The 58362-nt window shown below is 43.5% G+C and overlaps 6 protein-coding genes and 1 long non-coding RNA gene across 14 annotated transcripts; 2 read left to right on the top strand and 5 right to left on the bottom strand.

The window, feature by feature from the left end:
- Positions 1–375: 375 nt before the first annotated feature.
- ube2v2 (ubiquitin-conjugating enzyme E2 variant 2) lies at positions 376–5014 on the bottom strand. The gene is made up of 4 exons (XM_061295401.1): positions 4912–5014; positions 2699–2847; positions 2072–2197; positions 376–2002 (listed from the first exon to the last, which is right to left on the bottom strand). Exons 1-4 carry the CDS (start codon positions 4925–4927, stop codon positions 1856–1858), a joined length of 438 nt encoding a protein of 145 aa, XP_061151385.1. The 5' UTR covers positions 4928–5014; the 3' UTR covers positions 376–1855.
- A 184-nt stretch (positions 5015–5198) lies between these two features.
- Positions 5199–10130, bottom strand: mcm4 (minichromosome maintenance complex component 4). Its single transcript, XM_061295400.1, has 17 exons — positions 10070–10130; positions 9576–9650; positions 9347–9499; positions 9130–9269; positions 8942–9043; positions 8732–8827; positions 8539–8634; positions 8299–8437; positions 7971–8191; positions 7767–7887; positions 7399–7658; positions 6928–7293; positions 6719–6846; positions 6253–6460; positions 5950–6178; positions 5667–5800; positions 5199–5583 (listed from the first exon to the last, which is right to left on the bottom strand). Exons 2-17 carry the CDS (start codon positions 9634–9636, stop codon positions 5488–5490), a joined length of 2550 nt encoding a protein of 849 aa, XP_061151384.1. The 5' UTR covers positions 9637–9650; positions 10070–10130; the 3' UTR covers positions 5199–5487.
- Positions 10131–11592: 1462 nt separating this feature from the next.
- On the top strand, positions 11593–12955 carry cebpd (CCAAT enhancer binding protein delta). The gene has a single exon (XM_061295157.1). It carries the CDS (start codon positions 11747–11749, stop codon positions 12593–12595), a length of 849 nt encoding a protein of 282 aa, XP_061151141.1. The 5' UTR covers positions 11593–11746; the 3' UTR covers positions 12596–12955.
- Positions 12648–36080, bottom strand: spidr (scaffold protein involved in DNA repair). The gene is made up of 20 exons (XM_061295155.1): positions 35874–36080; positions 35579–35728; positions 35467–35503; positions 35061–35213; positions 34835–34965; positions 31503–31711; positions 31171–31259; positions 29138–29330; positions 24298–24466; positions 23990–24222; positions 19891–20046; positions 17697–17787; positions 17421–17552; positions 17272–17331; positions 16379–16577; positions 15580–15723; positions 14592–14688; positions 14421–14532; positions 13941–14000; positions 12648–13340 (listed from the first exon to the last, which is right to left on the bottom strand). Exons 1-20 carry the CDS (start codon positions 35886–35888, stop codon positions 13230–13232), a joined length of 2541 nt encoding a protein of 846 aa, XP_061151139.1. The 5' UTR covers positions 35889–36080; the 3' UTR covers positions 12648–13229.
- LOC133165479 (uncharacterized) lies at positions 17546–25310 on the top strand. The gene is made up of 2 exons (XR_009717605.1): positions 17546–18480; positions 23948–25310. It is a non-coding gene; the product is annotated as an uncharacterized LOC133165479 (long non-coding RNA).
- Positions 36081–36489: 409 nt separating the features above from the next.
- Positions 36490–41771, bottom strand: mapre2 (microtubule-associated protein, RP/EB family, member 2). Of its 2 annotated transcripts, none has more exons than XM_061295352.1 (7): positions 41681–41771; positions 39429–39556; positions 38872–39017; positions 38578–38794; positions 38312–38454; positions 37918–38076; positions 36490–37709 (listed from the first exon to the last, which is right to left on the bottom strand). In XM_061295352.1, exons 2-7 carry the CDS (start codon positions 39547–39549, stop codon positions 37605–37607), a joined length of 891 nt encoding a protein of 296 aa, XP_061151336.1. In that variant the 5' UTR covers positions 39550–39556; positions 41681–41771; the 3' UTR covers positions 36490–37604. The 2 variants fall into 2 exon arrangements, with proteins under 2 accessions (XP_061151336.1, XP_061151335.1); XM_061295351.1 differs by lacking the exon at positions 41681–41771 and adding an exon at positions 40317–40775.
- A 514-nt stretch (positions 41772–42285) lies between these two features.
- Positions 42286–55828, bottom strand: dtna (dystrobrevin, alpha). Of its 7 annotated transcripts, none has more exons than XM_061295346.1 (22): positions 55620–55828; positions 52431–52498; positions 51835–51915; positions 51560–51773; positions 50856–50941; positions 50276–50430; positions 50099–50204; positions 49676–49842; positions 49448–49572; positions 48417–48500; positions 48249–48302; positions 46911–47006; positions 46039–46120; positions 45741–45841; positions 45437–45550; positions 45166–45262; positions 44721–44744; positions 44088–44247; positions 43928–44017; positions 43636–43862; positions 43477–43515; positions 42286–43337 (listed from the first exon to the last, which is right to left on the bottom strand). In XM_061295346.1, exons 2-21 carry the CDS (start codon positions 52495–52497, stop codon positions 43498–43500), a joined length of 2148 nt encoding a protein of 715 aa, XP_061151330.1. In that variant the 5' UTR covers position 52498; positions 55620–55828; the 3' UTR covers positions 42286–43337; positions 43477–43497. The 7 variants fall into 7 exon arrangements, with proteins under 7 accessions (XP_061151330.1, XP_061151329.1, XP_061151328.1 ...); XM_061295345.1 differs by lacking the exon at positions 55620–55828 and adding an exon at positions 54287–54513 and having other exon boundaries at positions 48249–48290; XM_061295344.1 differs by lacking the exon at positions 55620–55828 and adding an exon at positions 54287–54512.
- Between the last annotated feature and the right edge of the window lie 2534 nt (positions 55829–58362).

The raw sequence follows: 58362 nt of genomic DNA, 5'->3' as shown, positions 1-58362 counted from the left end.
CGCCAAAATAAATTTTGTGAGGGGTTTAAGGGGGAAATCATCATCACAGGCCTCAATCCAGACATCTACGTCCACATATGCCAGTGACGTAACGGCCATTTGTATGCAAATCAGAACAAACTCAAAGCGATGAATATCTAACAGTGTGAAAAAAGTCATAAATATTAAATAATCAGAATGGCAGTTAAGAAACACAAAACTGCAAGTAGCTAAGCTGATGCGTACACCCCAGAAATCTTTTTTTGTATTTGCACATACTACTAGAATGAATCCGTCTCTCAGTCAAGACATTCCACACTAAAATAGTCCCCTGACATTTCTATTGTGTTAGCAGTATCTTGTGATGGATGGCAAGGTTAAAAAAGGAGAAAGGCAGAAGTTGCCATTTATTTATTCATTTCAGAAAGCATGGATTTTTTTTTTTCTGAGTTTTTCCCGCAAACAGCTGAGACACGTTGGGCACAAAAACACACAAAAGTGGCTGAATTCATAAACAACAAACCACAAGTATGTGAGAGATTACTAGACCGAATATTGACAAGTAAAATGAGAATTAATGCACAGATTAAGCAAGGCTTGGGTGCACAATCAATCATGACGAGGCTAATTTACTTTTCCAGTAAAAAAAAAACAAAAAAAGCTTAACCTTAACAGTGAGGTTTGCAAGGAATAAATGGCTGGTTAGATTATTTCAATGAAAACATAGGCCTGAAAGAAAAAACGGTGCTTTTTACTCCAAAGTGCTTTTTAACATGACTCAGCAGCCAGACACTGCCATCTTGTGGCACAAACCTGAATCATCCATCTGTTTTCTACAGCGTTTCGACTCATAGGGGCGCATAGAATATTATTGTGATTAATTTTTTTCCTCCTCACTTCCCCTTTAATTTGATTTTTTTTTTTTTTTTTTAAATCGGGGGACATTTATTTACTCTAAATGTTGGTTATTGGCCTCCTTGATTATTATTATTAAAGTGTTTTGGCCCTGAAAACAAACAAAAAAACATACTGGTATAACATATTGGTCTTTCTCTACATAAAATTCATGTTCTTGTGGAAGGAAGAGGTAGAAACCCCAGACAAAGACTAGACGGGGGAGAACAGGCAAACGCCTCAGACTCTCCGGAGGGGAGGTTTGAACCCAGAACCTCTTGGCTGTGAGACACGCTAACCGCGACATCCCGCGTACAACAAAACAGAACAAGTTAAAAAGCAATAAGAACTTTGTTGTCTTTTCGCAGTGAGTTTTAATTTGAGGAAAATCACAAGTTCATACACCTGCCATTTTCACGAGAAGTTAAATGCAAGTTTTTTTTCTTTTTCGGAATAGAACAGGCTTCAACGTCTGTTACATGTCAGAAGAGAAACATTGGTATTGTGTCAAATACATAATATATATTTATATATTCATTTAAAAAAAAGAAAAAAAAATCTCTCACCTCGCGACACTACTTGGAGACTACAGTCACAGTTCGGTATGGAGCCATCTGCATGATGAATGTGGAAAAACCAACCGAAAAAAAAAAAAAAGGGTCTTCTCATTGGGCCCTGTGGTACACACAACTTCAGTCATCACCGAAAAGCAGAAAGCTGTTACGGCTTGAACATAATAGTCACTTCATTGACTGCTCTTCTTGGCTTCTTTTATGCTGAACGGAAGGGACTTTTTTTTTTTTTTTTTTGAACGAGCCAGGCCATAATACGAGAGTCCAATCCTGCTCTTGCATGGGGAATACTGTAGATGAGCAATGCTTCTTTCTTTTGTTTTCTTGTCGTCGTTTCTTTTTTTTTGTTGTTGAAATGATATTTCTACGTAGGCTTTTTAAGACAGAGGGGTCAGAACAATCCGTGGTGATTAAGTGCTGTAGCTTTGTCCTTCTGGTGGCTGCGGAAGTTTCATATTTTCTTTGGACATCATTAGACGCCTTAATTCTTGAAGGACAATTTTAATGTTATAAGAATTCTGCCATTTAGCTAATACTGGTATGCTACGTGAGTCCACCTGTGGGATAGACACAGACAGTTGACGGCGGTCCACGAACATTGGAAATGTGAGAGGAGCGCCGCTTACCGTCCCGTTGGAATTATTTATCCCGTTCATGGTGATTTTTGTAACAAATCTAACAGTTGGGGCCGTTTCTGGGTACCTGGGTCCGCATTCCACTTTCAGGCTGTATATCCTGTTCTCGTAATTGGTCTGAGAAAACAAGAGTACAAGTGGGTTCGCGCTCCGCCCTTTTATCGCGAGGGGGGGGGGGGGGGGGGGGGGGGGGTTTACATTTCAGATCCGAAAGTGAAATTGTGCCATACAAAGACCACATGTTTTATTTATTTCATTTCCCACATACACCTAAAAGACCTTAAAGACATCACACTAAAATAAAAGTCAGCATAAAATGTATGGAAAAAATCCGATTTTTTTTTTTCATTCTGACTTTTGTTTTTCAAGGTCAGTTTTCAGACCTAGCTTGGTAGCTTTTGTAATTTGTTTTTTAATATGCTTTGTTTTAGATGTTGTTTTATTTTTTGAAATACACAAGATATTTAAATGTTTGAAAAAAAAAAGTCACAGTATTACGTAAGACCTGACATTGGGCATTGTATTTATATATAAAAAAAATAAATAAATAAATAAATAAATAAAATAAAGTGTGAAAGTGAGCAATAGAGCGGCCCGCACGGCTGCGCAATTTCTTACTCTGGCCGGCCCGATGATCATGGCGGTCCACTGCGTGAGGGTCATGTCATCATCATTCTCCAAGCCCCAGCTCACCGTGCCGTCGCCTTCCCCTTTCTGGCCCTCCTCCAACTCCTCCAACAAGCGGAAATTGCGTGGCACCTTAACTCCTGCAAGCACCGACGACACATTGGATTCCATATCAACACAGAGTTTCAATTTGAAAATAATTCTCAATAGATTCTGTGTCAAGAAACAATGATCGAGTCCCTACAATGGATGAATTGATTGGTGTGCACATCTCTGGTTTTGGTACACTCTTGGCATCTTAATAGATATTGACAAAGAACTTGGACAAGCTCATGAATCAACCATTTGCAAAGAGTTCCACCGCAGGGAGCACACAAGGAGACTTGACTGCTGATTTTCTTTGAACAACTGATTGAGGGTAATGGCCGCAGTTTTTCTGGCCGACATGGTAAGAGCAGCCTAGTTAATAACAGGTCTGCAAAAGCAGTCAATCAAAAGGAGGAGTGTTCGACGCATGGACTTTTTTTTTTTTGAGGAACTTTAGCACTGAACACAGCAGTGTGACAGTCTCATGCTGTGTTGTAAATGATGATGTGGAAATTGGCCAACACTTAGACAATCTATCGATTCTCACACGAGCCATCTGTGCCATCTTTTTAACAAAAAGAGGACATTTTAATCACCGCTTCCTTTTTTTCTTTTTACCTCTTCCGCTCTTAACGTCACAAACTGCTTCATTTTTTATCAATAAGGGATGGACTTGGGGCAAAAATGGAAAGAGGGATGCTTTATTTTTAGTTCCCACATGACAACCAGCGAATGAATTCCATACCTTAGGCATTACTGCCATCTAGGGGTATTCACGGCACATAGCACTTCATACACTGTACTGTATTTTATATACATTTTATGCTTGTAACATTGTTGCATTTAAAAAAAAATTAACAGGTTTAAATGTGCTTTTGATACACATGGAAGGGGTAAAATTATCAATTGTGTCCCGCTGTATTGTGAAGTGTTGAACAGCTGACAATGAATGCCAAAAGAGGGCAGCAAAGGACTACTTTTGTCTAAAGGGAGCGCGTCAATATATTTAATCGCCACCAGGGGGCGCTAAAGCATTACTGCTATCATTTCAGCCTGACCACAAAAACAGCGAATGGGTGAGTTTACCAGTAAATAATAGCTAGTTAACACCCAAACATTCAGTAACGTTTTGGCACGGATGTCATTAAAAAACATCTCGTGGTTATGTCCCACGAGTTTTACATTTAAATGTTTTCATTTGACACGGAGGTTTTCTTGCCTTCGCTCCTGCGTTTGCATCGGTTAGTGATAGACCACGGCAATTTCGAGCTCTGGTATATTTTGGGCGCACCCCATTGCTATTTTCGCCCCATGTCATTTACGCATGAGAAACACAACACCTGGCTATGCTAAACATGAAGCTGTTGCACGACTACATTTTCGATACAAGCGTTCGTAACAAAGCGGCAATTTTACGGAGTTGGTTTTAAATGGTTACAAAGCAACGTTAGACGGGAAAAAAATGATCGACACTACTTGGAAACTATAACGAATGTGTCGTTTGTGTGAAATATCAAAAGATACCACCGAAAATGTCGATAGAAATGTAGCAATTCTATTACGTAGACGCTGTTAGCATCACCTGACATGGATGAAATGTAGCGCAGATAGCGGTGTACGCTAGCGGGCTAGCCACACGAGTCCATTGCGAACACAGTCAACACATTATCGCAGCTAACTAAGAGCCACACGCTCGTTTTATTATTGCGGTTATGCTAGTCCCACAACACTGAGACGAGTCAATGGACGGACAACGATCGGTCACAATGCTCTCGTCGCCCCGGTTAATCTTAGCAGCCAGGCATCCATTATGTCGTTTGACTAGACGGTAAATGACTTCAAAATACGTTACAGCGTTCGTAGTCGTTGGTCAGTTAGCTAAGCGAGACGCATTCGTGAGTTATTGCGTCTCGTCACAACGCCTCGGCTATTAGTTAGCAACACAGGCTACACGCATTACACGGCGCTTTCACCCATTGAGTCTTTCCGGGAAACAATTCTCCCGTGAGCGTTGGAGCGGAACCGAAGCGTGGCGAGAGGCTGGCCGCGAGCTCGGCTTCGGTCCCGATATTTATATTTGCGAGCTGGTTAAATGCTAGTTTGTTTGGCACACAGACCTGAGGAGGCCGCCATCTTCTTCAGCAGAGTCCAGAAGCGCAGAGAAGTGTGACGTCAGGCGGCGCGGCGGGGAAATGAGTTGCACGGGCGCGACACGCCCTCTTCCTCCGCCGCCTTGGCGGAGGTTTTTTTTGTTTTGTTTTTCAATTATTCAAAAAACAGGACCTTTTCATAAACAGTTACAAATATTGAACTAATTACCTGTTCAACATAAGCCTTACTGTGCACAAGAACATTTATAAACCAACTAATTGAATAAAGAAATAATAAATAATTCAGCTTCCCATAAAAAGACAGGTGAGAAACTTTTAATTGCTTTTACTTTAATACAAACAAGGACATGAAAAAAATGGTGGTACATTAAACAAATACAAATCCCAAACATAAGCTCTAATAATTGCCTTTTTTTTTTGTACTAAACCAAAGTGTCATTTTGGTGAACTTCCACATAATTCTTAACACCCAGAAAGGATGTGTTGCAATCATACAAGCATTATTACCAGTTTTGTTCTTCTTCTTTAAAGGACAAAGAGAACATATTTGAAATCAAACTGTACATAAAGTCAGGTGGCACCTCAGGCCAGGAGGCGCACTGTCTTTCCAGTGACCGTCAGGTAATCTTCATCAGCGAGGGCTCGCAGTGCCTCGTCGAATAACTCCTTGGTCACGGCCTAGGAGGAAGTCAAACAAGATAGGTAATTTCCTGGAGATTAAGAAAAGGAAACGACAGCAAAAAAAAAAAAAATCTACTTACAGTTTCCGACTGCCCTCGAAGGTCATCGAGCAGCTGCTGGTACTTGATGGCGTGCATCTTGCCCTTGGCCTGGATCACCTTCTTGAGGGCCTGGGCCACCTCCTCCTTACGTTTACGAGCTGTGGCGCTCATACCTTAGAACAGAAAATCACCTTAGTGCCATTTTGCAGATTTTCATTTACATTCTCTTGATACAAAAAAAATAAATAATAATAATTGACCAGGGTATTCTTATTTTGATCGCGGAACGATTGACTTTCACAAATGTGATGTCGTCACTTACCAGTGGTGAGGATGGAGATGTCCACAAATCCCGTCCTGGGGTCAGTGGCCGATTGCTTGAGGGCCTCCCTGTGCAACCTCTTGGCCTCCTCCACGTCGATGGTCTCCACCTTCTCGGAGAAGCGCACCTTGGCGTGGGCCTCGGCCAAGCGGATCAGGGACTCCAGTTGTCGGGGGTAAGCCGAAACCATTCCCCTGCCGCTGCCGATCTTCCTCATGTCCACATAGGCCTGCGGAAGACCAGCACGGCGGTCTTGAACACTCCGGTGAATGCGAGCAAGACAAAATGGCGGACGTCATGTACCTCAATAAGCGCCTGGCCGGCTTCCTCGTTGAGTCGCGGTACGACATACGTGCGCGCATACGCAATGTAGTCCTTCAGTACGGCCATGTCCAGGAACTCCTCCTCCATCTGCTCCTCGCTCTGGTAGTAGAGCGCCACCAAGTGGTGGGCCAACCGACGGTCGTACGCCTCATCCTGAGGGTCCAGCATCAGGAAAATCAAGTCGAATCTGGAAAGACATCAGACGTTTTGGCTTTGGGTATGATATTTTTCTGTCGCTAGTAATTTATAGAATTGACTAGTTTTAATTCTGATTTAACTTTTTTTAACATAGCAACTGGCTTGAAAGCTACTCTTGACCAATGATATCCTCTTATTGATTAGGAGAATCAGAATTGACCACAATTTTGTGAAAATTAAGGATTTGACTCCGTTTGTGCTGTTTTTACAAAATTGGTGAAGGACTGCAGTTTGGAGTGGTAGAAACCTGGAGAGCAGCGTGTGAGGCAGTTGAATGTTCTCAATGGTGGTCTTCTTGGGGTTCCACTGCGACTCGACTGGATTGGCAGCAGCCAACACAGCGGTGCGGGCGTTCAGCTGGCAAATGATTCCAGCCTGCGCTCCAAAGAGAGGAAAAGGTGTGAGCAGGTTTCCACCCCCGCCCGCGTGACTCAAGCGGCGTCGAGGTCGGCGTACCTTGGCGATGGAAAGCGTCTGCTGCTCCATGACCTCGTGAAGCACGGAGCGCGTGCTGTCGCTCATCTTGTCAAACTCGTCGATGCAGCAGATGCCGTTGTCGCTCAGCACCAAGGCGCCGGTCTGCAGCACCAGCTGCTTCGTATCCGGGTCCTTCATCACGTAAGCGGTGAGGCCCACGGCGCTGGAGCCCTTCCCGGACGTGTACTGGCCACGAGGCACCAGGTTGTACACGTACTGCAGAAGCTGAGATTTGCTGGTACCAGGGTCCCCGCACAGGAGGATGTTGACCTCGGCACGGAAGTTGCCGCGGCCCGTCTGGCTGAAGTCCTTGCGAGTTCCGCCGAAGAGCTGCAGAAGGATGCCCTGGAATGAGGAATAAAATAAGTGGTCAACATTACAACTCTCAAGATATTTAACAATACAGGTATACTCGGGGCGCCATCTGCCGGGTTGATGACACTTCCACACCTTTTTAATGTCCTCATGCTCGTAAATGCTGGGCGCCAGGGCGGAGGCGAGGCGCTCGTAGACGTCGGGCTTGGCCGCCAGCTCCTTGAGGGCCCGCACGCGGTCCTCGGTGAAGAGCTTCTGCTCGTTTTCGTCGTCCAGGCCGTAAAGGCGCTTTTCGTCCGTTTTGCGGAAGTGGATGGCGTCAATGTGGGTCTTGTACACCGACTTGACGTTGCTCTGCAGCGGGTTGACACGCATGGGCACCGCCCGGTAGATCCCTGCGAAAAGCCGTCAAAAATGTCTTACTATAGTCACTCGATAAGTAAAATGCAAGACGATTAAATTGATTTTTTTAACTGAGGCGTGTGGAGTGCCGTCCGTCTCACCGGTGATGTTGACCCTGTCTCCGGGCTGCACTTTGTCCACCAGGTCATTGTGTGCAAACACACCGGTGGTGTGCGGCGTTTGGCCCGCCGGCATATCCTCGGGCGACTCCTGAATTTTAATCTGTTTTCCGGAGAAAGCGACAGATGCCGTGACCGCGCCCACACGTGGCGTAAACCAATCCGCCCGGGCGCTCGGCAACCCACCATCTGCTTGTCGGAGAAGACCGAGCGGTTGTGAATGAGCGCCAGGCTGTGGGTGGTGTTGCAGTGGCGGCACACGGCCGGCTCGGCGATGCGCCCGCGGTCCACCTCCACGCGCGTGGTGAAGGCGCACACCTGGCACTGGAAGAAGCCCTCCTGCATCTCGGGGATGAGCTGCGAGGTGCGGATCACCATTCCGCTGATGGTGATCAGCTGGTCGATGTCTGCGCCGCCACGACAGAAGGCCTCATTAACGGCGACGGTCCCGCTCCAAACGTGTGGCGTGTTACATATGATGTCACCGAGGAGGCATCCTCCAGGTCCCACTCACCTTCTGGGTTCAGGCCCCTCATGTTGCGGGTCTTGACCGCACTGTAGGGGCGCACCTGGATCTGGTACTCCAGGCTGGAGTCTGGGAAACGTTCAAAGAAGAGCTCATTGACCGCCATGTCGAAGGTGGGGATGACTTCCTGCCAAAGAAGACACGGAATGAATGTTTTGTCTCCGCATAAGTGAAAATTTAATTTGCTTCCATTAAATTGGGGGAATAATTCTTCATTTTGGACCAAACCTGCGGGTAACTGATGAGCTGCCTGTAAAGTTCTGAATCGAAAGCTCGCACATGGCCGCAGTTGACGTTGAGAACAGGGTCACCGACTACACTGATCTGAGGGACCGGACCAAAAATATTTAGATGTGGCATATTCTCTTTTTATCATATAATAAAAATAAAAATAAAATAAAAAAAGAGTAGTAGTCATTACCTCCTCCAGTTTCTGCATGTAGATAGGCTCGTTGAGGTCCAGGCCGGCGTTCTCGTCCTCTGTACTGTTGGGGTCGACGAACCTCTGCAGGAATCTCTGCGGGCAAAACAGATGAGGACACTTAGTAAGATTTATACCGCAGTTTCGAAAACCCCATTTTCATTGCAAGCCTTTATCGGCCACATTACAGGCTCATCTCTGTTTTGTCACCTGAAACTTTTCTTTACAAGTCCCCACATTGACGTCAGTCCCCCAGATGACCAACCTCTGACCCGCGTTTGGCTCGCTGGCAAGTGCGCCCTCGTTGCTTGGCTGGGAATAAAAATTCAAAATAAAAATTGGAAAAGGTCATACGAGTGTATGTACACTTTTTGGCCGGTCAGTTAGGTTGCACGTACCGGCTCAGACTGAAAATCAACTTGAGGGGCTTTTCTCACGGAGCCCAGATCGGGACGTTGGCGGGATGGGGTACCCCGGATGCTACTCCGGGGTGTCCCATACAAGAGAGGGGAGCTCGTGTCCATGTCATTGGGGAGAACTGGTGATATTATTACAATGCATTCAGGAACTTCAAACAATCATAGCGACACCGCAAAGAGTTGCTGAATAAGTCACCTGAGGCTCGAGGGCTGGAGAAGAGAGAGTGCGGCGCCGGCGGGCTGAGCACATCGATGGCGGGCGAGGTGGGCATGGGCATCAGGTCCCCCGCGGAGGAGTCATGGGCTCTGTGCCGCTGAGACGCCGGCGAAGCCAGGCCATCACTGCTGGCTGCAGGTTCCAACACAAGACAATGACGCCAACAAACATCACGTGTATATGTTTACGGATTATAAATACAACATACGTGTGGACGGGTTGGTGCTCCTCCCTCTTTTGCGACCAGGAGTTGATAATGGAGAAGACATTGTGGAGAGTGGATCTAGATGTGCATTAAAAACGGATAATGGTTCAAATTAAGCCAAATCAAGTAGACAGTATCTTGAGTGCCTTGAAAAGCGCCTTATAAATAAAATGTATTATTATTATTATTATTATTATTAAAAGATCTGGAGACAAATTCTAACCTATTAATTTTTTACAATTCACGTCCTTTGCGTTAAAATGACTCTTTAACTTTGTTTAAACGAATTCGATAGATGATGCGCTTCGACAGAACATTTCCACCATTACACATGGCAGCACAGCAAACAATAATCGAATCGAGCTTTCAGTGTTACAACAAATGAGTGAACGAACAATGGCATGCGTGAAGGATGTGTATAACGAGTCGGACGCTTATAAAAGTGTTATTAACGGAGAATGTAATTATAAAAGTCAAACAAAAGTGCTGCTTTTTACCTTTTTTTTTCCCCTGCTGCGCTTCTGTCGGATTGCTGCAGTGGCGCGAAACTGTGACTGACGTAAGTTTCGCGGGGAACTTTGGACCAATGGGGAGCCAGGATCCGTTTCTCACTTCCGGTTGGATCTTCCACTTTTAAGGGTGGCATTTGATTGTGGGTGTTTTCCATAATTGGTATTACCCATCCCGGTTATACGTTAAGAACAGTTTATGTGTACAAATCAGCTCTTATTTGATTGCATTCAAATAAACCTGTCTTATATTATGTTACTTGAAGGTTATGGGAATAAGTGCGCACTTCAGTGTTATTTGGTTTCGTCCACTTGTTTTTCAGTCAAAAGGCGTTAAAAATATATATTAAATTGTTTTTTCACGCAATGATCTGACAAGGTTACGTCGTGCCTTATTGAAACACTTTTACTGTCTCGTTCATAATTACCGAACACTCGCATATTGATTTTTTTTTCCTGGAGGGGGGGGGGGCAGTTATTGTTTCCTTATAATTTTTGCGAAATTGATTATATAAAAACAGGACTACAAAAAAAAAAAAAAAAAACGGGCTCAACAGCCAATGTTTGGACACTTAAATAGTTTTTTTAACTGGTAATTTGTGTTGTCATTCACCTTGCAAGAGTGCACATTGACCACTGAGTGGCGCAATTTCCATTTTAAAATTGCATAAACACAAAAGTGATGCATGCGTGGGTCATGATTATTACACATCAGCCCTGAAACTTGTGTTTACTTGACACGACTTCCCAACACATGACACTTTGCACTTCACGCAGTACAAAGAGTCGTTTGTCTTAATGAATTGATTCTTTTATTCATCTACTCGTGTTTTTTTGTTTTGTTTTTACACAAATGTTCACCATTATCCGTAGCAGCGGTTACTACTAATAGACCCCAAGTCATACAATTGTGCGTGATTTGGTAACAGTTCGAATTCAAAAGTTTTCAAATTTTCTTATGAATTGAACAACTTGGAGGTGCAAATTTCTATAGAAACACTCATACAAATCACTGATTTAAACAAATGTAAAGATGGGTTAAGGTGTACAGTACAACGAATCACTTTCGTTTGTGACCAAGTTCAAATAGGGAGGTCACCAATGGTGATAATAAACCAATAATAATTATGGTTATTTTCAACTATGAATGCATGTTCTGTTGAGGGGGTCCAGTGGGGGTCTCGTGAGGGGGTTGTTTTTGGGACCACCAGTGGGAGCAGCCCCCCTCATCGCATCCCCCCGCCACCCCCGCGCAGTTAGATGGATAGCAACTGTCCTAGAGCCAGAATTCATTTGGATCCGAAACTTTGCAGCAGTATGTAAACAACTCAGCCAGCCATTCATGTAGCCATAGTAAAAAGAAAAAAGAAAAAAAAAATGCAGGCACGCCCCCTGTTCCCTTCGAATGGGAAGTTACCGGAGATCATGTGACCACGCTCCCAACTTGACTGGCCCGTCGGAGGGAGGGTGTGCGTGACGTCACCGCGAAACGATACAAAACAGTGCGCCAAAGTTAGCGACGAGTCAGAAGCGTCAACTTGACAAGGCGTCAAAAGAGCGTCCTGACAGTCAGCGATCAAAGATCAGGAAGTGAAGCCCGAGCAGCAGCAGCAGCCGCAGCAGCAGCACACTCAATCGACCCGCGTGGACAAGCCAGCAGAGTTCATGTGTGACATATACAGCCTTGACCCACATGGCGTGTCTCCACCATGCAACATGAGTTGGGCGATGGAGCCCGCAAACTTCTACGAGAACGCCAAGCTGGGGGGTATGCAGCCGGGCCCGTGCAAGCTGGCCCTACGGGGGGACGAAGGGGCCACCATGGCGGAGCTCACCGCACCGGCCATGTATGACGACGAGAGCGCCATTGACTTCAGTCAGTACATCGAGTCCATGACGTCCGTGCCCAACTTGGAGCTGTGCAACGACGAGCTCTTCCTCGACCTCTTCAACACGGTCAAGCAGGAGAAGGCGGAGCTGTACGCCGCGCAGGGCGCAGTGCCGCCCGGCTGCGCGCTCCCATACGCAGCGGAGCGGAGATCGGACTCGCTGATGCTGAACAAGCGTCCGTTCGGGATCCCCATCAAACAGGAGTCCGATTGGAGCGACAGCGACATGTCGTCGTCGCTGCCCTGCCAGATCGAAACCTGCGCCCAGACCTCGGTCAGCCTCCATACGGGGCAGCCGACGCCGCCCACCACGCCGGAGCCCGTCTCGGCTAAGGGCTCACCGCGCAAGTCCGGCCGGGAGAAGACGAAGAAGGCGGTGGACAGGTTCAGCATGGAGTACCGACAGCGGCGAGAGAGGAATAACATCGCCGTGCGAAAAAGTAGAGACAAGGCCAAGATGCGCAACATGGAGATGCAGCAGAAGCTGATCGAACTGAGCTCCGACAACGACAGACTGCACAAAACCATCGAGCAGCTCACCCGGGAGCTCGGCGGACTCCGAGAGTTCTTCAAGCAGATGCCAGGCAACTCTTTTGCAGGGAGCATCAGCGCGGAGGCTCGGTGACCAAGTGACGCCTCCATGCGTCTGCCCCCAGTCCTCCGTTTTTCGACCGAACTGATTTTGTGAAGACATACCTCAGAGACAATTTGTTGTTTACCATCTGTACCAGATGTATTTTAAGCTTACCATAATGGCACTGGAAACTATATGACGTTGTTGCCATCATTTTTGTGGGATTTATTTTTCTCTCTTTGTATTCTTAAATTATTTTACCACTGCATTTACATGTCATACATACCTGCCATGGTACATGTTTTATAATTCCAAATTTTGTATAAGAGCCAGAGCATGATCTTTTTTTTTTTCTATAGTTTGTATGAACCGTTTTGTCTGGATGCTATAATAAAAAAAACTGTAAAGGTACACACTAGTCTGTGGAGTCATCAGTAAGAGAACTTTATTTCTCTTCATTTAAATAAACGCGGGACAAGTGAAATGGCTTGATGCAGCACGTGGGCGGCTTTGACAGGAGGCATGCCATTGGTCCATGCTGGGTCTGTCAACTGCCACTCCACACCACCACCGCAACGTCTTCCTGCTGCAGAGTGCTCGCCTCGTGCAGTCACCAAGAGGCCGTCAAAAAAAAAAGGGGGGGGGGGGGGTATACACACATGCGCACAAAAAAAAAAAAAAGACCTCAAAGACAGATTTCTTCCAGGCTGATCCACAGTGAAGGTCTCCTGGAGACCAAGCGGACGTAAAGAGTGAGGGGGCCCACTTCTTTCCCCAGCACACTGGACACCTCAAACTGTAAGCACAAGCGCACACGGAAAATGTTGAGAATGACATGCAAGCAGTTGTGATTATTTCACTGCGTCGATAGTGTCCATCGAACAAACTCGCCTTGCCCTAATGAGTCACAAATGACTCTCATTTCTCATCAGAAAAAAAAAGGTCCAAGTGGATGATTGTACACAAATAAAGTCTCAGGCGTGCGTTGTTTGATCCGCACGGCTACGCCAGCTCGTCATCGTCATGAATATTGACGTGTGCGTACAAGTACTGTACATTGTGTACCATCATCATCATCGTCAAAACTGACACATACCTCTGCGTGTTTACGCTAGTGTATATTTAAGGGTACAGTGATGCTTGAAGATGGTTCTTAGATTAATAATAATACAAATACTCATTATGTCACACTACATGACAATGCAGCCAAAAGATATGCTATCAATTACAAAATTTGTTCTATATCTACCACCAATGGACAATAACAACTCAGGGATTGGGCCAATTTTATCACCAGACGTGACAAAAGATCAACGTGGTGCAATCAGAGCGCCCGCCTCTTATGTAATGAAGTGTGCATACTGTTGTTAAAGAAAAAAAAAAAAAAAACACCTACCGCCGCTGTATGCTCCAGCCCGGCCGTGTCAAGAAGGGACATGATCGTATTTTGCTGCAGCTGTGTGGTGGTGAGGGGGAAGAAAAAAACCAAAACGAAAGTGTCGACATGAATACTAATAATCCTCTTAAGACTGTAAATTAAAACTAATGACTCACCGCTAATGCACACCAGACGCTGAGTGACACATTGACCCCACATTGAACAACATATACATCAGCAGAGAGAAAGCTGATGCTTTTATCGCTTTTACAAGACTGATTACAAAGTTACACAACAAGATATAGAAATGCTTCAAACAGCTTTGCATTGTTTTCGACCGAATCCAAATATTGCATCGTATCAAATGAGAGTAAAATGAGCTCCGACCACCAAATGGCAAAAAAAAAAAAAAAAGAAAAAGTGGTTTTGGCACAATTTACATATACCTCAAATTGTGCCATTTGCAAGAAATACGGTCACCAAATCAAGCACACTCACCTTAACTTTTATGGTGCAATTTTGTACAGAAGCGGATGTTAGGAAGACTGCCATTTGCACTTTGGTAATTGGCCTGTCCACCCTTGACTTGCATGAGACGCAGTGGAAGCTCCTGTGACGAAAACACCCGAGTCAGCGACAACGGGCGCGGGGCCGCTCTCTTGTCTTTACCTTGGCGGAGGTATTGTCGGTTCTAAGTCGTGGCTTCCGCAGAGGTTGCACACGGGCCAGGAGTAAGACGCGCTTTCGTCCACAGCGACAATCACCCCTGACAAGATAAAACGCAAATCTGCATGTTGGTTCGACTTGAAATTCTCATTTTTCCGACAAACCAATCACCTTTTTTAAGGGTTTTAGCATGGAAGGGGGGGGGGGGGGGGACTTTTGCAAGCAATGGTGGTTCAAATCTGCCCTTTCAAACCCTTTGCCCAAATAAGCCACAAAGGGAACCCTCGATAAATTGGTGACACGAATTTTGATAAACAGCTTTTTAATGTGGCATCAAACTTTTCTGATTGTTCCGAGGATAAAAAAAAAATATATGCAGCTGGAAATGAGACAAAGCAGAACCACATCTGACTCCTAACACCCAAAAAACAACAACACAAGTATGCTGCCTTAAATAAGAAATTGATAACAAGTTCTAGCACATTCTGGGCCCGGGCTCTTACTCCACTCATCATTTCCACCAGATACGATTCACACTTGAGCGCAAAAGATAATGTTATATTTATTTTCTCGGCCACCTGAGCAAACATGTGCGGACGGCTGAATCGAGAGGGGTCGCGGGTGTGCACTTTGCCCCTCCACTGTGACACGCACGAGTCGACAGATGCAGATTATTATCTGATTTAAGATGTTGCTTTTTTTTTTTTTTTCTTTTATAAGCCACATTTGCACAGTTGGAAGGAATCAAAGAAAGCAAACACTTTTTCACTGACGGCTTGGCCGTCACGCCGCCGGGGCAAATTAAACGTGTTCGTTTTTAGCAAACATTTTAATTTGTTGAAAAGCGCAAGCAACTCAAAGTGTGAGTTGGCCTTCAAGAGCACTGAAAAATGAACATTTGAAACCTTTTGACGGACTCAAACTCAAAGACCTTGACTGACTGGAATTTTTTTTTTTTGTGTGTTGAAGGCGCTGGGTGGGTGTGACTGACCTGAGAGAGTACACAGCGAGTTGGGCGTGACCCCCTCATCGAGCGGATCCAGTCTCGCAGGTTGGGCCTGGGGCTCCCGCGTCAAGCCAGAGGCGACCGAGTCCGTGACTTCGATGATGGAATGTTCCACGCACAACAGGACACCTGGATGCACCAAATAATAATAAAACACACGTTATATTAATGATCTCAGTTGAGTGATTTTTCAATTGAAAACCACGTATCCCATTTGAAATTTGTCGCTAACCAAAAGAGCAGCACACACCGAAGCGGATAAATAAATGTTGTCTAATTCAAGTCAGCACAAGTTGTAACCGAGACGAGCTCGCGCCACAATGCTGAAGCAACAATGTTTATTTTCTTTCATATCGCTTTAAATGCCAGTTTCAACCTCCGCAGACTTTATATGAGGAAAACCCAATAATGAACTAGGGGTCACATTGTTGTGATGAAACGCAAAATAAATTAATAAATGAAGGTTGATCCAGTGTAGCTACAAATGTGGCCAATGATGGTCAGTGGAATCTCGCACTCAAAATATCTTTGCATATTTCACAGACACACGGTTTAATATTTAGCATGTGTAAGTTTCCCTTCTACCAACTTGTAGTCAACGTGTAACATGTCAATGACAAATCTGTTACTTGAAATGCAAGGAGGTAAACATTTTTTTCAAAAGAACACATCAGGTTAAATTGGAGCGCCATTATTTGGGTAAAAATAATACTTCTTATGACAACAACCAAATAATCAGACGACTAATATTTCACAGTGAAAACGGAGGTAGGTAAAACGCTACCATGTTCCTTGATGGCGTCCGTGAAGGACAAGCGGCACCCGGCTGGGTCGCTCAGCGCTTTTAGGACACAGGAAGTGAGTGCACAGGAAGCATGGACATGCAGTGCCACTGTTCGCCTGCAGGGCCTGTCGGGCGAGCTGTCCTGCAAGCTCTGGTCTGTCAGCACCAGCCACACCTCACCTTGACCTACATCTCGAGTCTAAGGGCAGAAGGAGACGCGAATGATCATGGCTCGTCTCAGCTCTTCCGTTTGGGATGATTCACTCACCCCGTTAAGACACAGAGCGGCATTTTTACCGACGCGGGCTCGTTCACACATCTAATCGGCGCGTCAAAGTCCACCCGGAGCTCGCTATCTCATCGTGGTCAAAGTTTAAAGGTTTGGCCAATCAATAGCAAAGAACGGCCCAGCCTCGCGCGCATTATCACGCGCGGCGATACGAGCGCTCTTCTCGACGTCACAGGCCAATCTTATCAGTTGGGAGGTCAAAGAAACTCAAAAAAGGTGGTTTGAGCCGCTTTGAGCAAACGTTTGCTTTTAAATCGCCGAGTGCAAACTGAGCAGAAATAAAGAGAATCCTCAAAATGAGACGCAAAAAAGATTCACAAGAGGAAATCACGTCAAACATTGTCTATACAATAATATGTGGCCCCACTCATTTAATTACGGTATTTTGATTCATACTCTGTTTATAGAATATGAATTAAGCAGAAAAGTCGAGCTGTCTTGATTCACCCGAGGGGGCGGCCATTTTTAGTCGACACCAAGGGGCAAAATGGCCGCCCCCTGAGATGGGGTCAAAAATTGGTGAGTTTTCAGGATTGTTGAAAAAGACAATTGATGATTAAGAACAATAATAATATTCCAAGTGAAAAGTATATTAAAAAAATACCTGCATTCTCTTGTAAATTACAGTGGCAATAAAAGTGCAGCAATATGTTTTGTGGTCATCCTGCAAGTGAGAAAAAGGAAAAGTTTGAGGTTTTGGGCAATTGCGCAACTTCATTTGACATCTTACTGCCTGCACGATAAGCGCCTCACTAGCAGTATATCTCGCAGGGTTTGCCTTGCGGGCGGAAGGTGAAGCGGCGACACGCCGCCGGGACCTTCTTCCGTGGCTTCCATGGAGCGCTCTTGACCTGACAAGATGTAGCAGAAGCTGGGAGGACGGCTCTAGAAGGAAAATGCGACAATTATGACGAGCTTGAACGTCTCTGCTGGTTGCCTCGCTGAAATTAGGGCAGTTTGGTCTTTGCACGCTTGCACTGATTTGTGTCGGTGTACCTACTAATGTGTCCAGCCAAAGTTGGAACTTACACTGGGCATGCTTGGCACGTTCCCATGGCGCTCGAGGGGGAGTTTCGGTGGGGGCCACAGACTGTCGATCAGGCTGAAAAGACTGGAGTCCCTGAGAGTGAGACAGGATGTAGAGTAAGGAGTGAGAGGAGGGTGGGGTGGATTTGTTGCTGAATAAAGGACTTTAGTGGAACTTTGGCAAGCAGTTTCACTTCCACTGCAGCAAAAAAGGGAGGCTGAGCATTCTCAAGTGCTCATCGATGCTTTCTGCTGACTATTCTCAATGCAGGTCACATCCACGTACAAAAACATGCGATGCCATACCTGCGCACAGTTGTCGCATTATTTTTTTTTAAGGGTCAACAAAAGCTAATACTCCATCGAGGTCAAAGTTTGCATTGTAATTGCATTGTAATGAGTTTAATATGATAGAAATTTGATCTTAAGTAAAGCGGTGTGCAAAAAAAAAAATTGCATCCCCAAAAACAATTTAGAAAATGACATATGATGTATTTGTACTGTTTGATTAGTTTTAATCTCCCTCATTGACAGACGACACACGCTTGGACATGCTGTCAAAACGAAACTAGGAGTGGAAAGTAAAAAAAAAAAGTGTCATCATGAGTCGACGGTACTCTGTCAATGCTGCTCATTCATGTACGCGCTGTGCCGTCTTATCAGTGACTTAGTCAGGCTTGTAATCACAAGTGTCCTTTGTATGGAACCGGTTCTGCAGCCCATTCGAGTCCAGTGAGACTGCTTGAGGATGAGTAACAACCTATGCAGCCATACTTGTCAGCTTCAGGTAATTTCGAGATTTGTATTTTAACAAGTGTCTTCCCTACATTGACTTGTATCACGCTGCAAAGGCAGCTTGCTGTGAATGGGAGCGACCGTCATTTATTTTTATTTTTTAATGTTTTTTTGATTTACGTGACACACGTCAAACAGCTTTGACTGATGTTTGTAGTGGAAAAAATGTAGCTCCCCCGTGATGGCAACATGAGTAAGTCGCATTGCTAGCGGCGCTGCCAAAGAGGCCTCGTGCCTGACATTTACGAGCTCTCCGGCTTGACATTTGAACAAAATAGGTGGCTTCAATTTTGTTTTGCTTGTTTTTTTTTATTGATGTGAAAGACTGACCCAACTGAAAGAGTTATTAAACAATTTTCTGAAGACCAATTTGTAATTCATTTTTTGTAATAAAACTTTTTTAAAAACAAATCAAACTTCCTGAATGGTTAATTGTGAGTTTGTATAAACCAAATATTTCTTTTTTCCTACAAATTATTTACGGACAACATTTTTTGTATTTGCATTACTCGCACTTTTTTTTCCTCCTTCCCTCAAAGCGAGACTATTTTAGTCAGTCTGCATGTTAATAGTTAAACAAACACGCCGTTTATTTTGGCCTTTGGAAAATTGCCGATTCTATAGGTACAAGGATTCCACCAGAGTCTTTAAAGTATGCATGTTTTAGGAATGTGGGCGGGTGCCAGACTGAGTAAAGCATGTGAAGAACATGCAAATTTCACACAGGTGAATTCCAAACGACGAGGCGGACATGTTAACCACTAGTTCACCCTGCTGGCTGACTTTGGAGCAGATGAACGGTTTGGTTTCGAAGACCTTGGAAGTTACACTTTATTTTTCTGTACATTCAAGTAGCAAGCATGTTATTTATTTATTTAAGCTATTTAAAGAACCCAAACCGTCGTTCAAAGAAAATCGAAAGCCACATTTAGCGTCGGCCACCGCCACTTTGTCTTTTTGGGCCCAAGCACTCATCCATCACTGACCAACTCGAGGAACATTATCATATATCTCCCCGCCATGAAATGCTCTGGTGGCAGTTCTCCTAACGGAAGCTAATCTGGGATTCTGAGCGTGTTGGCTCACGAGGGACTGGCGAGGTGCAGCCCCGGTATCATCTTCCGTGTCAACACAGGAGCACCACTGGCGGGGCAACGAGCTTCATGAGAGCTGCGGACTGACAGTGAATGGGATGTTCAGCATCTCACATAGTTTGGTGAAGTCGTGCGCGTGACAAATTGGGCGCATCTCCTGGCCGCTTTACGAGCCTCGCCTATCCGAGTCATTTCATCTTCTCCCGGAGAGATACCCGACTGAGATAAGATAAGACGTCAAATAGCTCCATTAAAAGCCCAACTAGGCGGCTGATTCTCATCTATCATTCACAAAGCTGGGTCCTCACCTGTCTCGGGTGACGCGCTGCACGACCTTGACGCCTCGGAGGGCGCAGGTCCGCCCACGCCACGCCCGGCAGTATCGGTGCAGGTCATCCAGGGCCAGTAGGTGCAATTGCACCACGCTGAAAATCCCAAAACTGTCCTGGACCAGCACGCAAAGCCTGCGAAGAACAAGCATCTCAAATGTCACACTATGACTTTAATATCATAAAAAGATACTAACTATTCCCGTCAAAATTTAATAATATATTTGTTTAAAAATATTTGACCAGTTTTTACTCGTCTGATTTGAAAAGGAGTTATTTGTCAGTTTGTTTTGAAGCTTTTACTCTATATAATATGAGGTGCTCATACATTTATTTGGGTTGACAGTCATCATGGCCCTCCGAAAGAAGCTATGACTACAATGCGGCCCGCGAAAAAAACGAGTTTGACACCCCTGACCCAGCCAATCTTCACACGGAGCTAAAGCAGATTGCATTCCTAGAATCACACACCACCAAAAAAAAAAGAAGTTAGCAGTAACATTATTGCAATGCAAGAGGCGCCTCGAGTGTTTGCTGCTGGTGGCTGGTTTGACAGGCTGCTGCTGCTCACAGAAGAACATTTGGCCTAAAACCACACAAGGCTAAGTGCTGCGCATTCACGGGCTGGCACCGTGACAGGCCCTCGGTTTCTATCTGGGGCAGTCAAGTCCAGACACGGACGGGGCCTGCCGCACCAGCTCGTAGGAGTAAACAGTGGAGGTTAAATCCCCCGCTGAGACGAGTGCGAGGGAAACGGGAGTGGGCGGGGGAAGAACTCTGGGAAAAAACAAAAGGGGAGGGAGGCAGGGGGAGAACCGACCGTCAGAGCGCCCGTCATGTATGTGCATGCTTGCGGTAAAATTCCAAGCACTGGGAAAGTTTGGAGATGGTTTTCAACCACCTGATTGGGACTATAAACGTGCGCATTGGTAAACATGAGGTGGGGCCTGTGTTTGTTGATCTAGAAAAAGATCTCCAAACAACATTCTCCGCATGACTTTTTAGACTTCTAACCAAGGTTATTCCCAATTGTTTGCATTCATGCAACACCTAAATTTATCTTTGAGAAAACAACATATGGATTTGACTTGAGGCTCAGCACAGAGTTGAACAGACCCCACCCAGTCTGGGACTCATTTTCAGAAATGTGTCACCAACAAAATACGGTTCACACCACAAGAGCCAAGCGCCGAGATCATTTCTGGTCATTGCGATACATAAAACGACTCATGTTTTACCCATCATACGCTGATAAATGTTTAAAGTAGTGTTGAGGGAATGTTTGTTGTGGTCAGAGACGCAGAACACTTTGTTCCTCATAAAACAATTTATGTTTCAAGGGGACATATTCCGGAAAATTGATTTGAAGTGCTTGGATACAAATAGTTGATACTCGACAGTGGGAGTCAATCCATCGTTATCTTCCTTTTTTGTTTTCAATAGTGGGGTGAATTCAAACTAGGTTTGGGATTGAGCCTGTGTTGACTTTATTTAAAGGTATCGGGTACTCATGAAGGATGCCGACATGAGCCGCCGAAATTTAAGGCCCCGAAAAAAAAAATCTGGTAGCGTTTAAGTCCTCCTTGGCAGTAGATGGCGCTCTACTGCAATAGCTCAATCAGCCATTGGCCCAACAGTAATTGTACAATTTCAATAGCATACAAATGAATCCAATTCAAGTGAACTTCAAACATTGTCATTGTTAATCCTATTTTGGTAACAGGTTGAAAAGACATTTTTTTTTATAACTAATCCTCAATTGTAATGTTTCCAAAATTGTGAGCCGAATGCGGTCCAAACAAATATTTTATGTCGTTCTTGCTGCAGCTTGTCTCAACTTGAGCCTACGAAAAGGAAAAGTGAGATATCTGATCCGAGACTTGACAGATAACAAATAGGCTGGTTGTACCAGCTTGACATACACACACACACACGAGAAGCCTCAGACCCAAATTTCCTTCTAGCGAGACCCTTCACCCCTTTCCCTCAGAGACTGTTTTGAGGAATTTGTTATTGTGAGCAAGCGCAGAATTCTTAGCAGCGCAACGTTTCTTCCAGGAACTAAGATCTACTTACTCGGAGTGCGCGCTCTAGTACAGAGTCACAGCAAGCACAAGCACATTACTTGGCAACGCGCTAAGTAAGTGACCCACGCATTGAGAATACAGCGGAGAGGCCTCATTGGAGCTTGTGTGTGTGTGGGGGGGGGCAGGCGGGATTCCTTTCTAAGTGTTGTCCACCAATGGGTGCAAGGAGGCTGATAAACATGCCTGAAACAGGATCCTCGCAGCACATTGTGTTCCTTTGCGGCCGCAGAAAATAAAGACTCTTCTCACTTCCTGCAAACAGTTAATCTTCTTGTTTATTCTACTCCAAAATTTACAGGAACTTGACATCTTCTCCAGGCGTAAATATCGCACTCATCTTCCTTCTCCTGGGTGTGTTGGACACACAAAAAAGTAGCAAAAACACCGTGAGCGCAGAAAGAAGTGAGTCATTGAGGCTGGGGACCTGACGAGAGAGGCACAAAGTGTCCTCGTGGTCACCCAGAGCAGGACCACCAGGATGCTAGTTAGAGCAACCTTTTTTTTTTCTTTTCTCTCTCTTCACCGACACCCTGGAAAAGTACTAGGAGGAACACAATGGGCCCCGAGATTTTATTGATACACGTCGAAATTTGGTCACATGCCGTCTATTCATTATTCATCTGTGTACATATTCTGGCGGCCATTTGGATATATTTGGCTCGTTAATATTCCTTTGACACAGAGCTGATTGGCTGAATAGGATGGGCAGATATTTCGCATTTTATTCAAATATGGTGACCGTCTGTTGTGTCATAAAACATTTCTTCAACAAGGGAAGAAACGTGGGTCAAAATGGTAATCTGGCAAATACGCAACAATGACCAGGCAGAGAAATATCCAGAAGTCATTATTATCAGTGTGCCCCACCTCCATCTCGTAACTACTAACTCAACCTGTTGACTCTGGTTAACAAGAGGCATGATAAACGATAGGGAGGGAGTGTTTCCGGCCAAGTTGTGGGGGTGCGAAGTTTTGTTTACCAGCCAGAGAGGAAGCATGGCAGGCGCGAGTGTCGTATTACAACTGGCTGGATACGTGTCAGCTGACCTGCCGTCATTGCACGGCAGCGCTCGCAACCAGTACCCGATCCGTTTGGACCAAACCCAATGCCTTGACTTTATTACTCAGCACAAGACAAAAACAACCCGCCAAGGGAGGGCCGGGCAACTAAAGGTCACAGTGGATTGCTTGACTTTAAAAAAAAAAAAAAAAAAAAGCTCATTCACTAATTCATTAACTACAACAAAGCTGTGGTGTGGCATTTCAAAGTCGCAGGAGGATTTCGACGGTCTCCAATGCAGGACTTTGGCCAAGTTTGACTTCCTGTTTTAACGCTGAAATTTGACAAGACCGCACAGTTTTGTATTGAACCACAAACAACATCGTGTGACTGTCAAAAGAAGAAGCGGATTGACCCACGGAATTTGTTGACATGTTGGTTTGACTCTGTATTCTATTTGATAAAGTCTTGTTTGGTCGGCTAACCTTTACTTTACGGCATATCTAGTTTTTCTACTGTCCAGTAAAACGGACGTTTCGAAGCGACCAAAGCTGCCATTACCTTTCTCACACCGGCACCTATGTATTTGTTTTCCGAAGAAAATTAAATTAACGGTTACAAACCTGTTCCAGCTAGCAAGTGGGCAAGGGTTCAACTCTGGCGTGCTGGTGCTTGAGATTCCAAAAGATCACACAGTCTTTATTTTCTCTCTTTTTTTTTTTGGTTGAGAATTTGGCGCGCCTCACTGGCAGTGCGGCTGGATCCAATAAGACGTGTTTGTGTCCTTTTGTCAAGCAACGGCATATGGCGACAGCCTGCTTGCTTTGTTGGGCCTTCTGGGATGCGAACAATAGCCTGACCACTGAGACACATTGTGCCACCAAGGAGTCCTTCCACATTGTGGTCCCGAAAGCATCCAAAAACTCATAAAATGTTTAATCGCTTCCAGATTTTGCAGGCCCAAAAAAACTAAAGGCCTGGATTGGAGTACCTGCGTTTGCCTTGCTCTGCAGGAGGAGGAGGAGCGGAGGAGTGCTGTCTGATGCTAGATGCAGCAGGCGCAGGGATGGAGTAGACCCTCTGGACCAGCACCACCACCAGCACCACATCCTGGCTCAAAGAACCAGGCTGGTCCATGGCTTCAACAGCTTCCAGGAGAGACTGGCACTGCTTTGCCGGGACAGCAGAGCTCCTCCTGCTGGAACCGTCAGAGATGGTGGCTGCCTGAGAGGAATTAAGATATAGAAATTTAGATTGCAATGTCGGACGCACAAGTTCAGAATTAATGTCCTCCACGACCTTGGACAGCGTAGCAAACGTTTGACACAGAGGGTACGGTACGAGCCGTTTGGTGGCAAACCAGCCTGTCGGCGGCGCTCGGGCGGCGTTGGAAGCAGGGTGGACTTTCTGGCTGAAGCGTGCGTCGAGAATAATGTCACAGCCTAAGCGTTCCACGGAGAGACTTTGCCTGCAAAGAGACCAAAGCGGTGCATCAGTTGCCGTACACCTGCCTCGAGATGCGAAACAAGCAATAGGTTCAAAAAAAAAAAAAAAAAAAGGTTATAGGAGGGAGTTTTTATGTCAAACTGATATATGAGATCTACAAGGAAAGTTACAATGCGGAACAGATGCGCGTTTCTCGCCAAAACGTTTTACACCGTTGCGAGGCCTGTTTATTTTCTTTTGAAACGATGCTCCAATTGCGAGGGACGCTCAAAAATCCGTGACGATTTTTCACTGCTGCTATTGATTCGTTTGGTGGTTTCGCTGAATTAGATGAGTGAAGTCAATAAGAAGGAACAAAAGTTTGGGAGTGACAATTTAGCAATGGATTCTTTTAAGGATGTGACATCATCGGAGGAACAGGCCGATGACAATGGAAAAAAAAAGGACGCGCCATGCTATTCTTTGCTTTTGCTTTTAGTGGCTTGAATTTCACTCGGGTGTACGTTCCAAAATGGACCTTCTTAAATGATTTCGAAAACAAAGCCAAGCAAAACTTTTCTCCTTTGGACCTCCGCTTGTGTACCTGAGAGAGCGATTGAGCGGCACCTCTCGCGGGTATTATAGGAACTTGAAAAACAGCCCTGATAATTACACAGCACATTGTTTATAGTAGTACTGATTTACGACTAAGTCTTTCCACATGTGACATGAAGAACAGAATGGTGGATTATTGCTGAGTCAGCGCCAAGTGCACTCTGTGACTGGATCTGGCATGCGAGTTGCAGCATGTTTCTGACGTGGGTGCAAACGAAGCGGCAAGACGACGCGCACGTACGTCGAGGGGGGGAGGGATTTGTTTGGATGTGCGCGACTTTGGAAAAATATTCTCCAATCGTTGTGATTTGTGCTTTTGTTTTTTTTTTTTATTCAAAAACAATGCTATTGTTCTTGATTGAGTCCAAATTCAACCTGGCAATGGTTGCCTAGTACAAAAAAATGCCAGTCAGTGCTTCGGGCATGTACAGTATGTGCTCTCCATCTATTATCGGAGTCATTTAACGTTTATTACGTGCACAGCGTATTGTATCGTTCACCTTCTTTACACTTGGATGTAGGCCAGACTCCAAGGAGGTTACAATTAAATGAGTGCAAGACAGATTTTGGATGGCCACCAACCAACATGATTTGACTCAATCACTGACAAATGACTTTGCATATTGGCCCTAGCAGGAACTTTAAAAGTCAGATGGCAGTTGATTTTTGTCCAAATAATTAAACAATTAAGTCTTCGGGGAAAAAGATGTGGGTGGGTGGGGGGGGAAAATGCACAATGTAGTTTTGGTTTTTGTATTTAGCACTCCAGAGGCTTTTTTTTTTTGGACTAGCGAGCATAATTGGTTTGCATATGATGAGTCAGTAGCCTGGTGGAAAGCAATCAGGGGAGTCAATCCCGCAAACCATTTCCAAGTGATTTACGTTGTTTTGTTGATTTACGTTTTAAACTCTAGACCGGGAAGTATGCGCATCTAATCTGCAAACATTTTTTCCTTCCCTCACCTGTCTAACTACATGTGGAAAAGAGTGTGGGAGAGCTGAAGGGGATGCGCCATTTCGCAACAGATATGGACCGGCCGAGCCGTTTGACGGCTCATCGTGTTAAATTGATGAACATTTCCAACGCTCGCTTATTAAAGATTGTGTTTATGGAGATATTTTGACAAACGGGATTTTTTCCCCTCCCAAGACAAATCATTTATTTTCTTATTCCTTCAAAGGCCATATTGTCAATCTCTTCTCGGAACGAAGCATTTTGTTTGGACTCATAACTACACGTGAATGACTTTGCATTGTTGTTGAAATGTCAAATTCATCCCAAAAGCAGTTTAGTTTGGGCCGAACAATTAACCCCTTTCGAGGAATGAAGAAATCCATCTTTTTTTTTTTTTTAAATATTTTCAGTATTTTTTATTTTATTTTACTAGCTATACAGTACTTGTATATCATTTGTAAAAGATGTATAGGTATTTTTTTTTCTAGTAAATTCTTTTTAAAGGCCACTTCTTTTTTTTTTTTTTAATACATTTCAACTTTTCTGTTTAGCCTCCCCACATATGGTACCTTATCTGGGTATTAAAATAATTTAGGCCTTAATTGCTCATATAGACTCAATATAATGCCAAACAACCGACGGGCAAACCTTTGTTCAAAGTATTTTTGTATTTCTAACAATCCCACATTTACCAAACATGGACTTCCGTTACCTTTTCCCACACCGTCTAAGTGGCTGCAGTCATTGAGCTTTTATCATACCGAGCGTTTGGCCAAAGATTAGTCATTGGCGTACACACACACACAGTCGTGCATGACTGGAGCAGAATGTACGGTACTGTCGACCGGAAGAGGAAGTGGCTTCTTCCTCGGGAACAGGTGAGTGGGCAGCTGACAGGTAAGGAGTGGCTGGCTACTGGCGTCACAGTGCGTAGGTGAGTCAGCCTCGCAGGTATTTCCGTTCTAACCGCAGCCCACTCAGGGGCAAGGAGCGGGTATGCATGGGCGGAGCCATCCTACGCACGGCGGGGTTAATGGCGCTGATAAAGCCTTCAGGTGTCAAGCTTGAAAAGAGGAATTTTACTAGACATACCGATGCCTTCGTTTTAGGGTTGTTGTTTTTTTCCTCCATTGACAGTTCTGCTGTAAGATGCATTATTCTACATATAAATTATGCTTTAGAGAATTTATGTGAGGAAAAAAAATAAATCAAAAAGCATTTGATTTACAAAAGCGAAAGGTGCTGAAGCCACCATGTGTTTCCAATCGCCTTCTTTTGGCTCCCTCTCACACTCGCGCTCCAAAAAATAATCGAGTGCTCCCCCCACCCCCTCGTTTTGCTGGAAATGACCTAACGACTGCCAGGAAGAGGAATGTGAAGCATTCCCTGGAGCTGTCCGTGACGTCAGCGCGTTGAGGAGGCCCCAGCGCTTCCGCCAGCTTGGATATTCCAGAGTGCGCTCACAACTCCCAACAGCTGGAGTCCACCACCACTGCCTCGCTCCCACTCCGAAGCGAGGCCCGAACATACACGGCCCCCGCCTATCCGAGGCACATCTGGGCCTTTGGTGCTGATACAGGGACAAACGGGGCAAAAAAAAAAGCCATGCTTTATACTGAGGAGACACAGCTGTTGTATCAAAGACTGGATTTGCACAGCAGGTCCGAGTATCCGATTTTATGCCCATCCTATTTCTAGGGACATTTCAAGTAACGCATACAACCCACATGGATGTGTTTACAATGACGGAATACATGTAGCACGCGCTGATGCAGGAATTCCACCAAAAAAAAAATATCCATGTGTCAGAATCATGTCACTTGAAACGTGTAGTGAAAATGATAGTTCTAATTACAGCAATTGGAAAACTATGCATTCCTCCGTGCAATTTAATATTTAAAGTTTACTTCAAGTAGATTCCGACAGCCTGTGGTCAAGCAACCGTCCCCGCGCAACGCTTCCTCTTCCCCTTTTGTCCAGCATGTTGTTGGGAGTCAACTCTTATGTTGCGCAATTGCCCTTCAGGGTCTTTTTTTTTTTTTTTTTTTGGAACGGCTGCCCAGAAATGAATTTGTCCCACACAGAAATATATCGAAAAGGCGGAAACGCAGGAAAGTGTTTTTACTGAGCAAGCACTTTTGCGTCAAGTCCTTCCTCTTATTTTAGCGCACAGGGTGTTACTTTCTTCAACGGACACCGATATGTCGTCAATTTCAAACAAAACGCGTGTGCGCACACGTCAGATGTGTACTATGCGAAAGGTCATAGCTCCGCTAATGCAATGATAAAAATTTCACAACAAAAAAGGGAAAACGAGGTTTAAGGAAGCTAAATTTAGGATTTTTTAAGACTTTCTTTAGGATCGCAAAGGGCTATATATCATATCACACCTTTCGGTAGCGGTTTCTTCAAGGGGAAATCCAAAAGCAATTGTGTCCCTGAAAAGGACAAGAGTGCGCTTAAAATAATGGTTTGATTTTTTATTTATTTTTTAAACCAGAAACTTTGAGATAGTCACGCTTTTGGCTCAAGTGTTTATTGCTTCGCATGTTACAGCCCATTAGAGTCTTTTATGAGGCTTTTATTTTATTGAGTCTTTATTTTTCTGCTGGCGTAAGTACATGATTTGGATTTCTTTTGTGGGAATTTGGTATAAAGCAGAAAACTGCATTATCTGTGTAAAAAAAAAAAAAAAAGAAAAAAAGGGCAATTTAATAAATGATTTACTTAAAGTGGATTAACACTGTAAGTGACAAGTTGGATTTTGTGGCCCCATTGGGATATGTATCGTGAGTGAGGGGGGGTGAGGACATTTTCAGATCGCAATTAGGCCTCTTTCAAATTTGGATACAAATCTGCAAGGTCTTGGTTGCATGCTAATGGTTCACCAAAATCCAGCCCTCTCTTTTTTTTTTTTTTCTTCGAATGGAGCCTTGATTTGTTTTTTCTATTTATATGCCAGCGCAAACGAACTGTACTTTGTGTGACCCTTCTGAACTTGAACAACAGCAACAGGCAGCCCTACCTTGAATGAGCTAATTGGAATGGAACTCTATTTATTCGTGGCTAATTTAATGCTGTGAATAGACAATTCATAAAGGTGGTGACCTTTGGCATTTCATTGAAATGAATACATGCTCTCACCATGGTGGGTATATGTGGATGATGTCCGCCGGCGCCGGGTTGAGCTGGGCCGCCCTCTCCCTGCAGAGCAACACCAGGACGCGGGGGTCGGCCGGGGCGAGCGGCGGCGGGTGGTGCTGGCAGCGCACCAGTTGCGCGCTGCACTCCTCCTGAACCTCCAGCACCTCCAGCACCAGCACGCCGGGCCTGTCCGCTGGAGCGGCAACAACAACAACACAGATGTTGAGCGTGTGCGTGCCTTTGCGCGCTCGCCGTCAACTCTCTCAAGGACTCATTAGTTGTGCACTTTGAGATTCTATCATTCACTACCGATAACAGAGAGGCTGCCATTGTGACCTGCTGATTGCAAACAGTGCTTTACTGTGAGTTTTTTTTTTTTTTTTGCTAGTTGACTGAGATAATAGAGAAGAGCCAATCAAAAAAAAAAAAAAAAAAGCCTCTGAGCGGCCAAATCAAAAAGAAAACGACTTGGCTCAGCGTGCGCGCTTTGGGGTGTAAAGTTGATTGCGCTGGATTGTGAAATGGCAGCCTGTCAACTTGAGCACAATACGGCTTTGTGAGTGGTACCGATTCCCTGAGCACGGCCGGAGGGGGTATTTTAGTGTTAAACAATATCAAAGCGTTCACAAGAGAGCGATGATTATTTTTACATTTCTCAACGTGCATTTGTCAAAACGTGGGCAGCGTTGTTTCTGCTCCGTGCATCTAATCCCACATGGGCAAACACATCGGAGTAATCTAACCGCCAGCCCGCAGAGGTGAAACTAAATAATTAGGTCAGGAGGAAACAAAAGCTGCAGAGAATTTAAGCCAAGGCACTTCCTTTTTAAAAAAAAAAAAAAAATGTGAGGATTATATAACCTGATAACAACAATAAACTTGATTGACAGTCATTGACATTAATTGAATATGGTTGGGGTTGTGGTTTTAGTTTGCAACCGTGTCACATTTAAAAGTGCTCCTTCAACATTAGATGCAAATAAAACAACCAAAATACTAGAAACAGCTTTGAGTTCGGTGCAAGGTCATTGGGCAACAGTGCTAAATCTCACTATAGAACGTCTCTGCATCCGCTGGGTTACACTAACCAAATGACCCCAATCTTTTTTTTTTTTTTCCACAATCAACTGTCAACTATGAGCTGCTCTTTGGAGACAACAAGAAGTAAATTAGTAGACCGCGGAAAGGAAAACAAGAAGTAGGCAGACTGTTTCCTGCAAGTAACCTATAGCGAGGTCAGAGTTCAAAGCGTACTTCCTCAATGCGGTCTCTCGAAACGCTCACCTATAATTGAAAAGAGTTCACAATGCTGCATAAAGGTTAAAAATTATAATTATTTAAGTAGTCAACCAAGGGCTGAAGATTTGATAGGTAGTTTTGAACCTTCCTGCAAACGGTTGGGGAAACAGTAAAAATAAAAATTTTTTGTCCATTTTACATAGAGCTGCTGCAAATCTGCAGGATCAGTGCTGTGACAGGAGATCTAAGGTTTCATCTGCCTTTTACGCAGAAACCAGCCGAGGTGTGAAACTTTTATCGATGTCGAACGGTGGATTAAATTCGAGTTGAACTATCAAGCGGCAAAATGGAGGCGTCTGTGTGAAAGGGCCTTTTGAAAATCTGGGACGAGGGTGTCAACTCTAACACCAGACACTTACTTCTGCCACACTTGAGTTGAAAGCAAATGTTGATGTCAAACTATTTTCGCTTATTAAAGTAGCTCATGCTCCATGCCACTGTTCTGTGTGAAAGGTACTGGAGAGAAACAGGAGGAGGAGGAGGAGGGAGGAAGGAGAGCTAGGGGGGGGTTGTTACTTAATTTTCCTGAATTTTGGAGGAAGCATCAGAAGCTAAAACGAAGGCGGTGTGTCACTGTGTGAAATTGCATACAGCTGCCGCGGTTAAATTATTTGTGGATTCGGTGTAAAAGCAAAAGGTGGCTTACTGTAACTCAACACAGCTGCTACAGTTTCATTTGTGCTCAAAGTCTGAATAAAAAATCAAACAAAAACTCTCAAGTCTGAATGGAGCACCTTGGGTTTCTGTGGAGCGGTTCCTCCAGAAGTTCACAGCTGACCTCTGCCTGCAGTCGAGTCGATTCAGCCTCTCCGCAAGACCGCCGCTGTTGGATGTGCACGCAAACACACGCAGATGGTGAGGCGTGATAGACCACGCCGCATTTTGCAGTTCAAGAAAATTCTCAGTAAGCCGGCAAACCGCAGATGAAGATGATCTGAAGCGTGTCGCTGACCTTTAAGAAGTTGTCATTTTCAGCAAAACAACAGCTTCGTGTCGGCCTGATGTCTTTAAGTAAGGTTTGAATGCACATTGATTCTCTGGCACCTTTTGAAAGCTTCCTCCTCACCTTTGGAACGTTTTCTTTTGGGCCAAATCTTTGGGGCCTATGGACTGCCTCTCAAATGGCCTCTTGGGCGTCTGCAGCATGGCGTGAGCAAATTGAACCCAAGCACTGGCAGACATTTGGCCGCCTCGACGACTCTCGGTATCAAGTCCGCCGTCGGGCAGCGGGTCGCCGTCAGTTTCTCCATCGGACGCAAAGCCCGAGATCTCCAACTGCGTTATGCATGGGGAGGGGGGGAGAGTAAGATTTACTCATTTGTTGTGGAAATGAGCTGTTGTAAGACGGGAAAAACAAAGTAAAGGTTTTAGGAGTTCTACTAGAATGCTTGAACATGACCCAATTTGATATTTAATAACGAGAAAGCAGGGGTTATTGGCGTGCTGCATAATTTCCAAGGCATTCTCTTTTTTTTTTTTGCTGCGTCACGACTCATTGCAACTGATACAATCAAATCTCATGGAAAAATCCACATGAAACCTGAGTTCCTGTCATGTGTAGACAAGACCAGCATACCAAGCTTTCCCATTCGAATCAACTTGACCCTGCTGGGCCGGGCGCCAGGCGACGTCACGCCGTAGCTAGCCAGAGCGAGCGGGGGAGAGAAATAAAGCGAGCGAGAGAGAGCAAGAGAGAGAGAGAGAAAGAGAGAGAGAGAGAGAAAGAGAGCGGAACACTGTGTTCCTGGCCTCGATTCAAAAATGCCTTTAAACCCGACGCTGAAAGCATTCCGAGTACACCGCGTGAGCATCCGCGAGCAACTTCTCTTGGACAAACAGTAGTAAAAAAAAAAAAAAAGATGTTTACAGTTTTGCTCCGACGGCGTGGCCCTAGTCCAGCCGGGTGGGGCGGAGGTTAGTGAACCTTAAGAGTGGCCAGCTTCAGGGGGTTTGGAGCGAGCGAGCGAGTCTCATCTGGGAAGCAGTCGTTGAAACAAAACACCGCCCTCGCAGCTCCTCCTGTGTACTTCCAGCGCAAGTACAACAACAAAAACCTGGCAGGCTTTGCAGCAGTGAGTCAGCCGCGCATTTATCTGGAGTCTTAAACTTTTGGGACCTGGACCTGTCACTTTGGATCCCGTTAGATCCCGATTGATTTAGGGTTGGCCGCGTCCATACGAGCTTTCCAGTAAGGACTGGAGCTATATGAGAGACAAACAGCTGCATTGTGCTTTCTTCTTGGAATCCACAGAGAAAGACAATGAAAACCAAACGTGGGGGGGGGGGGTTCAAAGCATCGTCGTGACATCATCCGCTCTTGTGAGAGTTCAAATCCGTGAGCATCCAAAAGGTTAAAAGGTGATTTGTCGATGGCAAAAGAAATGGGCTGTTGTCAGAAGGGAACCAGATGAAAAATATTCAGACCCTACTCGCTTACATGGGCTGCTTTGATAACAGAAGCGGATAATAAAAATGAAATCAATAATTGAACTATAATCATGGGAAGAACGTAAGCATCACACACCACTTGTTAGATGAAAAAAAATGAGCCGTAATCGGAAAGGAAAGAGAAAGCCTTCATACCTAACTAGTCATCAGAAAAAAATGGGCCGCTACTATGAAAATATCGTGGCTTACCAGTCAAATATGAGCACATGCTGATTAAATCCAGCAATACATAAAACACACCACTAGGTGACAGCTCTGCAAATCTTCAAAAAGTGAGTAATTCGGCTTTATTTTTGTTTTAATTTACAGTATCCCGATGCGTAAGCCTGCGATAGTTTTGAACTTGGAACAAATTATTTTCTCAGGGAAAATTTCTTAGGAAAAAATTGTTTAACTTTGCAAGTCCCAATGTTAACACAATCTAAATATTTTCACCACTTGAGTGGTGTTTTGAACTTTGTATATAGATGTGTAGACACTTTTTACTGCAATTCCTTTGCTCAGGAAATAATGTCCTGAGAGGGGCCTGCAAAAAATATATACATATATTGTGGAGGAGTAGATTCAAGAAATATATTTCTTCTTTTTTGAGGTCTGTGACCCCACACAGATACATAATCTTTCATTTTACTTGACCACAGAAAGCTTATCACAGCAAAAATAAAGTGTGACAAGAGGAAGTAGCCAGCTCTGTGGTAGGGGGATGCTAATCTGTCGATGCGTTTCCTTTCAAAAAACTTGAGAACTTCCTCACAAGACTCTACTTTGGTCTTGAAAAGTCTGCAGTGCGCCAGGATACTTACTATGGACCTAACGAGAAAGGTGGAAGCAACACCACTGAAGCAGAGTTGATGGCAAGGAGATTTTGCTGTTAAAATCCAAACAACAACCACGGATCATTGCTAATTTGTCCCCATCTGGCATGCAAATTACCCGAAACAAGGAAAACAACGTGTGCGGCTGTGAGCTGGTGCACGCCACTCCTCGCATTCCCTCCATGCCGGCCCAACCTTGCACAAACAGTGCACCTGAGATGACAGAGGCTTGACACGGCAAACGTAGAGCGGAGCATATAGATACTAAACACAGTTGAAATGACAACACTTGATGAGGATGATGAAGAGGCGATGACAAATTGTATGCCATTTGTAACAAGTGCAAAAAATGGACCGATTTGTGTTTGCTTCCTAAACGAGCTGCTGCAATTTGAGAACCGGTCGAATCGTTCGGACCAAACTACGTCTCTGGAATAAAAGGCACATTCAGAGCCGACGAGTAAACTGTTAAGATGGGAAAGCAGATGGTGAATGATTAGTTAGTTGGTGAAATGGGTTGATTCCAGAAGAGAATCCAAAAAGCTGCTGTTTCATTTGCTATCTGCACTGTTCATGTACAATCACTGAATCACTAAATTGTGCTTTAAATATGTCATCAACAGCACAGCTGGATTCCATCAGCTCCAAAAAAATAATAAAAATCTTCACTCTACAAACATTCACTAAGAAGGATAAATAGCTGCCGGCCAGAGTTTTATTGCAACTTCAGCTTGTGAACTTTGACAGTCTGGACCACGGCCAGAAGGTTCTAGAAAAGTGCACAGCAGGCTGGCGTGTTTCAACCTACTCTAGGCATGTATGCAATAGGCCATCCAGTGGGAAAATGCTTCATGCATATCCAAGTATTTCAATCAACAAAAATATCAGTTTTTTTAAAAAGAATAAATTAGCTTACCTTTTGATACATAAACACTGTACAGAACATAATAGTGCATATATTATCAGGAAGACTTGCAAGCTTAGGAAGGCGCACAGCGCCATCTACTGTTCATACATAGCAATAACTAGTTGTCTGCAAAAATGGGATGCTCTAAGTAATAAAGCAGCCCATTACATTAGAAATGTAATGTTCAAAATTAAAGAAAGAAATAAAATGTGCAAATGCTTCACTCACATCAGTAGGCTCAGCTGGGAGGTCTTCAGGAACTTCATCACAGGATGGCGACTCGCAGTCAGAGATTTGCTGGCCGCTGTCTTTTTCCACGCCCTGCTCCGACTCGTCTGTTTCTATGATGGCCGGGTCAACTACGGTGCAGACAGATGCAAGGAAGATTTTTGTGATTTAAAAAATGAATTGAATCTCTTTTGAACTGGAGTTGAGAAACTTATTTCCACTGTACCATCATCAGTGCTAAGAGTGTGAAGTGCTTTGGGGCGAGAGTGAGAGCTTGTGACCCGGTGAGGTCGTTGCTGTTGGGTTTCATCGTTGTCTGACGGTCCGCTGTCGCTGGAGGAGCTCCACGCAATGTCCACCGGATCCTCATTGTGATGGTCTGTGGTGGGTTAAGAAGTATAGTTGTCATGTTTTGGAACAATAAAACAGGTTTATACTCTTCCATTGCTTGTGTGGCTTTATTCTTAGTGTTGGATATATAGATTTTTTTTTTATATACAAACGTGAAAAAAAATGCAGTTCATTAGATATAAAAATGCCATTGCTTTATGTGCACGTTAAATATCACAAATATCAAAATATATATTTTTTTCATAACAATGTAACTGAAACAGGTGAATGCGCCAACTTACTAAATAAAGACAGTGGTCTTCCTGAAGTCTTCACATTCTGTAACGAAGCACCAAAGGTCATTTGGTAAGTTTAATACTAGAGTGACCCCCAAAAAATAAAAATTCTATCCACCTTCACGACCGGAGAGTGCAAAAAACTCTCTCCGCATTCCTTCCAGCTCCGGGCTGAGGAAGATGACGAAAGTGCGGATGTTTTTCTCGCGCCGCATTCAATATTATCCGGGAAGAAAACGTATTTTAAATCCTTGGACCACTTTTTACGCTGCACAGACACAAAATGGCAAACAAAAAGCACCTGAATTCTAAAATGTTCGCTGTGAAAAGTAGAGAAGCTAACTAACTGTCGCTGCTAAGTGAACGTTGCTTAGAACTAGCTCATTAGCAACTGCGGCGAGCTCGTTTCTTACCTTTCTTGAAGACATACTTTGTGAATTAACTTTTGTAAGTGCGGGAGGCTACTTTGTACGAATTTTGACGTCGTATAATGGAAACAGAGGATGTGAAATTAATATTCTATCCCGCATTGTTTAGGACTCAGTTAAAGGGTAGTGATAGCTGCGACGCGTTTGATTTAATAACCAGCGTGCCCCGATCTAATGGAAAGAACTAACATGACACCTTGTAATGGTTGTCACTTAAAGCCATCCCATTGCACAGACACTAGCTGTGATACGTTTGATTTGTTCACCAGCGTACCCCGATCGGAACTTTCAATGTAATGCAGAAGCGGTTCCTAATATTTTGGGTACTGATTAATGCGAGGGGCTTCCACTTCTGTGATATTAATTTGCTCAAATGAACTTTTAAATGAGTTACTAATAATTTAAGGTTCATTAATGCAAAGACAATTCTTTCTGTTGCTCATAGTTTATGCAGAAATAAATACATGGGTTGAGATTTTTGCAGCAAAAAAAAAAAAAAACAAAACAGCTTACCAGTTTGTTTACCTGACGTGCCACATAAGACCTATTAAGATATTTCTTCCTACTTGATTATTTGTTAAATTTGTACAGCATGACAATGTGGACTCCAACATTTTATTACAGCAAATTCATCCCAATCTCAACAACTTTCAAATAACAGGTTAAACATACAAAAGAAGCTCACTTAACATACTTGCTTTTCTTATTAAATATGTAAAAAGGTCAAGATATTCACAAATAAAATGCAAACATGCACAAAAAAAAAAAACACTTTTTTTTCTCCAGGGAATGCATCATGTGTCGGACATGGAAGAAAAAAACAATTGACCATTCATTAATTATCGACAGCAAACATGTTTTACATTCCTTTTCATTTACACAATAATATGACCAAAGTATTATGGTGCACTGCTTAACTGTCTATTAGTAATAATGAAATATTAATAAAGGGTATACAATGTACTTACTGGAATATATAGCGTGACAAAACACTCCGTGGACTGACCGTTAACACCAGAAACTAACCGCTAAGAATCATCACAAGCTGAGGTTTGACAACTTAACACGTTGCATTGTAAAAACTATGCTTTAAAAAAAAAAAGAATGTCTCTTCCTTTCTGCATATTATCAATAAAACCGTCGCGGCGTTGCGTGAAGTTGCTTCAAACACATACGAGTTTTGTCATACAATGGTATTGTATTCACAATTCATGATGTCTAATGTCCATTTTCACGTGGAGCCAGAATGTAGAAATCTACGTCTAAAAACTCGAGAATGAGAATAAATACAATGAGGGTCTCTGGGCAGATTGTCCGATACACTCAAAATGTCAGTGCAGGAAGGGAACGCAAGAGCTACTATGAGCCCTTTCCGGGCTTTTTTGCTTATTGCAATCTTGTAGTTTATATTGTGGACATCCAAGCGACACAGGGAAATTGGAAAGCTAACAATAACAACTTCAGCATTTGTTCGAGTGAAACATTTGACAGTCCTTGTGATGGTCGGAGCTCCACTTTGTGACCACAGCAAAAAAGTCACAAAGACACTGAACAGAGCGGAGGGATATATATATATATATATAAAATTAAATTAAATTAAAAAAAGGTGATGGCGCTTCTACGCGGGAGGTGGCTTCAATTTGTTCAGTCTTTGAGAGAACAAAAAAAAGGAGGACGAGTTCTCACATATTAAATAGAAGAAAAAGTGTGTTTCAGTCAGTATTCATCCTGTTCCTCCTCCTGCTGATCATCGGGCGCCTCCTCGTGACCTTCGGGGTCCACGTCGGGCCCGTCTCCTTCAGCCAGGTCCTCGGCTCGCTCCTAAGAAAGAAGAAAGTGCTGAGAGTTAAGAAGGCCTAGCACAGTGTTAATTCAACTAGTTTTTTACCTATCCTGCGACAGACTGAAAATTCACAATATTGAACTTTTTCTAAACAGACCTTCATGCCACAAGATGGCGCCAGGGCATGTCAAATTGAAAAGCGGGGACTATTTTTTCTCTCGTCTATGCGGCATTTGTGATAGTAACCTGATCGTCCATAGCGTAGAGGACTTCCATTAGCCGCTCGACGAAAGGAGCGTTGTTTTCGCCCTGCTCTTGACACAGGAGCTCCACCTCTCGCAATTTGCTGAAGTAGTAGTCCCGCTCCTTCTCCACGCCTTCCAGTGCCACCTTTAATGTGTTGACCTAACACCGCCCGGAGAAAAAAAATCAAAAAAAAAAATCACAAGGAATGGTTTTAGGGAGATAACAGTATAGAACAGCAAGACGGATGGATTTGATGGATCCTGTCACGCAACAGCTTCTTGTGTATTTTCATATTATTATAGTGCAAGCCTAATTTTGGGATTCAACTGAAAACGATGAAGTGGCACAAAACGTGCGGGGTGTCACACAAAGGATAGACACAAGAGATTATTACCTGGTCAGTAAGTTGTGTGACCTGCACCTCCAATTCCTTCTCTCCTTTAGCGGGAGTTGATGCTGTGGGGATTCTTTTGGCCGAGGAGGGTCTGGATGTTGGTGTCGCCGACTTTGGGGTTGTGGAGCTTGACCTTGAGGCTCCTGTAAGCAGCAAAAATTAAATCATTCATATTTTCTAGTGCTACTGCCCATAATTTTAAACTGAAAAAAATCTGTTTATCTTATGTTTTGCATTTTTAACAAAATATCTGGAGTGATGCTTACCTGCGGTTGGGGAGCTGGCGGCGTGGTGGGACTTTTTCGGCAGGTTGAAGATCTGCTCGCCGGGGTCTGGCGGAGGGATGGCGTCCTGACCCTGTCTGGCATCCAGCGGGTCGTACTCTTTGCCGTCGTAGTTAGCGTCAAAGAACTTCTTGAACCACTGGATGAAGTCGAGATTGTCCTGAAATCTGCCTTTGACCAGTTTCTCCACTGGGATAATCTAAATGGAGAGCGGCGAGGGCAGGGTTATAAAACGGGTCGCAACGTGTTGACTGCGTGGACGCATTCGAAACTCACCTTGTCCACCTTCATTCTTTTGAAAGACGCTTGTAACAGCTTGAAGTTGTGAATGTACTCGTGTTCCAGTTTGGCTTGAAACTTGACCTTCTTAAGACTGATGCAGCCCGGAAAGAGAAGATCCATGAACTGGCAGTAGGCTGCACCTGAGGACGCCAGAGAAGAATTTTTAAAAAGAAGAGAACACCTTAGTCACGGTAACAAAATCGGAACTCGCCAGGAAATGAGCTCCGATTCTTGTTTCCTTCCAAATTTATAGCAGCAATTTACCATAAAAGAGCAACTCGCCATGACTCGGAACCAACAAATCTCCCAAACAAGCAACCGGTAGCGAACACACACAAAGTCATCGAGATGAAGGAATTAGCTGACATCTTAATGCGTGTTGGCAGAGTGGCTGGGAATTGGATTACGACTTAGTCGCAGCGGGGGTACGACCGCCCGCCACCTGTTTTTATTTACTCATTAAAATCCTTAAGGGGCAATTTAACTCCCATCCAGAGTGAAGGTCCATTTGAAAAGTATCTGGCGAGAGGTGCCTTTTGCATGATTCTCACCTGAGGAGAGCTGCTCCACTTTGGTGTAATTCAGGCAAAGGATGTCGTTAACCCAGGCCGTTATGTCATGCCTGCTCATAGTCTCCTGGGTTATTGAGGTAGAATACACGTTGACCGCCATCCCCCAGCTGTAAAGCACAAAACGATAACACCTGAAAAGTGTGAGGGGGGGGAACACAATTCTGAGGTTCAAAGAGGAATCCTGTAGGGAGTTTGCATGTTCTCCCTGTTGTCAACTATTGAAGAATTTTATTGTCCATATGTGTGAATGTCTAATCCAACAAGGCAAGGGAAAAAATGATTTAGAATGATGCTGTTTCGTCTGTCTGCAGCTCATCACAATCGGAGTCAGTTTGACAGGAGATAACCAGACTCCATGGAGCCTGTACAGTTATATTCCACAACGTTTGCTTGTTTGCACCCACTTTACTAATAATAAATCCCATGATGAGTCGTCATGTTTGCCATCACATGTCCGTGGGCGCACAGGTCGAGCCTGTCAACAAAGCGGACTGGAGCCAGCGGGGGTTAGCATGCATTGTTAGCCGGTTTGAGCGCATCGCGCGGCCCGGTCTGACGTCTGCACGGTGGAGGCACGAGGAAAAAAAGGGGGGGCTCAAACGTGCAAACGAGGAAACAAACAGTATACATATTTTTACATATGCAAATGTATGGTTATGAATGCAAACGTCACCCACGACGACGGTGAGACGAAACGGCCGTTTTACATGGATTACGGTAACAGGATAATCGCCGTTGCTACAACCAACAGGGCCGAAATGACAGCCGGAGACAAGGAGAAGGAGCGACTAGCTAGGCCACAACAGCCCGGGTTCCCCCCCCATAAAACAACTGCATTTTTAAAAATCAGAACGAATTAGATTGTACCTGTACGCGCGTTCTCCTCGCACTGTATTCTTCCTGTACGGAATAATGTTGGAGCCGTCCGGGCCGATGTCATTGTTATTCTCTCCATTCGGGGAAAGGGCTTGGGTGGGACCGGGCATTTGCGTCTCGTAAGCGTTGAACAGACGCCCTGTTCGCACACTCTCGGCCGGGGGGAAAAAATGACACGCGAACACCGGGGGTGGGCCGACAAGAAGAAGACGCGGAGAGCGGCAGCCGGACGGAGATGAGATTCTTCTCTCTCTTTTTCCCCCTTCGCTCTGCTTATTCTTTTGCCAAGATGACGTAGCTGGCACGTTTGGTCATGTGACGACTACGACGCGTAGTAGGCAACACGCGACGTCACTCCCAACCCAAAAGCCTTGATCTGCTGAGTGCATCAAAAGCACCAATTTGCAATCGCAATAATGACCAATCGTTCAGTGGCGAGTCAACAGAAAATAAAATTGCCCCCCCTCCCCCCCCAAAAAAGAATGATGATTAAGTTAGAGAACAATAGATGAAAATGATAGTTGTACCCCACTCAGTCATTCTGTGCTTCAATGGAAGAACTGAGGTTCAATCAGGAATAATCTGACAGTTGATATAGATAATCTAATTTTAATAGATAAAATAAATTGACAGATAATCAATTAATCAATTAACCTATCCATCGGAGTGCAAACTAAATAATAAATTGAATTTTGAATAGCATGTTTGAGGCACTAGAAATCTGTGCTGGAGTGGAAAACTTAACCAAGTGACAGTTCAGGTGTAACCAAATTAAGATCTAGCATAGGGGGATATTACCTCTTGTAATTTGGGCTAGTTGATCTCTTAATAACAATTCTACCATTCAGTAGACTGGAGTAACGTTTAACTTGGATAAGCGTTCAACTCACATCCCAAAATAGGACCGGATATTTGGTGAGCATAAATTGACACCCGTCTTATCAGTCACTAGCACCCCCTCCGCTGCTCACAAATAGACTGGCCCTTTTCCCACAGGAGGGAAATGCGATAGTGGAGTTCCTGTAGTTTTTAAAACAGATGTAGCCGTCGCGAGGAGGCTAGCTAACTTTACGTCAAATTTAAGCAGCTACTACCACCAAGAGTAAAGCGATAGATCCCGATTCTCCGAGCCACACACCATGCACAACGCTACATATTAATTAGCTAACAAGCAGCTAGGTTAATGCTAATGATGGTTTTGTTTCGATTCTTCTTGTAACACTTTTGACAGACTGTGACAGCCCACATATGTCGAGCGACACCGCCGCTACCAGGCAGAAACCGCTCCGATATCTGCCTTTCTCAGGTTGTTCGGATTCCGAGTTTAACAAAGTAAAAGCACAGATTGGACTCACCCGTTACGAGTCGTAGGTTTACGAGGTGTAGGGAAAAAAAGGTCTTTCAAGCTGACTCACCACACCCCTTGTGACGCCCATTTGCTGCCACCGCTGAATGGAGTAACGGCGCCTGATTGGATAGTCTGTCACCAAAGTCGCTCTTGATTGGTCAGTTGTAAAACATCTGTCACCAGAACGACCAATCGTGTACGGGTGCGTTGATGCTTTGTAACAACGGACTCCTTTATTCTTCACGCTTCAGGCTCCAAAACGATAAATATACAATTAATAGATATTTCTGTCATTTTTGAAAATTATTTTCTCTTTTTTTAAACATAGACCAATTTTATTAATTTGTGTTATATTTTTATCTGCAATGAAGTGAGGAGTGGCATTTTAAATATATGCTAGTTAAAATATTGGTAGTAAAATCATTTGTATGATTTTTAAATACTGCAGTAAATTTGAAAACATGGAGAAAAAACTGACCTTGAACACTAGAGAGCAGTAGTGTGTCTTGTACAGTTTGCAGTGCGTTTACGACAGCTAATAAAGGTGCACTGCTGAAGCAGAGCAGCTCAAGTGTGTCGTGCTTGAAATGAAATAGGAAGGAGTTCCTGGGAAAGAGTTATGGTATGGTGTCAACACTTTATTATGCACCACCGCTATGCAAAAGAAAAAAAGGAAATAAAGGTGGAAAATGGCAAGAACTTTGTGTCCAACAGCACAGTAGTGGTTTTTGCATTTTTTATATATTTTTTTATGTCAAGTGGGGGGCGGCGGCTGGTGGGTTCAATTCTCAAGCCACTAGAAACAGAAATTATACAGTAATTACATTGTTTGATTACATCTTAAATTTGACAGTGTTTCTATTCCAGTGCAAAATACTCACATTGCTTTTGAATGCCGTATACATGCTCCAATGACAGCGTGACTAAACTCCACTGAAATGTATTTCCGAGAAGCTAAGGCAGTGTGCATTATCATTGTCACCAATGCATCAAATGAAGGTTCAAAAAACAACACGCAATAATAAGGATAAGAAGATAATGCAAATACAGTACAGGGAAACCTGTTTTTGTATGTTTTTGGTACGTGAGTCTTTGATAGAGGTAAAAGTGATTTCATTAGCGATTTATATGTACTTCACATTGCTTGCTGTGTATATACAGTATGTGTAATTTTTTTAAATGTTGCATTTTTGGGGTGGCGAGAACATTAATTTTTTATGGGAGGCATTGCTTGCGTTTTCCTATGATTAGTTTTTAGACTCTTCGGAAGGGATTAATCACGGAAGCTAAAGTTCCACTAGAGTGGTAAAACCAGACCAGGTTGGCATTGTGTATTTTAAAAATACAACTCAAATGTAATTATCAAAAATGATACGAGACACAGACACAAACCAGTACATTTTTACATCGGCTTAAGAAATACAAAGCAAAACAACAACAAAAGAATCACGTGGTTGATATGGCACCTGTGGTATAATAATATTAGAGCGCTCGGTGATTATTAATCTCTTGATTTATTCATCGGCTCACAGTTTCACCTTAAATATGAGGTTGGCTAAAAATATATAGATTTTTTACACAAATGTAGATTCTAAGCTATAAGATCCTGGCCAGTGTCGTTGCGTCCAGTGTTGTCACTCGTTGTTGCTTTTAATATTGCTTGCCTGCCAACAAGAGCACATGGATGATCACTGCATGAAATGATATTCAACATTTTCCTGTCAAGCATGCAGTATTATTTCATTCATTCGTCTATTCATAGATTCATTCATTCCATTTATAAATAATGAGTGGCATATTTACCAGTGCCCTGGATTTGCACTGTCACTGGTGCAGCGTCATCTGCAGCACAGAGTCAACATTAACATCACACACAGCAGATTTATTTTTTCGAGTCCACTTGATTAATTGTAATAAAAGTTATCCCGAGTAACACGTTCCATTTGCAAAAAGAGATCTCACCATGCAGGCTTTGTCCGGCTCCTGACTGTGCTTCATAAGCTCCTCGAACTTGAGCTCGTCCTCCAGCTGCCGCTCCAGGTCGTTCTCGTAACGTTCGTCCTCATGCTCCGCCGCGCTGATCCTGGGCTTAAAATTGAGGAAGGGATCTGAGGTTGTTGTTGTTGCAGCAAATGTGTCGCCGCGGCTGAGATCGGAATCCACAGTGCTCTCGGTCTCGCTGCCACCCTCTGAGAAAATTCAATCAAATAGAAATCAAATATGATTTTGTTTTTGTCGGCCATTTTAGTTGTACCTGAATTCAACTCTTTAACCAGCGATGACATTGTGTTGGTGATGGAGTCAGCAGCGATGAGAAGGTCGTTTCTCAAATTTCTCCTGGGACCTTGGACGGAGAAGAGAAAACAATATTGACATCACTGCAGACTTTTTGGAATGGAACCTTCTTGCGTTACCCTGAGCAAAGGCCTCCTGAACGTCGCCCCCCACACCCATGAGGGAGTCCTGAGGTGCGTGAGTCGGGGTGGTGCCGGCCGAGTCCGAGTGGATGGGCGTGGGAATGGGCCTGCTGACGCTGTGACTGGGGGACGAGCGCGGAGAGCCGGGACCCTGAGTCTGCAACACATAACCTCATGTAAGTATGGACTAAGTGAGTGTTGGGGGACATGATTATTTGATCCCTTGCTGAATTTCTACGTTTGCACACAAATGAATTATTTAGTATGTGTTAAAGTCAGATGATAAGCTTTAAAAAATAAAAAAAAAATAAAAAAATACTGTCTAGATGTGTTGTTACCATATCATCTAAGAGTTTAGTTGTCGTTGATGAACGCCTTGTATCTTGGGAATGTCATAATAGACACTAAGCACTTCAACAAAATAGCTGCTGCATCCAAATGTTTTTATAAATTTAAAAAAAAATTGTAACGGCCTACAAAATTTCAGCGTCAGCCAGTTTTTTGTTTTTTTTATTGAATTGATCTTTTTTGGGGGGGGGATACAAGATGCTCACCTGGCATCAATGAACATGTTTTATTCCAAAACATGCGCTACATAGTTTTCCACTCCCTCACACTTTTCACACTTACAGCTTGTTTCTGTTCCTCAGCTTGCTGTGAAAAAACAATAACCACATTATGTTAAGGTCCATTTGGATCGACCCTAGGATGTCATTACCATGTAAGTAGGAAGACATGGAATTGTTGACACTTGTCAATTAATCGATGGTCATTGATTCCAGCGAATTGATAACCTCCAAATGATTGAGAATCCAAAACTAGCTGGGATAGCCACGTCCATTTTTATGACGATGCATTTGATTCTGGGGCGGATTTTTAGGAAACATGGCCAGAGTAATTCATTACAAGACACTACTTGACAATATAACATAAAATAGCTCAATTTGAATGTTATTTCATGCGTATCCTCTCAACATGGAACAAAATGTATAGAAATGTTCCCCTTGACTTCCCAAAAAAACAGCAGTGACTGGATGAAGCCGTGATAAAGATGGAGGGCTCTCGTCTGCGCTACCTTGAGAAGCATCATTAGCTGCTCCAGCTGTACCATGAGCTCCCTGCGACTCTCCTGCAGACTCGACATTCTCTGCTCAAGCTCATCTTTCCGTTGCCTGACAAGAAAAAAAAAAAAAAGGTACAGATTGATGACACCATTATGTCACATCCATACACACTTAAGGCAAGCAGTTACAATCTGCACTTTCGGAACCTTAAAGGAGACACAGTGGGAATTTTGAAATGTGTGGGGAAGAGACAGATATGGCCAAATGGAAATTCCCGCTTACCTGAGAAGTCGTAACTCAGCAAGCAGAGTGGGGTTCTGCTGACCCCTGTCAGGCGGCGGCTGCGAGGCCTCCTCATGTTGCAGGCGTAGTCGTTGAATTTCCTGCAAGATTTCTCTGTGTGACACCCACAAATGCGGTTTTAGAAAAAAAAGAAAAGTATGAAATTTACTAATAAAGTGTTGTAGGTGGCAGAATAAACTGTAATTGCACATCCATGACAGTAGGTGGCAGTAGCGCTCTCATTTCATTAAAAACAATTGTCCAAGTGTGAAGCTAAAGAAAAGCAAGGTGGCTAGTCCCCCACCTGTTTTTACTTTCCAGCTCGGCAATGAGCTGCCTCTGCTGTTTGTTGGCATCCAGAGAACCTGGCAAATCCGCGGGAACTCTGTGCTGCTGCTGTTGAGCCTGAAGCAGAGACACTGTGTCAACATTTTGCTCACACCATCATTGAAATACAAAATAATTGGATGCTCATATTCTGGTTATGATTAAATCAAAGCGCTCCCCTAAAATCGGACGCTGTTTACTTCTTGGTAGGTGAGCAAAGATTTGTCAGGAGATGAAATAATGATTTTCCCCCAGTGCACGTTCATGTGTCTCACCGCGGCATCTGCAGCCAGGCGAGCAGCGTAGCGGGCGATGAGGCTGTGCTCCTCGTCTTGGTGGTTGCTGCTCTCCAGCAAGCTGATGGACAAGAAAATCGAGATGGTATTATGACACCTTGACTAGCACATAGCTCGATATATATATATATATAAACATCGAAGAGCTGAATAAGACAGAACAACCTACTCATAATCACCGTAAACACAAAGGCACTCCCGAGTTGCTAATTTAATTTGACTGCAGATATAATATTGTAGACAACTTCCATTAAGATGCAGGCAGACATTTTAGTGCACACGCAGGCATCTCTATTTTGAGGTTGTTGTCGAGTATGGAAATAAACAGAGTAAGAGAGAGAGAGTAATTACATAACTGCTCCAACAAAAAACATTTTAGTCAGTGCAAAATGCTTTTGAATAGTACTTCAAACGGAGACAAACCCACTAGGAATGTGAGCACTAATCAGCTTGTTACAAAAAAATAATCTGTCACAAATATTTATGGTTATGCAATTTTATTGAGTATTATAAGAAACATTGGTCAAAAAATCTCCTTCAATTTCAAACCAATTTGATCTAATTCCCCACTAAGTGGAGGAGTCCATTTTATTGTGGATCAACTATATAACACACACAAAACTAATTTGAGAATAAAGTATTCTTATGAAAAAAAATATTTTTTAAATATATTAAATAATAGCTATTGAGAAAAATAGAGTTAATGTAAATCAGTGAGTGCAAATCAGTACGAATGTTTTGGTGATTGTAAGAACGAAGGAAAAAAAAATCTCTGTTGTATGCATGCAGGGTTTTCACATGCTGAGGTTATTCAGAGAAAGGCACCCCCATACCGTAGCACACCCACTAACCATGTTTTGGGGTGGTTTTGAAGCACTTTCACATAGAGGCCAATAAGAATGTGCTCATCGGCGAGTCTGTCAACTGCATCCAGGTTGCAATGTAACCTGGACGCGTGCAGGAGTTCACGAACAAAATACAAAAGAAAACAACGTGATGACACAGGTGACAAAAGGTCGGCACATGAGTCGAGGGAAAGGAAAAACAACAAGAGGTTTGAGATGCCTGAAAAGCAGCCATTCATGGGTGACTGAAGAGGAACAAGGCCACATTATGTGGACTGGTGAAGGCCAGCAGCAATATGCCCGGCAGAGACACAACAAATTGCACTTTTTCCACACTCCACGTAAAAACACTCCATCCAAAACTGGCTAATCCTATTTTATGAAACTCCTACAGCCGTTGAAAAGGTTGACAAGACCAATAAAAGACAAAAAACAATGAAAAAGAGTCTCGGTGTTCATTATCCAAGTTGAGTTGGCTAACTACGCTAAACAAGCAAGTGGTTTCATTTGATACGGCGAGCATTCAGCGACCAAACAATGGGCTCCCTCTTGTTAAACGTCAACGCAAATTTTAAGCCGAGGTAAAGAAAGCACAGGTGGTGCACATAATGAAGTGAACATTGGCTGGAGTCCATAGCCATGTTAGTTTCACGTTCGTGCTAGCAAGCAGGCAAGCTAGCCTGTTGTAACCTGCTGTTAAACTTCTGAATTCATTTTCTCTACTTTTGAGAGATTGATTGAGTCACAATGTGAATTAAAATATGCAAAAAAAAAAAATTCTTTGGTATAAGATAATGTTTAGCTTGGTTTTTATGGAAATATTTAGTAAGCTATGATCCAGTTCATCATCTATTCTGCTTTAGCTTGGAATTCCAATCTCAAATTTGGGACTAGAACCCGGTACTGTCAGTCTTGGCTGCGTAAGATTTGACATTATAAATAAAATTTATTATTATTATGTTATGAATTGCTTGACAGCCTGTGTGAACACGAGTGTTCAGATGCTTTGACACGCTCAACCACGTATAGAATACCACTCACTCGTCACCTCATCGTTTTTTTTTCCGATCATGAAAGGGAGAAGTGTTCCCTGGGGGGAACACTTATATTGAATGCTCCCCTTTCAAAAAAGAAACAATAAAAGTGAGCCGATACTATATTTCTACTTGTACACTAAACCCAGCGGATGTAAGACAAATCAGATATTTTTTAGGTAGCTTAATATAAAAAGTCTACACACCCCTGTGTGACATAGTTATCTGTAAAAGGGTGAGTGAAGATTTTAATATTTTTTTTGCACTGCATACATGCATGGTCGCACTCTCACACACCTGTCTCACTTACCCTCTGCCTTTCAACAGATGTTGAGCGATATCATGACTCCCGCTGGAAGGCAAACTAGGTGCATTCAGCAGGAGGAGGGCGACATACGGACACAGACAATTGTTTGGTGTCCGCTGGGAGCTGAAAAGATCTCATGGGAAAATCCAGGACATCCATTGTTGTACTCACTTTTTGGTGGAGTACGGGTTCCCTGATGTTGGCATTGAGTGGGAAAACGAGTATTCGCTGGAGATGTTCATTGGTCTTGGCGGCCTAGGAAGACAATAAATGGTGGTTTCAATCTGAAAAGTGACCAACGTATTTTAGACATTTAGTTTGACTATAATGTGAAATATTACAGTTAAGGGAGCACATAAATACAACAGAAAAGTGAAGGAAAAGCAAAACAAAAAAAGTTAGCGGCTGCTAAAGAGTGGGATGAGAACAAAACATGCAGCTTGATTCAAAAGGACACATTTTGGGAGGTGTTAAAAAATCAAAGAACACTCACCACGTGTCTCTAGAGAGAACAAAGTGAAGGAAAAAGAGAAAAGTCACAAAGAGAGAACTTTTAACATCCAGTTAGTGTTTTTCTAGATTAAAAAAAGAAAGGAAAACCGGCTAATTAGTACAGAGAGAACTTTTAACATCCAGTTATTGTTTTTCTAGATCAAAAAAAAAAAGGAAAACCGGCTAATTATTATAAAACGTGGAGTGGTGGCAGCCATGTTGAGCAATGACTCATTAACTGAATCCAAGTGAATTTTCTGATATGGGAACTTTTTTTCACGGTTTTAATGGGAAAAAATTGCTAAAAGTTCGTCCGATTCAAGTCTTCAATGAATTATTAATGCTTCTCACAACAAAGCCAAATTCTAGGGCTGTACCTGCAAAAAAAAAAAAGTGTTTAATCATCCAACGGTTCACTTTTCATGGGATTTCCAAACTAATTCTCACGGGAGCACTTTGCTTTCCTGAGACTCTTTATGTCGGGGCGGCTATCCGATTTAACCGGCGAGACTCTCACACAAAGACACAAAAGCTCAAACGAAAGCAACAGTAGCCACATTGTTGTAGATTGCAATCGCTCCCCGGACTGTAATTAAGCTTCATTGATTAGCTGAGCCATGAGGATTGACTGGAATCGCTCAGGACTTAGAGGAGGCACTGACCGGATCCTATTCAGTGGGCTAAGTATGGCAAGATGAGGAAGAACGTACACAATATGGGCGAGGTTGAGAGGTTTCTCCGGCAAGTCGGGAAACATGGAATGGGGAGGCTCTCTGCTGGACGCGCAGCTCAGAGACTTGCTGAGGGCATGAGATAGCTTCTTGGCCGGGGATTTCTGAGAACAGACGATCGGGTCGACCATTACGTCATGGCGCGAAAACAGCCGCATCGACCGGTCCGCCTGCAGACGCACCTCCCTCCCTCTCCCCGCTTCTTACCCATGATGTGTACTCCTTCATTTGATGCTGGTTGCTATGGGAACCGCTGGCATGCCCCCTCCAGAAGCAGTCCTGACAGAGCTGGTAATTATGACATTGCTGGCAGCGGTAGCGGAAGCCCATCATACTCTCAGTGTGGCAGTAGGAGCACTCGACCGGGTGAAAAACTGCAGTTGGGGGGGGGGGGGGGAGTATAAATAGATGCAGTAGTAAACACAGATATTCTTGAATAGTCATTTGGGAGAATGTCATCAAAGTACGAGCACAAACTTCAAAAGTCCGCAAATAGCAATTTATTCGTAATAGCGGCGATCCCCAAAAGCATGACAATAAAACCTCAGAAGTCTTATTATAAAAATCTCAACAAAAAAAAAAAAAAAAACTCACTCCCAAACGCTCATAATGTTGAACGATAAACACTACCGTTCTCCACATTGGCGAGCCGGTGCATGAGCGGCAACCACACCAGACACTGAGGAGGCGGGTCCGACATCAGCGTGTCCAGGAAAATATTGAGGGAGACCTTTTTCTGCTCACAATGGAAAGCGGGGGAAACGTCAAAATACATCGGTGACGAGGTTTCCTTCATGAGCCGCTCACCTGCTGCATGAAGCAGCTCTTGGCCGCTTGCTCCGTGTAGCCAAACGACGGCCCCTCAAAGACCGCCATGGGCAGTTTGAGAACCTCCTTCAGGAACTGGTCAAACTGCGCGTGCGACATGATTCCCGCCGGATCGGATATGAGTGAAAAAATATCTGTAGGGCGACATTGTGCAAACAAATCAAAATAATCGTCGGTTTCCGACGCGGGCGGGCTAATTACACGCACAATGCAATTAGCCCACTTATCGAGGGAAAGGAATTAAAGACAAGCAGCTGTTCAAATTGTTTTGTTTAAAAAAACACAAACAGCAAGGAAGAGCCAGGAGATGTTGTCATTGCCTCCATTCCAGGAATGCATGCTTGAAGGTATCATGCGGGAGTCATTTCATGCATTTCAAAATAAAAGTGGATGAAAGCATTGAAGCAACCGAACCACACCTACATAATGGTGCAGTATATATCATTATACATTTTATATAATATCAGACAAATTACTCGCACCAAAAATGTGATCTTAAATCCATATGTATCATCTTTGACAATTACAAGTAAAAAAAAAAAGTAAAACCGCTGCTTACATCTTAATTTATCCAGAATTTTCCCTCCACAGAAGGTTGCTAGGGCCATCTTTACAACAAAGACTGTAATCTTGCCACGGCCATCTCTAGAAATAAACACAAAATATTACATTGAGGTCATTCCGATAGAAAAAACAAAAAATAAATGGATTAAAAAAATAGAAAAGAAATCAGAAATGAATTATTATACATTAAGGTCATCGGCACAGAAAAACAAACAAAAAATGGATAAAAAAAAAGAAAATAAATGAAAAATGCATTATGTGTTGAGGTCATTGGCTCAGAAAAACAAAACAGATAAAATAAATAAAAATAATTAGAAAAAAAAAAAAAAGATAATGAATGAAAAATGAATTATTATTATTACTATCATTCAAAAATTTTATTATATGTTGAGGTCATTGGCTCAGAAAAACAAAACAGATAAAATAAATAAAAATAATTAGAAAAGAAAAAAAAAGATAATGAATGAAAAATGAATTATTATTATTACTATCATTCAAAACATGTCAACTGATCATTAGAAGTGTTTTTTAGGTTCAGTGCTGATTGTTTTTCAATTTGAACAATTTTCATTATATTCACAAGGTCCAATGTGTTTTGTGTGACGCCTGCGCAAAAATCACACCCACTCGTCACACCGTTGCCGTCAATAGTCAGCAATTTTCCCACCTCGGGCGACAAAAGAACGAGGCGTGACTCACGGGTCGTAGGCCGCCAGCAGGAAGCTGAGCAGCGAGCTGATGGAGTGCTCAACGTTGATCTGGTGCGTGGTGGGCATGCGCTTGTTCAGCTGGTACACGATGGTGGACAGCACCACTTCCAGCCGGCCCGCGGGGATCTCGTCGCTCAGCTCCTCGGCGTTGAGGCCGTTTTCCCGAAAGGCCTCGATGACGTTCCAGATGTCGATCAGATGAACTGGGAAGCGAGAGTGGACGCTAGTAGGCGACGCGGAGCGAGAGCAGAAGAGGACACTCACGGTTGCATTTCTTCTGAACGAATCTCAGTTTGCAGGCTGTTCTGTAAGTTGACAATCGAATGGAGTCCAGATCCTTAGCCCCTAAAGAAGAATGAATTAGCTCAGAATCAAATCTTTTTTTTTCTTCTCCGTTTTAACACTTCCATAACACTTTGTACAGAGCCTCTCGAGAAGCTTGGGCACCATCCAAAGCGATCCAAGTGAAGCGCCGCCTCTCAGTCTAGTGTGAAGTTACTTTTTAATGGGCCGACGACCAGAGCCGCAGCAATTAACTGAAACTCACTCGAGCTTTTCAACCCTTATTGTGAAAGGTCTTAAAAACCCGTCGGATGAGTTTGCATATTCAATATATTTCCCCCTGCGTTTTCAAATTGGGTTGTATGGATGGCGATCATCATTTCCAATCATTTGGTTGGGAACAATAACAAATATGAGGCTGAGATGATGATGTCATCCTCTTTTCAGTTTATCATTGATTTGGATATGACCGTTTCATCTCCATCAAATTTGTCAAACCCAAGAGACATTTTAATGGCCGGCGAATGAAGGGAGGTCGGCGTAGATCAGGACACGGGCGTGTGCGTCTTTGTACTTACTCATCTCGACAAGCAGTTGCCTTCTGTCTGCCATGTTGTCGCCGCTCCGCCCGCAGTCTTCAATCATTCTGATCAAGAGAAAGAAAGCGAGAGAGTAAAAGTCAATCTACGCGCTCCTGAGTTTTAGCGGTGTCCTCGTAAAAATCACGACTTGATGAGTGAACGCCAAACGTTTTGGACTTAATCCCCTGAAGCGTCAACTGATAAAACCATTGCGCGTGCGAGACTCGAGCCGCTTCATTAATACGAGCGGACATAATGAGACAACAGCTACTCGGCGTGACCACGACTCAAATTGCTCTATTTTCATATTTTGTTTTTCGACGTATCTCCATACAAATGCTCTCAACACGTCATTAGGTACACAATCTAATGGATATTGTTCCTTCCTTGCTTTCACTTTTGTTTTGCTATATTTCCAAATCGAATGGACATAACACACACGGATACAATTCGAGTGGAGGTGAGCAAACCTGAGTAAGACAAGGACAAGACTTTCAAGGAAGCGGGACAGAGGGAGCAGCCGAGAGACGACTCGCACCACGCCTCGCCGCACACTGTCCGAGGCAATCTAATACACCTAGTCATGTGCACTGTTGCCATGGCAGCAAGCCTTCATACACACACCCACACCGCAGACGGGCAAAGTTGACTAAGTTTTTATTTCCCTATTCCTAAATATTGTTTAGGAGAAATAGCTCAGTGGGGACGCTCGTCTTCTTTGGATGAAAGGCTTGAGAAAATCATTCATGCATGACTTTATTAATTACCGTAATTTTCGGACTATAAGTCGCGTTTTTTTTCATAGTTTGCGTGGGGGGGCGACTTATACTCAGGAGCGACTTATATACATATATATGGGGTTTTTTTCACTTTTTGGGGCATTTTATGGCTGGTGCGACTTATACTCCGGTGCGACTTATAGTCCGAAAATTACGGTAGCCGTATTTTAGAGACACAATTTAAATAATATAATGACAATTTCAAATCAGTAGGTTTATTTTTCCGATCCCAACAGTCCCTTGTGGTACTTTGAACCAAACGTGCCAGCCTTTTATTATAACAGTGGTGAATGACTGAATGAAAGTTTTTCTTGCTAGCTAGATGCTATAACGCGAAACGGCAACAAACGTCTTAAGCCTTTATTGTCTACATCTGATCTCAACAGCCATAACTCAAGCGCATCATATAAATTCACTTTCAACCATTCAGAATAGCGGATGACACATTCTCAAGATTATTCATTAACTCGTGGCGAAGGCTGCCATGCTAGGTGCCAACCTGCTCAGCTGGGGCCTTCACGGCGGGGGGGGGCTGATTGAGTGTTAAGAACCGTGTTCAAGGTCACTAAAACATCTTAAGTGCTAATTTCTTATTTCATATATTATTCTTCATTCATTCCTGCGTGAACGCGGGAGAACATGAGCTGAGATTCGAACCCAGAACGTCGTCCAGACGATGAGGCTAACCGACCACTAGCCTCTGTGAGTGTTAATCCAAAAGAAAATCTCTTTTGATTATCAGGAGCATCATTTCAGGACAAGACACGGCCGTGAAGTTGCGCTTGATTCATTGTGAGGCCGCTGTGAACGTGCTTTGAGATGTGTAGACAACATCAGGCCAGCGCCGGCGGCCACGAGTGTAGTGTCACACTCCAAGCTCGCCCCATTCATCATTTCCCCCTGTGAGTGAATCCAAACGCAGAAATATGCACTTTTCAAAGATTTACACCGATAGCAGCGCTCGAAGGCCGGACCACGTGACCTTCAGTAGACCGTTATCATTCCGGGAAATAACAAAGATTGATACAATCTAGCGCATGAGTAGATATTAAAGCAGCCAAAAACAAATCCTACCTCTCATAAAACACCATGCTGAGACTCCTTCCGCTCGCCTTGTCTTGACTTATTACAAAGTCCTGACGGAAAGAAGCAAGGCCAAATCTTCGATGTGTCTGAAATTAGAACGGGTCTCGGTCGCGGCGGCCTGCGCTGCCTCTATCTTTAACTATCAAATGAGAAGGCTCCACATTCTTGTGCAGCTTTGCGCTCCAGTTGCAAGACCCTAAACCTTGTTCCTGGCATGTGCCCAACACGCATTGCTCTCTCCCACCCCGCCAACCCCGACCCACCACCTCTCTCTCTCACGCTCTCTCTCTCTGTGCTTCTGTCACACTGGCAGCATTGGAAAATAAATGCCCTTAAAAGAGAAAAACATGGCATACATACCAATAACCGCAAATAGCCTCGGGGGCTAAATCCTGCCAAAAGATGTGGCAAGGAATGTAGAGTTTGATTTTTTTTTCAAACTTGGGCAAATATGCAACAACCGTTCCAAGTTTGAGTTGGGTTATTACCAAATTGGCGAACTGTTATGTGCATCTGTTATGTAAAATAGTCTTGAGACAAACATTTAACGATAAAAGTTATTTTGGTACGATTTTGTTGATATTACCAACCAGGCTTTACCTGATCAAAACGATAACCGATGAACGATCCGGTCAGAAGACAAAACATGGTACTTTTCAGTCATCTTCAACTGGCAAGAAACAGCTCACAGCATCCATTTTGTTCCCAACTGTTCACTTCCTGCCATAATTGAATCTATGTAAAAGCAAGTTGAGTTCACCATATGATGTTTGAATCTCATATTTCTAAGTCAAAAAAAGTATAAAAGTAAAAATACAACTAATTAGAAAAACAAATTGCTAACCCCATACATGAAGTCCTGAGCTGGGATTCAAACCTCGACCCTCAGAACTGCTGAGCAGAATAACCACTATGCTATTAGTCAAATTTCTAATTTAAGACTAAAAGTTTGGGAAAGCCTGTTCCTAAGGTCATTTCAGTCAAGACAATGACGTAGGATTGGCAAACACAAAACCCAACCCACTGGAGATTTTAAAATATGAACACCAACCAACACTGGTCTGCGCACTGGGAGGAAAAAAAAAAGATTCACAGCAGCCATTGTGGTCAAAAGGTAAGAGGGCAGTGAAGGCAACAGGCGCCTACTCGTATGCTCAGCATGCATCCTGCAGGAAGGAGACACCTGTGTGTAACAATAAACGCACCATTCCAATGTTTACAACGGTGCAAAAGTGTCATTTAACACTGCATCGTGTCAAATTACACACGATACCGTCCCGGGTTAAGGTCGGGATTTGACTGCAGCTGCACGGCCACTTACCACAATATATTTCCACGCATCGTCCCTCCAGGAATCCCGCCACCAACACAGCCGACCGTGTCCTGCAGCCACGCTATCAGGCTTCTTTGGTGGCCGGGCGACGCATCACTACAAGCGGCCGTCCCCTCTTGTCGTAGTCGATGGTGTTGTCGGCAATGTTCGTGCTTTGCAAAGCGCGCACACGCACACGGGTGGCCTTTGCTTTGCTAGATGACGTAATGCGGAATCTCGTCACTAGCGCCAGTGTGTTTTTTTTTTTTTTTTTTTTTTGCTGAAGGATGATTCAAGTTTGGAATAAAAATTGAGAACATACAAAGCCATATTGCTCGAGGTTTTCTTTCTTTTTCTTTTTTCTTTACTAATTTATTTACTACGCAAAGTTTTCACCCCCTCTTATTGTTGGACAATGACGTAATGTACATTACCGCACCAAACCTGAAAGAGTTTTTGCAGTGGCTGAGGATTTTTTTTTAGGTAAAAACACTGCAACTGTAAATGATTTAAACGTACACTAAAAACATGAGACATCGAGTAACTTGTTTTGATACATGCATTTAAAATACGCAATGTTGCTTAGCAATTTCACAATCATACATAATAATTCATGTTTACAGGAAATACCAAATTTCGAACATTAAAGAAACCGAAATGTATTAGTTAAATAAATTGCTCAATTTGATTTTGGGTGTTTCCGACCGTCTGCGACGTTCTTGAACGCCTCAGGACCCTGGCGCTCGGCTCCTTGTTGCCTAGCAACCACCGCAGAAAGATTGACAGCGCTTTGGTTGATTCAAGTGAAACTTTGGAAAAAAGACAACTTGGCCAACCCGGCGTGGTGCCAAAACCGTTTCGCGTATCTTAGCGTAGGTCAACAATTCACTTAAAAGTAAGTCGATATTCACTTTCACTTTCTGCCATGACAACGACCCCCGCGGAGCTCATTAATTTGTTATTAGCTCAGTTAATTAAGCGTTGAGCGAGATCGGTAAATGTCTTTGCGATATCCGGAGACAGGTGAAGGTATCAATTTATGCTAGCGTTAGCTCCGGCGGGTTTTTGGTTTTGTGGGTGTTCAGTTAACATATTTGTGTGTTTTTTTTTCTCTTTCTAAACTTATTTTGTGTTGTACCTACAGAATGCTGTCTTCACAAGTGGTGACTTTTAGCGAGGGTGTTGGGGCCCGTGACGTTACAGAGTCCCCCACGTTCCCGCCAAGAAGAGAAAGACCGAATTATGCTTTTAGACAACAGGGTAAGATTTAACTGCACCAGCCATTTTGTAATCATATACTGCGCAAAATATGAACCCGTTATGTGATTACATATGTGTTTTCTATACAGTGGTCCCTCGCTACTTCGTGTTTCGTTTATCGCGGCTTCACTACTAAAGTTTGACACCCTTGTTTTACATCTTGACACGATTTTGTAGTTCCTATATTATCAACAAGTATGTGGAACTTTGTGCAAGTGTTGGCCTTTATTAACATTAACAGCACAGCATGACACAGCCAAGGGAAGCAGCATCACACTGAGAAGTGTTTCTAATATTTTGACCCTCTCTTGTGACTAATTGGTAGTGCTGTAACCAAAGAAACACTTAAATATAATATATATGTATATATTTTTTAAATTCTGTTACATTTTCTTAATTATTTAACACTATTATAATTATGCAGCTGATAGAGCACATAAATATATTATTTCGGTATGAATGGTTAATATTGCGTAGTGTGATATGAAATGTAATTTATCAATTGTTGACAGTTAATGACTAAATAATCAATCTCAAATATATATTTGTAGTATTGATTTTGCTTAGTGACTAGAGCTGATGATATTCAAACATATGATTTTGTTACAATTTGCTCACTTTTTTGTATTGTTTGCCTCCAGATGGCGCCCTTTCCCCACCTCGGCTCGGTCTTTAGTTCTCTGCTCTCTCCCTGACACTTTCAAAAACAAAACATGTCAGTCTATACGACCACACTTCCCAAGTGAGAGTACGGAGTCACGCAAGATGTTTCACAGCCAAATAATTTTTTGTAATTACTTTGCAGAGTCAAATTAATCAAATAGAGCAAGTGTTTATTCCAACTGCATCTGCTGCTTCCTGATGTTCATGCCGCGATGGTTCTACCTCCTCGTATATTTCAAGGGGCTTTGTTTCATTAAATAGTGACAAGTGTTTGTTTGTGCTACACAAACGTTCTGATTCCCAGAGCTCAATGTTCTCATGAAGCAGGCCTCTCGACCGTCTCCTCCGGACGACGTTGCTCTTGTGCACTGCTCAACAGTCCCTGCCCAAGTGTCGGCAAAACTGCTCACCACATCCAGGAGCTCCGCAGGATGGTGGACAACTGGTGGCAGCAGCAGGTAGACAAGATCTCACTCAGATTCAAACCGTTGCGTTTTCAGCTCAATATTGTGAGATGGTTATATTCTGCAAACAAACAATACAGCGTGAGCATTGTCATCCCCGCAGAAAGAAATCACCACTGATGAGGAAAAAAAACGACGTCCTTGGACAGGCCACGTAAATTATCGTGCGTCTGGAGGCCGGTCGTCAACCGAGGCCCAAAGAGAATAGAAGAACAAGACGCCTCGAGAAGAAAGTTGAAAATGTTTCTCAGTGGGGGAAAACGGAGCGCTCTTATGTATTTCATCAAGGTAAGTTTATGAGAATAGAGTGGAACAATTACAGTCCAACACCTCCAAAGTAAAACAAACAAACAATAAAAAAGGTC

This window comes from Syngnathus typhle, linkage group LG13 (genome assembly GCF_033458585.1).
Source record: "Syngnathus typhle isolate RoL2023-S1 ecotype Sweden linkage group LG13, RoL_Styp_1.0, whole genome shotgun sequence".
In the NCBI taxonomy this organism is placed as follows: domain Eukaryota; kingdom Metazoa; phylum Chordata; class Actinopteri; order Syngnathiformes; family Syngnathidae; genus Syngnathus; species Syngnathus typhle.
Note: the sequence above shows the minus strand (reverse complement) of the source record. Positions and strands in the feature narration are given on the sequence as shown.

Excerpts from the sequence above, each read along its gene's own strand:
- ube2v2 (XM_061295401.1), bottom strand. Across the intron at positions 2,198-2,698 it reads TGATCATCGGGCCGGCCAGA|ACCAATTACGAGAACAGGAT; the intron begins GTAAGAAATTGC and ends TTGTTTTCTCAG. Across the intron at positions 2,003-2,071 it reads TAAATAATTCCAACGGGACG|GTGGACTCACGTAGCATACC; the intron begins GTAAGCGGCGCT and ends TCTATCCCACAG.
- cebpd (XM_061295157.1), top strand. The coding sequence starts at position 11,747 with ATGTGTGACATATACAGCCTTGACCCACATGGCGTGTCTCCACCATGC.
- spidr (XM_061295155.1), bottom strand. Across the intron at positions 34,966-35,060 it reads CACTCTTAGCACTGATGATG|TTGACCCGGCCATCATAGAA; the intron begins GTACAGTGGAAA and ends TCTGCACCGTAG. Across the intron at positions 20,047-23,989 it reads GCAGAGCAAGGCAAACGCAG|GCTTTGCGTGCTGGTCCAGG; the intron begins GTACTCCAATCC and ends TGTTCTTCGCAG.
- dtna (XM_061295344.1), bottom strand. Across the intron at positions 49,573-49,675 it reads TGAAGGAGTACACATCATGG|AAATCCCCGGCCAAGAAGCT; the intron begins GTAAGAAGCGGG and ends GTCTGTTCTCAG. Across the intron at positions 44,248-44,720 it reads CTGAGGAACAGAAACAAGCT|ACTCAGGGTCCCGGCTCTCC; the intron begins GTAAGTGTGAAA and ends TATGTGTTGCAG.
- mapre2 (XM_061295351.1), bottom strand. The coding sequence starts at position 40,435 with ATGCCCGGTCCCACCCAAGCCCTTTCCCCGAATGGAGAGAATAACAAT. Across the intron at positions 39,018-39,428 it reads AGTGGAGCAGCTCTCCTCAG|GTGCAGCCTACTGCCAGTTC; the intron begins GTGAGAATCATG and ends TGGCGTCCTCAG. Across the intron at positions 38,455-38,577 it reads CGCCAGCTCCCCAACCGCAG|GAGCCTCAAGGTCAAGCTCC; the intron begins GTAAGCATCACT and ends TGCTGCTTACAG.
- mcm4 (XM_061295400.1), bottom strand. The coding sequence starts at position 9,636 with ATGTCTTCTCCATTATCAACTCCTGGTCGCAAAAGAGGGAGGAGCACC. Across the intron at positions 8,192-8,298 it reads GAGGGGCCTGAACCCAGAAG|ACATCGACCAGCTGATCACC; the intron begins GTGAGTGGGACC and ends GTGGCGGCGCAG. Across the intron at positions 6,179-6,252 it reads CCGGCCAGGCGCTTATTGAG|GCCTATGTGGACATGAGGAA; the intron begins GTACATGACGTC and ends GGTCTTCCGCAG.